The 66517-nt window shown below is 45.5% G+C and overlaps 1 protein-coding gene across 1 annotated transcript; it reads right to left on the bottom strand.

The window, feature by feature from the left end:
- Positions 1-6479: 6479 nt before the first annotated feature.
- On the bottom strand, positions 6480-17143 carry LOC146202310 (uncharacterized; the record flags this gene model as incomplete). Its single annotated transcript, XM_084600870.1, has 4 exons — positions 6480-6693; positions 10146-10491; positions 13906-13938; positions 17102-17143. Coding segments are annotated over 3 exons (399 nt in total), but the record flags the coding sequence as incomplete, so codon positions are not given.
- Between the last annotated feature and the right edge of the window lie 49374 nt (positions 17144-66517).

Below are 66517 nucleotides of genomic sequence, written 5' to 3'. Positions count from 1 at the left end.
AAGAAGTGGTTTAGGTTATGCTCGCCTAGTAATCTATTCAGTTTGACAGTAAACCATGTTGATGTTGCCCACAAAGACCGTTACGGATGGAATTGATATTGAAAAATAAATAAACCTACGGCTGACGGGTTTGTCGACACATTCTAGCTAATGCAGGCAGTCAGGACACAGTAAATGAACTAGGTAGTTAAATTAAGCAATTTGTAGCATCCACAGCACATGAAACTTCTGTGCTATCTACTGGCTCGTTGTTTCCCGCGATTGCGCGTACGCAGCCTTTTGCAGCTGGTCGCCCGCGCATCGGCGCCCGTCGAAACCAGAAGGCCCGAAGGCCGGCGATAGCGGAAGGATCACGTGACCAAATATGGCAGCGCCCATACTCTCGCGCTGTAAAGCGTCTTATATATTATCTTTTTCATCGTGTCAACGCGTCGATGCCTGAGACAGAGAAAATTAGGCATATCCTCAAGGGAATCGAGGAGTGCGCAGTTCCGATGCTTTTGGCTAAGGTCAATCTTTGCACTGTACACGATGGGATCGCTCTGCGCCAGAGCAACGGCGAGGTACGGCGACAACGCATCGCACCTCGTCGTTCAGATGAGCCCCTGCCAAGTTTGATTACTGGCATTGATTTCACTCTATATACCTGGACAGATTCAAGAATTTGTGTGTCAGGAGATTTCGCGACAGCTTTCAATGGTCCGCTGCTCTCAGGCATCGTCACTGACGCTGGCTCCTGCAATGCACCCTTTCATCCGGGATCAAGTTGCCGAAGCTGCTCCCCGTGCTTGCCAGCCAAGTCCAAACACTGTGGCTGCGCCACTCGTGTATTTCGAAATTGCGTACTAGTTTCAACGCAATTTTCTGTGCCGTGCCTTCATCCCCATCAGTCGCCCGCTGACGTACTCCAGACAGCCGCCCAGTGTGTACGCCTGCGGCATCCCTGGACATATCGACGTCGCATGTTTCTGCCTGTTGGTCTTTCGCGCGCTGCCTCCTACGCTCCTCGGCTCCTTACTTTTCATTACTCGACATCTGACTCAATGCTGCCTGAATTTGCCCCTAACCTCTCACTCCACCCCTCGCGTTGCTCTCTTTTACCCCGTCGACGGTCACTTTCACCGATGCGTCGTCGGGCCAGCACATCACCGATGGAAAACCATTAACCGCAGTTCCTGAGGCAAGAACTGCGCTTCCTTCGACATTTACAAGGCCTCCTCCGTCGGCTGCCAATGTGATAGATAAATGTGTCGAAACTGCTTACAAGCCCTTGTTGATACCGGTGCCGCCGTTTCCGTTACTGCTGGCCGTCTTTGCCGTTCACCGAGTAAAGTGACCACTCCGCTATCTGGTGTTTCTTTATGTACTGCTGCAGCGCACCCAGTCAAGCCGTAAGCCGCCTGCACAGTTCGCGCTTACTTACATTCAGGGCATTCTGTACACAGTTGAATTTGTTAAATTGCTGTCGTGTACCTATAACGTTATTCTGGTTTCGGACTTCCTGTCTCAGCACCACGCTTTTATCGACTGTGCATTCACTGAGGTTGAATTTTTCATCTTACCTAACGTGCACGTGGACGCTGTGTCGAAAGCGATGCGTCATAGACGATACTGACATGCCCCCGCACTCTTCTGTCACCGTCACACTGTCTTGCAATTGGGTACCCGACCGTTCTATTCATCCCATCCGAGATATTTGTTTCCCGCAGTTCCTATCCTCTGTCGTTTGCGCGCTCACTATGAAACATTGTCATTAAAAGGACTTTGCAATCTCTTTTTCTCTCACTGTAGCCTGCTTGATAGTACTTGGACACGTGCCAACATGATCGACTTCGATCCTATAATCCCATCTCACTCTACGTCCGGTGAACTGACGCTGAATGACCTCAGCCCGCCTTCTTCTACCTGTGATTCCGTTCCTTCATCAGTATTCGCAATAGTTATTGACGACAGCCTGGACCCTACTCAACAGACTCAGCTTCTTACACTCCTCAATCACTTTCGTTCTTCCTTCCACGTTCAGCAGGCATCTTTGGGCCGCAGTGTGATTGCCGCTCAGGTGATAGACACCGGTACTCACACCTCACTGCAGCAACGCTCTTAAGTGCTTCCCCCACCGAGCGTCGGGCCATCGAGCAGCAGATCGACGGTATGTTAATAAAATTAGAAGCAATATGTTATCACCTAACGCCGATTAACGCTGATTCCCACTGCTCTGTGGCCACCTGGTTCAACGAAGGTTAAAATTGAATGCATCACTGAAGTGACGACAAATCTGTTAAACGTATTTGACGCGGAGGTTGATTTCACAATCTATATATAGCATTTACGACCTCATCTCTACTTCTTTCGTAGATATAACAGGGCCTTTTTTTTATTTATCTATTCATCTCTAATGTTTTTTTTTTTTTCCAGACTGTGGCAGAAATAAGCAAGAATCAAATTTATTTAAAAAGGTGAAGCACTCCTCTAGCGATGAGAGCACTGGATGTACTCGGGCGTAAGCCAAGGTGACCAGGTAAGCGTTGCAAAACAATGCCGCGAATAATATCCGAGCGCGACTTTCTCTCGAAATCGTCCCTCTCAATAATGTTCGCACGCATGCCTGCATGGCAACATAATTTAGTGGGACGCCCTTACAGCAGCATACTGTACGGGTGCTCGAGTTGAAATAAATTGGTTCATTTTGAATGTTTGTTCATCTATAGCGTTCGTATTATCGTTAGTCTCCCCTCGGCCCCACCGCCTGCTACGACGACTATGCAGCCACAAACGGTAACTATAATGCGTGTGTAGTACATTCAAGGTGTTATCTGCCACTTATTGGGGGCCACTGTATTGGCTCTTTCACTTTAATCACTATGTGGCAATAGCAAGAGAGCTAATGCTTTCAAGCTTCCATAAAGTAATGATAGCACGGCGGGTTGCAAAAATAGGCGTTAGCATAGCTACTTCAAGTGGTCTTATCATTTCAGTGTTCACAAGAGCGACCTTTTGTGTTTTCGAAAAAAAGACTTCTGATAGTATCCACGGAGAATATCGCACCCCTCAATGAGAGGAAACAGCCGACTCGTCGGGAAAACCGGCCCATGACAGTTAGGCGTAGAATGCTACGTAGAAGACTACGCTTGCGCCCTCAAAGTTTTATTTTTGAAGTTAGGTTTTGCGCTTTATTTCCTGAGATTTTTGTGCCCTTTCACATCCAAGCGAACACAGACACGCACGAACCTGCCGCCAAGAAAACAGTGAAAGCACTTGTCCTAATTGTATAACGGAGTTTAACGTCCAAAAGCGGCTAAGGCTATGAGGCATGCCGTAGTGGAGGGCTTCGCAAGTTGAAACCACCGAAGGTTGCGTAACGTACACTGACATGAGCGCTATGCGTTTCGCCTTGGCCGGGATCGAACCCGCGGCCTCAGGATCGGCAGTCGAGCGTCCTAACAACTAAGCCACCGCGGTGGAGCTACGCTGCATTAAAATAAAAGTAAAAAAAAAATACTAAATACTTCACTACAAGACAGCAAATGTTTCTTCACGGAGCCTAATTCTTGTATAATTGCAAGCCAATAACGGTACCAGTGTACGCTTAGAAACGGCACTCATGCCCAACTGTTCGGGCACTTCCCGAGCAAAGTGTAGCGTTCCGAACAGAACTATTGATATCTCTCCCCGCCATCAGGTACGCTGAGCTTATGGGTGTATGGAGTTTAAACGCCCCAGAGTGGCTCACACTATGAGAGAGCCCCCGTATTCGATCTCTAAATTTCGACGACCCAGCAGTGCACGGGGGCCTTTCTTTTCGCGTCAATCGAAACAAGGCCGCCCTAGCCGGGATTTAATCCGTGTATTCGGCATCGGCAGTCGAGAAATCTAACTACTGAGCCCCCGCAATGAGGTCATGACACTATGAGAGAAATTACTTACATGACGCTCGTGCCTCTTGACGCAGATAAGAACGATTAGGCATGCTTGTATCTGTTATTTGTAGGTATACAGCTTATATAGATTTATGGCAGCTGCCGGAGAGAAACAGCACAAAAAGATGACTAAAAGTAGTGAACATGACAGCCTTTGTGTAGTTGTAGCTTCGCTGACACCACAGAATACGACCAGCCAACCGAGCTCACTAGTCGTGGCGGCTTATTTGCACTCGCTTTTTTTTTTTTCTTGAGTGCAAATTTTCAAAAATTCCCAATAGCGAATCAAATATCCTCGTATTCAATTATTCGAACAAATTTATTACAGTAGTTTGAATAATTTTGGAATTGAGCCAAATACGTTAAAAACTTTTCAAATAATTCGCGAATAGCTGGCACGAGGATCAAGCGTGACTACGCGGTCCATTCGTATCGTAGCATTCGTAGTGACCATACGTGGCCTTTGATACTAGACGACGAGCGAAGGCTTAAGTAAGTTTAACAACCTTTTTTGACGCACGATCTCGGGGGCCGCGGCCCATTTGCCCGCCTTGCGCCCTGAGGTGTGGCTCTGGCTTTTCCTTGTTCGTCATTATAATTGCTGAAGGTGAGTCACTTAATAAACTTAATTTATGTTGTGGAGGTCTTGTGAAGGTTAGTGTTGTGTCTTTTCGCAGTTATATATTTAATTCTACTAGTCAGCACCATACCGAGCCCTTGCCCTACTATCACTAATTTTGTACTATTATTCGAAGTAGGCAATATTAGTACATCTATTCGATTTGTATTCGATTCAGAAGGGAAGCAACACTATTCGTATTCGAATATTTTACGGAGGTGCACTATTTGTATTCGATTCGGGTTGGAAAAAGTACCTATTTGTGCACCCCATGCGTTCTGAGGCCATCCCTGGACAACAAAATTCTTCCTTCTCTGTTGCTACTCGATGGTGGCGCTTCCTCTAGTGCTTGCTCTTGTCACCTAGGTTACTCCAGTGTATTTTCCTGAATATGAATATGAGGATGCCATTGCAATCATATACGATGCGAATTCCACATGGTTTCCTCGGGTTGCCTATTTTTCTTTCTTTTTTCTTTTGGAGATTTTTGTTCCTCTACGAGCAGCTTTTGGCCTGTCGACATTTTTTTTTGTACTTCTGGAATGAAAATACGTACGAACGCTTGCTTCAGCTGGACGCCATAACTGACCGGGTACAAGAGCAGAACAGCGATTGCAGAGTGATGTGAGCATATGTCTACAACGTCGGCGCCTATCGCCGCCGGAAGGGGCTCAATGGAGGCTTCAGTGACCGACTCCGACGCTCAGTAGAATGATGTCCAGTTCTAGCGTATAGGGACGTGGCCCTACGCTGCTTTGCACACTTCGGCGTTGCAGTCCAGTACGAATTCGTTCCTCTATCAAATTATGGTTTCGAGTGAAAGCAGAGAAACTTCGTTCCATACACCGAACACCGTGTATTGCGCCTCTGCTGACGTAGTCACAGGTGTCGCCAGTGTGAACCGTGGTTTCGGCATCGAGGGGTCCTCCCTGTGTACTTGAGATCGGCTGCGTTGTAGCCCTCGCTGCTGCTCGTATTCAAGGCGTCTGCCATGCTGCTCAATCGCATCCTGCCTTTAGGCACTGGCAGTTTAGGGGAAACCTTCCTCGCCCGTCGACTCTTCCTTCATTTGCGGTATAGTCATGTTTCCTTACTAGCCGCCGCCACGAGAAGCTTGCGTTAATTTTATTTCTAAGCAGCTCATCTAGGCGTTTAACTGCTACAGAATATCGCTCGCTGAGAGCCTGTATTTTTCAATAATAATACCAGTGATGCTGGAAAGGGGGCGAATAAATTCTAACTAATATTGATCGAATTATTTCTGCTGCGCGTACACGCGCTAGCGAAGTCAGCGGTGAACTTAAACTTGTGGGAATACTCATTCATGGCGTATGGCGCGAGGCAGTGAAAACTGCTGGCTATACAAATTTCATTTGTATCAAGAACAACTGAAAGCAACAAAGCGAATTGAAAAAGGCATTGTCGGTTGAACCTGCGTTACTTTTATTGCTCAGAAACCGGCACTCTGCGTGCATGATTAGTCAGGTGAACATTGAAGGCCAGGAAGCATTCATATATGGCGTGAATTTTACTATCAAGCTGCGAGTACTGTGTGCAATTATTAATGCACTCTAAGGTAAACAGTTGAGGGGATATTGAAGGACGATTTCACGAAGGTATGCTCCTTACACCAACATTATCCTGTTGCCTGCGATGGAGATTGAGGACTGATTTTGCGGAGAAGAGGTATTTCTAATCTCTTTTTGTACCTAACTATTAACAAAGCACCATTAAAACTAGCAATGCAGCACAAAGCAAAGGCGATGCTAGCGTACAGAGGGTGTGTATTCGAGTATGGCACAACATCGGACATGCGCGAGCGCGTACGCTCTTTTTTCTACTTTGGCAGTGGACCCACGTCCAGTTCGCCTTCTTTTGAGGCCTTGCATCACAACAATTGTTACCGCAACGAGAGTTCCTTTTTTTTTTTTTTATTAACGGAATTATTTACAACAGCGTAGAGAAGTTCAGGACTGTGAGAGGTAATGAACGCGAAGCAATGATTAGGTGAAGGTGCCGACGTGTCAAGTCACGCCAGGCTTTGGTTTAGGTGTTAACTACAAACAAGCGAGTTATTGCAGCCTCAGTCTCAAGTCACGTGCTCCACTCTTTCAACAAGATTCACTCATGCGATGTGGCCATGCTGACTTTCAAGGTCTGAAAGAGAAAAGGAAGCGTGAAGGTAATGACACTTCGTAACATACACGTGAGCCCCATACGTAGTGATCATAAGTCACCAGACCGACTCGCACGCAAGGCAGTGCTTCAAATCTGGTGCAGCAGAAAATGAGGAGCACAACAAATGTGTTCATTCACTGTTGGTCGGGGTCAAGTAACGTCCCGCTTAAGTTATGGCAAACGTCGCACGTGTACTCCGCTATGGACAAAATGGCACGCAAGGAATCATAATGATGCATGAGGCACGGTTGGTGCTGATGTTTACGGGGACGTAATTTTTGAAGTAGCGCTGAAATTAGACCGAGAAGAACACTCAGATCGTGGGCGATACATGTAAACGAAGCGGCACGTATGCTTTGGTCAGTCGCTGCGGCCTATGATGCTAGAGCCGATGTTTGAAAATTTTGAGACCATTATCTGCCGTTTGACCACCGTCAGTGCTTTTTTTTTTTTTTTTTTTCAGATTAGCCCAAAAAGTACTGTCTTTTGTTGGCGTAGTTAAGCCTTAAAAATGCCATTTCCACGTCGTCTAGGGCTAACATTTTTGACAGTTGTATCGTGGTACAAATTTAAGAACGTCAACCATGCTGCGAATGATCGCACGTGGTTGTGACATGCCGTTTGTCTCGCTGTTGACTGAAACATCTGCAAGGCTTTTGATGGTTCGAATTTGGTTTATGAGGTCTAACGTCTCAAAGCGACTCAAGCTATCAGAGACGCCGTAGTGGAGGGCTCCGGAAGTTTGGACCACCTGGGATTCTTTCACGTTGCACTGACATCGCACAGCACACGTGCGCCTTGCTTTTCGCCTACATCGAAAAGCGGCTGCCTCGGACGTGATTCAATCCTGCATCATTGAGCACAACAGTCGAGCACCTTAACCACTGCACCACCAGAGCGGGGCAAAAACAAGGCTTTTGTGCTGCACTTAGTCACTGGCAAGCGCCTGCTCTTTATAAGCAAGCGTTTACATGCATGCCCAAGGCTGCGTAGCCCGACATTAAAGAAAACACTAAACAATCCGAGACTATAACTCACCTTTTCTGAGCTTGTCTAGAGCTAATCACTGTTTGTTATTTGAAACTATTCAAGTTCGTGCCATTATAGGTAAATATTTTAACCAGTGAAAAGACGAAAAACAATTTGTCAAATGTTGTTTAAAGTAAAAAAAAAGACAAACCAAGATTAAGGATCCGGTTACACAGCAGCCAAAAAAACGGTATTATATTAATACTTTCGTTTCCCGCTGCGAACAGAGTGGCCAAAACATTGAAAGAGTGTGAGGCGGCAACCCCCGTGAGCGAGCCACGTCCTAAAGAGATTATGCTAAATGCCCTCCACATGGCAGCATCTAACGGCTGACTCCACAGAGCGTAGAATGCTCAAGCGAAGTGCTCAAAATGTGTTCATTTGTTCCGCATCCTTGTAACTTCGTAATCGAAACTTCCCTTGTCTCCAGTGCCAATAAAAATGAATAGCGTCGGCGTCACATGTCGGGATCGAAAAATTTTGGCAGACGCTTAAGCTCCGCTTTGAGAGTATGCCGCGATATTGTTAATGACTCCCTTCTCCGGCTCCTCTTGCGCATCCCCGTAGCACCACGCACTCGCTTAATCCCTGCTCCCGTAATTTGTGCCTTTGTTACCTCACACACATACAGGCCTAAGCAAGTAATTATATGGTAGAACACAAGATATTACATATAAAGGCCCGCTTTAACCAAGCTGTACGAACGTGTCTGCGTCGCCTATAGGTCCCTGCTTCGATCCCATCGCGCAGGGGTAGCCCGAGCTGGCACCATCTGCAAACTTCACCACGTCATATGGTCTCGTGACGTCACACAACGCGCCAACCAATCAGACGTCCGCCATGTCGCCTGTTAACTAGCACCTGCCCGGGGCATGCTCGTCATTCCTCGCTTACAGCGCCAATGCCGGGTGTTCCGCTTAACGGGGCACCCTTAGAGTTATCGCGTTATAACCTTGCGTGCACCGAGCTGATGATGAGAATGTATCTTGTGATAAAGTGGTGCTCCAAGTGAGCTTGTCCATTGCGATGATTGCAGGGAGCACTTTACCGTTCAAGACATAGAGATAGAAAGGGCCGGGAGGGGCCGTATTGTCATCGCTATCATTTCTTCATACTTGGATAGAATCACAATTCAGAGACTTCCTTTTTTTTTTTTTTTTCTTTTTTTTTTTTTTTGCGGGAGGGGTTCTTACGATACTTGAGTATTACTAATGCGGGCCGAGAAATGTATCAGCAGGTCAAGGCGAAAAAGAAAAAAAAAAACTCGTTTCGTATTCTGAGGCCAGAAAAAAGAAGTAATAAGAAAGGAGGAGCGCCCCTGCCTGCTCTACTTGATGTATAACAGGCAAAATCCAATCATAACATTAAATAGGAGAGTCCAACGCAAGGCAAACGAATATCTTGTATTCCCGAAGAGGAGAATCAAGAAAACATGAAAGAGAAGCTACTAATTAAGCAGTACTGCATCGCAGTGTACCGGGGTCAGTTTAAACGACTATTGCGTCAGTAACGACGGGGTGCACGTCTCGTTTAGTTTATTTCAATGACTGAATGTTTCGAGTGTAAAACGTGAGAAGAAATACCCACAACTCCCTGAATTATTTTCGGAAGCCTTGCAAATCTAGGCGAAATGCGTATGTGTCAGTGTAAAATAAATAGCTCAAGAGAACTTTCGCCGACGCCTGACTTTAAATTCTGAAACGAAAGAGACTATTTTAATCTAACTGCTGCAACAACTAAAAGCGCGATAAAAGCTAGACGCTGCTTATACAGTATGCAACAGCTTGCATTTCAATAGCGCAGACAAGACCTTACTACCCTTAGTAGCGTGTTGTTCGTGCTGCGCGCAAGCAACTTAACAAAAAAAAAAAAATGAAATTAATATTGTACTTTGTTCGAAACAAAAGATTAGCAAAAATAACCCAGGAATTACGGGGAGCATGAAATCAGTGGCTCTGGGCTTAGAGAACGAAGTTGCCCTGAGGACTACAGTGAAAAGAAAAACATTATAACAGGATATCAACAATGAAAAATTCATGCATTAAAGAGCGAAAACAAATAATTGCATAAACATCACGAAACACTAGCAGCCCGATGTCCTGCCAACTTCATAATAGCGAAATTCTAGCACATGTTGCAAGCACTTTGCCACGCCGTCGCCCTTATGTTTTAATAACAGCTTATTCTATGAATAGCCAGGGCTGCGAAGATGTACAGTTAAGATAACCTTGTTCCAGTCGCGAGAATGGGAGATAGACGAACCCCCCTCCCCTCAAAGCTTTTCACTCCTACCGTTTTGCTTCTACACGTACAAGCCAACGCAGGTGGCAAGAAAACATCTGGGCAGTCAGGTTGTAGCCTACAGTAAACAAGCCAAGGGAAATTTGCTTTAATTTACTTACCGCTAGAAAAGATTTGGTGATGCTAATGATGCTTGCCAACAATTTGCAGTCCAGGGTGAATCTTTTTAACGTATTGTTCCGTGCTCACAAAATATGTGGGACCCTTGACAGCTTCGAGGCCGTGGAAGCCGTGGCCGTATCCTCCTGGTCCCTTCACGAAAAAGATGCCGCTTGAGGCGAAACCATGGTCATGACCATGACCATGCCCATGGCCATGGCCGAAGTCATGGCCGCCTCCGTAGCCACCTCCGTAGCCGCCTCCGAAACCACCTCCATGGCCTCCGTAGTGGTAGAAACCGCCGGCCAGGACGGTGGCGACTAGGCAGGAGAGGGCCACGGCAAGCACCTGTATCGTGATAAGTGGCTTCTGTACTTCCAACCCCGTCCGTGGCTATCAAACTCGCACCTTGCACTGACCTTCCAAAAACACTTCGCCGAGGAACCTGCCTACGTCAAAGGACGTCACACGTGAGAAGTTATTTAGACTTTTTTTTTTGTTGCTTAGCTAGGGTGAGCTATAAATGCACCAACACAATTGGAGACCTTGAAGGTGGGTGTTGATGACCCGATTACGGCTAAGACATAATTTACAAACAAAGGAGAAGTAACTCCAAAGCAATCTAAATTCAGATTTTTACAGGAGTGGCAGTGGTATCTGGACGAGGAGAAATAAAATCAGGTGACTAACGAAGCCTGTATCAAATTAGACGCCATCCGCTAGCGCTCATGCGCAGATGCACATTAAGCCTGCACCATATGCACGTCACTGGCGTTGGGGGAGCACATGCCAATGGAACATACCACGGGAGTCGTGTATGGGCTAACAGGTTGCAGCCGCTCACAAGCTAAAGATTGCAACTAGCAGGGAAGAAGCACTACAGTGGTCAGGCAGGAAGTGTAAGAGCTTCTTCCGTTCGCTAGGTGTCATCTTTTCCCGTAACGGTGTCATTGAAAAAAGTACGCTATAATTGAACTGAGTAGTCAGAATATCACTTCACCCGCGAGCGGAAGGCATGCCGAAGGAAGGAGAAAGAAAACGACTGCGTAATTGTTCAAGGTCACGGGGACGTACCAGGACTTTCATGGCTCGTCCCTGAGAAACGACGGAGAACCTCCAGCAACCAGCTGAGGCCGATCGCTCTTTTATAGACGTCTCCCTTCCTCCTCCTCGTTTTGCAAAGGGAGACTCGACTCGGATTGACTGCGGGGCTTGTTTTGTTTTTGGCCGGCTGTTTGATTCGCGGGCATTTTTTTCCCCGTTGTCCCGGCCTTCCTGGCCTGGATCGCCGCTCCGTCTGCAGCGCACAAGAAAGGGGAGGCCGCGTTGCCTTGACCGGCGCCGTGCGTTGGCCATGAACAGCACGCGCAGCAGAGTGGGAGAGCGGACGCTGAAAGAGAAAGTGCGAACGACATGCGGGGGGGGGGGGGGGGGCCTTCATTAAACGGAATGAAGGGGGAAGAAGGCGCTGGGCACGGCCGCCCAGAGCCCTATTTTTAAGCAGGCGCGGCGCGCCTGTCTCCGGTTATCGAGACCAGACTCGGAGGAGGGGAAAGCAAAGCGAAAGACCGCCGGGCATTGCCCTACATCCCGACGGCTGTTTCAGGCCTGCGTGAGATGGGCGTTGCTTGTGCTATTGAGGCGCGCTGATTCGTTTTGCCGCGCGGCCAGTTTGGTGTCCCGGGAAAGCCACGCGAGCCGCAGACACATTGGCGCGCCGTCGTTTCCTCGGAAGAGACCGCGCTGTGTATATTTTTGGAGTCTGCGGAAGAGCGTGCGCGATTGTTGTTCACTGCACCGCGCATGCTAATGCGGGCTCTCACCGGTGGGCACCGCGCGTCCCCGCTGCGGTTTCCCTGGCCGCGAGTGCAGGAACGTGCCCCCAACAGTGCGCCGATGCACTGCGGACGCGAGACGGAAAGTCATCCATTGTTTGTGCCCCCGGATCACGGCACGCGTGTCGACACACGAGAATGAAAAGCCCAGGAAGAGTGCGATTAGAGTGGGGCGCGAGAGGTGCCCCTGCTTTCTCAGCCGTGACCGCGGCACGACTGCGGGCTCAAATGGCCGTCTAATGAGGTGGTGGGTGTTACGCGTTCTCTAGGACCCGTTTCTTCCACTCCGTGTATTCGAGAATTCCAGATTAATTCATGCGTACGCCGGGCTATTGTAAGGGGCCGGCTTAAGGGCTGTCTGAGGAACTTCAATGTCTAGGGAAGTTCGTGGTATACGTCTGAGAGCGAATATCCTTAATGCTCGAGGCTCTCGACCCCGCACAGGAAGAGCTTAATTTGCACTGGACTGAATTGATTTCGACCTCCTACTCCGCCTTCTCGGAAAGATGGAATAACTTGAGCACGGCAACAGATGACAAATCCTGTGGTTAGATACAGCTTGAGTCGAAGGTCAGACAAAACTATCGTTTATAGGAACCGTAAAGTATCTGATTTTGACAATTTCATTAGCCCTGTAAATTTAAAGTCGTATGATTCTGCAGTACCAGGCGCGCTCTTCACACAAGCTAGAGTGATTCAGAGAAATTAGCGGCATGTGTGCTCAGCGAATCGTATCTTTTATTTATTTACTTTTTTAAGGGGGGGGGGGGAAGCGACGTGAACCGAGATGTGCAAAGACATAGGCTGATTTCGGCATGTACGTATTTTGTTCCTTGCAACGTAGTCAAACCACATAGGTCATTGGAATCCCGTGGCTGCCGCTTAATTGCTGCCTGTCGTCGGTTTACGGAAAGCTAATTAGGCGTTAAGACCGAGGTAGAGGAGACAAAACAAAAAAAATCTACCAATTTTTTGCGCCTATAGGCCACCCTTCAAATCACGGGCAGAAGGCGGAATCATAAAACGCTACGACACAAGCGCGGAACCGACGCTATTAAGCGACTCTATATATAAAAAAGGAGAGTGTGCATCCTGAAACATTTCCTTAAGATTCATTCCTCCGCCGCTCCACCTTTTGAGACGGCTGTAGGTTTGATGCCAGAGTCCATAGCTGGCAGGCAATCTGTGTCATTATCTGTAGTCATAGGCGACGGTGGCCAAAGAAAAAAGAAAGCCAAAGAGCGAATCGGAGGACAGAAGCGTTACAAAATACGACCATGCATGCTTGACAAAAAAACAACAACACACACACAAAAAAAAAAACAGCGGAACTGCAAACTGCCAAGCACGTTTGCTTTTAACACCGCACATCAGCACTTAGCGTGCACGGTTATTCTCGTACGGAAGAACTTCGAATTCGGGAGCGAAGGAGGAAGAAAGGAAATGTCGACACCGAGTTCAAGAGCAACAACATGCAAGGTTTCAACTACACATTGCTGAAGGAAAGAATCCCAGCTCTGTAAATGACAGCTTCCGCGGACTAGAAGGAAAACTTATTCGTTATGGGTCGTTTTTCCGGGGAGGACGGACAGTGAACTTGCTTTGCGTTGAATGTTTCCTGAGGTCTACCTTGAATGAAGGCCTTCACTGCAAAAACTGTCGCACCTAGCGACATAGGTACATTTGGGCGACTCAAAAAGTAACACGCAGGCATATAGCACACTGAGGAAGACCTTACAGACAATACACGCAAGAAGGAGAATATAGCGGTGTACAAACAATAATGGAGGTGGAGAACCAAAGGTAAATAGCGCATTGAAAGCAGTGCAGAAATTGTGCCAAAGAGCACATCATTTTAACATTACTCTAACGTTGTATTTCTGCCATTTTGTGCATTTGTATCGAGCATTTCGTTTTAGGTACTCACCTTCACAGCATTGCTTTGGAACCCGGCCTCCTTCTACAAAATGTAAAAAAAGTTTAATTTTTGCAATAAATTTCTGCAGAAAGAAAAAAAAACCCTCCTAACCTGACAACCAAACTCCTCCTATCATTCAGTGTATACTAAAACACCTAAGTGAGCGGCGAGGACCACCGCACAGGGGTCACACCTTTACCTTGGCAGTACAGCTACCTACAAAGACTACGAATTTTGCTGATCTTTTTTTCGCCATTGCCATTGCGCTCAAAGCGCTTAATGGGTCTGGGGGCTGCATGTGCGTTTGTTAAGAAATAAGATTCTGCGGTGCAAGTTTTTCTGGTAGCGAGCGTGTCATTGCCACAGAAATCCTTCAAATATGCCAGCACAGACTTTGGCTCCCTTTCGCTCTTCCGGATTTCACGCGACTTTTTTTTTTTCTCGTCATCGAAGCATACTGCTCCGAGTTGAGGACATGTTGTCGAATCGCTGAGACCATGCGATCGGAATTGACACACTTTGTTGTTTTAGTCTTCGCTGGCATCACTCTGAGTGAAGATGCAAAGCATTTCTCCCAGGGCACCGTCATATTCGAGAAGTAGCGCCCTCTATGCAATGCGCCCAACAAAACACGTGTCGCACGTACTAGCAGCCCATCTTACCGACAGCTAGAAAATCCTTCAACAAAATAAGAACACCGCGCATATCACAATATGTCTGCCGTGTAACGGAAGAAAAAAAAAAAGAAACCTGGTATCAGTATTTTATTAAATCAACAAGTCCTGCCTGTATGTGGGGGTTCAAAAAGTAAATAAATAAACGGAAAAGTGAAATCCGACATGCAAGAAACATTTATGAAAAATACTTTGACTGATGCAACCGTACGAACTATCTCCGTGGAAAAGTTCGCTCGCTATATACATGGCGTTTATGATGAACATACGCCGGCGAACACAATGATACGAAACAGCACTTTTTACGCAGGTACCAGTCTGTGGCATACACTTAATGAACACTTTGCGTCGCAAACTCCGCGCTATGAATTAAACGCAGAGCGGAATTCGCCTACACTGGTTGTTCGTCTCGTTTCTGAAAACGAAGTAATGTCTATTTCCTCAGGCAAAACGTAGCCCTGCTGTGGTAATAATGACATTCAGGTTGGACCAGTCAAGCATGTCATCGATGTCATATTTCTCTTCCACTTGAAAACATACCGTATGCATAGAAACGGCCACATTTCCACTAAATATGTAAATTCCAAAGCTCGGCGTTATTCATGAAGAAATTAAATCCGATGAAAAGCGAATTTGATGAAATAATCATAGATGCAGACATTGCTAATATATTCAATCGGGCATTTCCATGTGTTTGCCATGGACACTGGAACATCTCAGTCGACACCCCCTGAGAATTTAAAAAAATCACATGCCAGCCATAACCTTCTCTGCTGGTGAAATTGTTTTCATGATCGAAAATATTGAACTCATTAGCCGACATCGACGTAATTTAATCGAATAATGGAGAATATCAAACACATTTCTGGGAATTATTTGTGCCTTATATTTTGGAAGCCGTTGCACTAGGCACATTACATCGCACGCCGCACGCGCATAATCTCAACGGATCGGTCATCCGTTTCACGTTTTCCGTCCACTCTCCCACACCTGCTCAGGCTCGTTTATTTATTTTTTTTTTAATGGACATTCCCATCAAGTCGCAACCATTGCCTGCCCATCAAGACTTTTTCAGAAGAGAATTACTTTTAGAACATACCATGTATGTATCCCCAGCCCTTATGTAATACTCCTGAACAGGGGTCTTCAAGGCAAATAAAGTGAAATGAACTAAACAAAAGTAACTTCAGTAATTATCGGCCAATCGATATTCTGCCAGTATTTTTAAAAGACCTTGAGGAGGTGATGCTTACGCGTCTTGAGAGATTTATATAGGGCCACAAACTAATACCAGAATCTCATTACGGATACAGAAAAGAGAAAATATAGGTCAATGGAACTAGCTAGAATTCGTACTACATGGCTTCGAACTGGAAACTTTATCTGCGGAATCTTTGTAGATTTCAGAAAAGCGGTTGACTGAACAAAGCACAGGAATGATTAAATAAGCTGATATTTTATGGAATAAGAGGCAAACCGCTTCAGATCAGTTTAATCTTATTTGTCACGTCGCACGCAGTATGTCCAAATTAATAACTTTAGCCCAGCAATGAGACACATTGAGAGTGGAGTACCGCTGGACAGAACGTTTGTCGCTCCTTTTTAACACTTACATCAATGATATTCTGATTTTGGGACCTAACACGCGTTTCATCATTTCCGCTTACAAGCACATTTATTTTTAACAGTAGTTCCGACTAGGCACCAGTGCACAAAGTGTGATGAATACTTTAGAAGCCTAGTCAGATGCTAATTCACTCACTGCCAATGTGGCCAAATAAAAAATTGAAATGTGTCGACCTATAAATAAGGCATGCACTCTCTCCAACGAAATCCTCTATAAGTCAAGCAGGATATAGGTAGGATTTAGGATCTGGCAGGATATAGGTAGGATCTAGATAATTAGGCATAGCGTTTTTTTTTCTTCTTCAGAACACATGGAGTGATATTTAATACCAAAACTATCAATGATTGCTGATATAATTTTATGCCAGAATAAATTCTGCCACAAAAAGTCGAATTAGTTTTGTACCGGGGCTTATTCCACTCTCCAGTGGATTAGTGTACACTTGTATGGGCTACCACAACTAACTGAAACCTGAGTACTAAGAAAAAGGGTGCCTAGAAAAATTTACAGTTGCAGTTATACTAATGCAACCAAGCATTTATTTAACACATTCGTCATCGTAAATGTGCTGAATCCCTGCATCTGCATGTTAATCATAATGCCTTTAGTTGTGTCACATCGAGAATACGCGACACTGGAGGCCGGCAGTAAAACCTGTCATCAACGACAGCCTGACAGAGCCGCGGCCTCCGTTCACTGAAAAGCGTCACAGCGGCATGTTTCCTTGGAAAAAAAAAAAAAAAAAATTACAATGCGCGTTCAAAATTGTAAATTCATGCTCCGAAATTAGAAGTAACATACAAGAGACTTGGTGGAATAAAACAAGAAAAATATAATTACTCATGCAATAAATATGCAGTGATTCTTGGCAAAAATGGACAATAATAAAAGAAGTTTCACTCACCCACCAAAAATAATAGAAATATATATACAAAGAGGGAGGTAAGCAAAGTCCAGGGCAAGATATATTAAAAAAGTAAGAATATTACGAGACACAACGCCGTGAAGTGCGCGTATGCACCGAGGCATTTCATACACAGGCGTTTTCAGTTTTTAATTTCGTATTGGTTATGTTTTTACTTTTCTTGGTCGGTTGGTTGGTTGGTTCATAGGAAGGGAAAGGCGCAGTATCTGTCACACTTGCTCTGTGGACACCTGAATCGCGCCGTAAGGGAAGGGATGAAGGTGGGAGTGAAAGTGGATAGAGAGAAAGGGGGGCCGTAGTGGAGGGCTACGGAGCAATTTCGACCACCTGGGGATCTTTAACGTGCGCTGACATCGCACAGCACACGGACGCCACTTCGTTTCGCCTCCATCGAAACGCAGCCGCCGAGGCCGGGATTCGATCCCGGGAACTCCGGCACAGCGGTCGGGCGTCTTACCACTGCACCACCCCGGCGGGGCACTTTTCTTTCTTTTATACATAATTTTTACACAGCGATACTTAGCATTGCCTTTTCATTAGGAGCAGTCAGACACATTTGAAAGCATTTTTCATTTTTAAAATTATTTCAATCAGTTAATTGATGAATTGCACACTTTAAAATTTCTAAATTAGCATCATGAAGCATTGGTTTTTTATTCTGAGCATTTGGGCACTGTTGAGCCTCATTTTTTATTTTTATCCAATTACAAACACGTAATCGATTCATTACATATTCTAAATTCTTTTAATTGCCATGATCAAGCACTGACTTTGAATTCTGTGCATTTTGACACCCTTGAAGCACCATTTTCCAGGTGTTTTTTTTTTTCGATTATTGCAAATAATTAACTGGTTATTTACACACAAAATTTTCTTCATTAGCGTAATTAAGTATCGGCTTTTTATTGTCACTATCTTGACACTTTCGAAGGCCTCCTTTTTACAATTTTTTATTTTTCTCAAATATTTCTAAATTATTTAATCAATAACACACTAAATTATCTCAACTGGCATCATCAATCACTAGCTCTTCATTGTGAGCATTTTGACACATGTGCACATCTTTTTTTTTTTCAAGTATTTTCAAGAATTAATTGATCATTTACACATTGTACATTTTCGTACCATCACCAAGCACTGAATTTTCATTCTGAGCGTTTTGAAACTTTTAAAGCCCCCCTGTTCAAAAGTTTCATTTTTTTCAATTATTTCAGTTATTGAATTGACCAATTACATACTAAATTTCCTTAAATAGCATCACTAAGCCTTGACGTTTCATTCTGAGCATTTTGTCCCCTTTGAACTGACCTTTCTCAATATTTAGGATTTTTCATTTCTTTAATCAGTCAGTTAATTACAATGATTCCATTGACTTCTCATCGTCTATCACACACCGATCATTCATCAGTCACTAAAACCGCTAAAAACCATGATACGATCTTTTTTTACGCTGCCCCCGATTATTTCTGGCCAATCTGCTGTTTAAAGTGTGGTTGCGTGAGAATGGAGCTTTTGTGCCTTGGCAAGTGCTTTGTTTTTTTTTTTTATGTAAAACTGACGAAAGTACCGATCATTTTTTTTTTTTTGCACTGCTTGAACGCAGTTCTTCCTAGAACGTCCTCCAAAAAATTCTTAAAAAGGATTTCACGCTTGATGCCCAACATCCAAGGCGCCTTGCGAATGAAAACTGGGACGGTATCCCCCGCGATCTTGTTCTGGCCTTGGGGCATAGTGAATGGAGAAGCATAATGGCGGTGCGTCACGCAGATATAGACGCGCGGTCAGTATGAAAGTTTGTTAAAAAAGCCTGGAAACTGACAGGATGTGTAGTACATGAAGTCCTTTGAAGGAATGAAATGATTTTAGCCATCCTGTATCAGTCAAATGAGGCTGGCGAGTCTTGTGTAAGCGTTAGATAAATTTGACGGCACAGCAGTGTAGCGGTCTAATGGAGTGACTAGCGAGCTGAACAGCTTTGTTCGCGCTGCCACAGGTTCGGCATTCACTTGCGGCCACAAATTATTTCATTTTATTTTATTTCAAGCCAAAATTAGCCAATCATCTTAATCGACTTAATTAAAGAGTCGGCTCTAGTGCTTGCACACAAAAAATGCCCTGGCACTTTTGCAAATAAAACACCTTTTATTTAACGCTGAGTGTAAGGCTCGGAAACTTTCAGTTCCGGCCTGACCTATATTTCGTTATGGGCGTCTGTGCGGCCTTGCATGGGCATAGAAACCACGCTGTGTCCGTACGTGCAAGGTCAAGAAATGCAGTGCAAAGACTCGAAGTGGCAGCAGGTAGCGACGGGCACCTTCCTTAATTAAAACAGAAGCATGCCTCTGTCGAAAGCTCGATCATTAGGGAGCTAATGTGCTTTCACATAATCATACCCCTCTAAGGTGCTCTAAGAGAGCCCTAAAACAAGCGACTTGTTTAAAGCTCAGTCTATCGAACGGAGAGGCCGCCGCTTGTCCGCCGCCACACTAGTGAAAGAAGGAAAGCGGCGCACTACTGCCGCTCTCCACACGCCCCATCCTTTTCAGTCCTTGCCCGATATAAAAGCATGATTACATAGGAACGTCTCCGGCACATCTGGAAACAAAACTGCGAATAAAGTGGTGACGTGATCTATAAATACGAAAGCACAAATCTGGAGGCTTCTAGAACGAGCAAAATATTGGCTTTTTAATTATGGAGCAATTCAGATTGGTCAAACACTACTTTAACGTCATAATCCAAGAGACCAATCACCACAGCGGCGCGAATTTCTAAAGCAATGTATAGGAAACAGAGCACGTTGCTTACGCTTATTGTACCAAAATTTATATTCGTGTAAATGTGCCGCGCCCAATCCGATGGTCGCACTGAAATTTGGCCCAGTTCACCTGAAAATTGTCGTTGGTTAATTTGAACGAAAACCGATATATAAGTGTTATGGTTCGCCGCTCGCGGCCAGTTCGATGGTCGGATCCAAATTAGGCCCGAGCCACCCCAAAATTTGGCCAGATCACCCAAAAAATTGACCAACATTTATACACCGCCCGGACCGTGCATCCGCGCGAGTTACCGATTTAACCACGTTAAACCACTGTGTTCTTTTTTTTTTTTTTTTGTCATCAGTTCTCGTTTATTATCCTTCCTTCCTCTGCCCTCATTCTATAACATCAATGTTTGAGAAAGTAGAGGCCGCGGTTACGAAACAAAATTTGTCCAACTGTAGCATCCGTATAACCTAGTTCCAGATAATTATTGTTAAATTATGCGTTGTCTTTAGGTACACATCTTAGGCAAGTTGAGCTAAAAGCAAAAAAAAAAAAAGAAAAAGGAAAAATAAAACTGGAGAATGGAGTGTGCGGTAGAGCGGAGAAAGGAAAATCAGTGTGTTTTACGGGGTTCGCATGTTACCATTTCCTGTACACGTGCTTTGCTTGTGAAGCAATGCTCTCTCTAAAAAAAATCCGTTATTGATTTGTCTGTAGATGTGATAAGAATCACTGAGATCTCTCAGTGATGCGGATATCTGTCTCTCGGGCGGGGGGGAGAGGGGTGCTCATGAGTGAAACGTGACCTCGTCAACCTTCCGTGATTGAATGCTTCCTGAAGCCGATCGGTTCAAAGCCTGCCCAATCCCGATAAAACACCTTCCAAAACTCCCGGAACGACAAAATTTCCCCGCCCCGTGCGTCATGGTGATACCTTCCGAATTCTCTTTCATGGCGGCGGTAAGGAAAACGGTCGAGGTTCTTCCTCCACAAGACGACGCTCTCTAATCGCGTTCCAAATACATCGCCAGCGAAGATGCTGCTGTCGAGGCCGTATATATAGCCTGCCCCGAATTCAGACAGGTGTTTGCAGCCGCGTTTGAAGCGGATTGGGGTATTACGCCTTGCGAAAGCAGAGGGTGCTCCGCACGCCCTTGTGTAAGAAAACGAGTGGCGTTCGCGCCGTTTATTCAATGGCCCTTTTTATACCTGTTCCGTGCCTAGTCGTTAAGGTCGCTACTATTGCTGCATGTAAGCATGCAGAAATGGTCGCGTGCCGAAGACAACTCTCTATTCTTTCACCGGAAGCGTAAATACGCCACCGATCGTAGGACGCCACGTCCGCATTAGCCTATCACCAGCTGCGACGATATTCCGTTTATGGGGATTGCGAATAGCAGCTTTGATTTGTATATATCGGCTTTTTATGGCTAAGTTACACTGATTTAGTTTTAAAACTTAGGGGACGTTTAACTAGTCTTCAAAGCTGATGCGATAACATATCGTATAGACATTATGTGTTGCCAAGTGATGGTCTTAATTAGTACTGTTTATTAGCAGAGCTAAGTAGTAGTGTTACTTAGTAGTGCTTTATAGTAGCGCAAATGCGTGCTCTTAGTTTAAGCTTAGTGCTGTTGTTGGTGTGAAGTGGTCGCATAAGGACCCTACTAACCACAGCTCTGAACGAACGTAATTCTCAGTGGAGCAAATTGATGCAGAAAAATTCAGAGCGGCGATTAGACGATCAAGAACCGAAAAGCTGTGGGCCGGCGAAATACGAACGAAGCACGCACTACCGTATGAAAAGCGATACTCGTGCCAAAAAGAAACCGCCGTATAGCAAATGGCAACGAGATTACGACAAATAACGCTGTTATTAAGCGTGTGACTGTCGAGCATTTCAGTGGCTTGCTGAGCCACCCAAGAAATGCTAAATATGCTTTTCAGGACGCCTTCCTTTCCCTTATGCTGAGGTTGGACGAAGAAGTAAAAACATGTCTTGAACAGCCAATCACCATGCAGGAAATAGAAAAGGCTGTTGATGACTTGGCTGTAGGGAAAGCTATAGGTAAAGCACCTGGACCTGACGGCCTGGGTGCCGCCCACTACAAAGCTTTCAAAATTCTGATAGCCACGATGCTCTTGGTGTGTTTCTTGAGTGATGATCAGAACCGGGTGCTTCTGTCGTTCACAACGTCACATGTTGTGCTTATACCCAAAGCCGATGATACGGAGAAACGCCTCTTGGCGGGTTTCTATCGTTCAATAACCCTTGCCAACGTGGATTCTAAAATATTTTTGAAAGCGTTAGCGAAGGGACTTCACGGAGTTATAACATTGGTAGGCCCGCATCAGACTTGTGTCATCAAAGGCCGGAGTATTGCAACTAAGGTGCACGTAGCACGAAGTGTGCTTGAATGCTGTGATGCATTTCGTGACCACGCGGCTATCATGCAGCTAGATCTAGCAAAAGCTTTCGATCGGGTCTCGCATGAGGCTCTCTTTCGCATTTCAGAGCATTCCAACGTTGGCAGAGTGATATTAGAAGGTGTTAGAATGGTGTACCCCAAATGCACAACACTTATTATTGTCAATGGGGAGCTTACTTATAATCTTAGTATCTACTCTTCCGTGAGGCAAGGATGCTCACTCTCGCCCTTGTTATTTGCAGCTTACATCGTGCCGCTCTGTTTGTGAATCGCTTATAACGGGCACACGTCGAAATACTGGCTTACGCAGATGATATTGCCGTCTTTTTCTTAGACAAAGAGAGCATTAAACAAACCATGACTCCTGTTAAACAATATTGTGAATGTACCGGAGCCCAGATCAACTGGAATAAGGGTTATGCATTTTGGAACGGCCTTTGGAACGTCACGCCGAAGCATTATTGTCGGTTGCGGTGGTCGACTGTTCTGACGCAATACCTCGGTGTGCCACTTGGCCTCTATCGCAATCCAGACGCGTATTGGTCAGATGAAGTGTTGAGTGTAAGAGAGAAGTCTGATGAATGGCAAGGCAGACGACTGTCAATGTTTGCACGAGCCACTGTCTTCAACCTCTTTTTTATCTCGATGATCTGGTAAGTGATGAATGCGCTGTGTGCAACCCGGGTCAACATGCAAAAAGTTCATAGAATATTTGCGGTGTTCATTTGGCCTTCCACACGGGAGCGTACCAGCCGATCGAATTTGTTTCTTCCTGTCAAAAAAGGGGGCCTCGGTCTTGTTCACTTGTTGCTGCGGCAAGTTATGTCGAGGTTTGTTTATCTACGGGATCAAGAGGATCAATTTCTCCGCACAGTCATACAAGTACGAGAACAAAGACTGCTTCCCGAATTTGGTGTGACATCATGCGAAATGTATGGAACAGTGGCAGGTTATTGCCGGGAAGTTGTACTTTCTTACAGGATGCTGAATGCCCAGTTTTTGGCTCAGTATGTGAGCAATATGTTAGTAAGAAAAATCTTTACAAGGACCTCATTGAATTCAATGCTTCCTGTACTAATGTACCGTTTACCACATCGTGCAGGCCCACAACAGGATTTGCTTAAGCGAGTATTGAAAATACCAGTATTATCATCTTTTAAAACATGCTTCTTTAAACTGCATACAGGCACACTCCCCGTTAAGAGCAGGCTTCACGAAAAAGGTATATTCATACCACGGACGACAAATATTATTTGCTGGAAACCTGATGCAATAAAACACGTATTCCTGGACTGCTGCGGCCATTATTTTTCTGGGATGTACTACAGCGCACATTAAAGAAACACCCCCTGCTAGACCCATATGGCGCACGTTTTTTGCCTGCAGATTAATCGGATGACATCCCGTACGACTTATTCCTGGTCCTAGGCCTCCATGCTTTGTGGAAAACGAAAATGCAATTTGAACATGCCGAGCCTTGTTCACCCCGTTCGAGAACACTTCATTGAAAGTGTTATCGGTCTTCGAGAGGTCTATCGAGCCTTGCCAGATCTTCCTCAATGGGCGGCTGTACTTGATAATTTTGCATAACTGAAAAGATTTTAATGTTGTGCTAGCCGATGTGCGACGAGCACGTTTTATGAACTGTCTTATAGCCGGAACTAAAGAAAATACCAGTAGATTAGCGGTAGCGTGCCCTGCTTGCAAACGAAAGGGCAGCGCCCCCGCCGGGGTGGCGTAGTGGTTAGGGCGCTCGACTACCGTTCCCGAAATTGCGGGATCGAATCCCAGCCTCGCGGCCGCATTTCGGTAAAGCAAGGCGCCCATGTTCTGTGTGATGTCAGTGCACGTTAAACAACCCCAGGTGGTCGAAATTTTAGGAGTCCTGCACTACGGCGTGTCTTATAGCCTGAGTCGCTTTGGGACGTTAAACCCCACAAACGACAAACCAACTAAAGAGCAGCGGCTCAATTTCCGCGAGACCAGTCTTTTCCGCAATAGATTTTCTCTTTCTTCGGAGGCATTTCGCAATGGTGGCTGAATGACATCACGGCCTGTGACAACGCCAGTGCACTGACCAATCACGGAATTTCATTGCGACACAAGGGCTTTCAGCGAACACCCGCTCCAACGTTGTCGCATTGCAGTGCGAGTACCACATGACAAATGTCATGATGTATACGGCTGAGCGAACGTTAAATGCATGTGCAGTTGCTTGCTTTCAATGGCTTAATTATGTGCGTAGTTTGAATTGTTTGTTACTATTATTTGTCGGCGTTTAGAATCAACAAATATTGTTTGTATATTTCTGTGTTAATATAGCATTCAAAGACTGCGCTTTGTTCTGTTCCACTTCTGGGTTGTTTTTTTTTTTTTTGTTATGTGCTCTCAAAGGATGTTGCTCAATTATTTCATTTTCTACGAGGCTGATTTCAATTTAAATTTCACCTTTTATGTTATTTTGTTGTTTTGTGTTCTATCTGTTTGCGTAAATTATTTTCGGTGCATTTGTCTTATTTATGCTGGTGCACCAAGACAACATGGTTGTTCCTGCACTCATCAAAAATTAACATTCGTTATTATTATTTTAACGGCTTGCCATAATAACTCCTACAATACCATCTCCACTGCTTAGGGGGTATGAAAGCGTAAATATATATATATATATATATATATATATATATATATATCAATATATATATATCAATCAGAAACTACATAAACTGATCAGAAAATTTACCTAGGACTTGCTGAAAGCAACTTGCAGTCCCTGTATTATTTATGATGCTTTTTGTAACCAAATCCTTTGGTTTGGGGACATGACCACCACAAACGTCTGCTGACAAAAAAGAAGACATGACGTGAAATGTCTAACGTGCAGACCACTAAAGACGATCCACTATAAAGACCTACTCTGGAAACGATGTAATCGTTCCCCGGAAGATGAATCTTTGCATTCCGATCTTAAAATGACCAGAAACAGGATCAGTGCGCTCCTGATTTCCTCGAAGCGCAGCTACTATGCGCAGAAGTTAAAGGCAGCTAAAATTGCTCCAAAACGTGGTCAATTGTCAGTGACTTGCGAAGAATATCAGAGCAACCTCAATTGCTGTTCAATGAAGTATTTCACGATGACCTTGTTAATGTAGCCAATTCGTTCAACGACCATTTCGCGACCCTGTCTCAAAATTTGGGGCATACCTACCTTGATACATGCATGCTCACTTAATACCTCAGTCGCAGGCTCAGCATCTCTCCCAGACCTAAATGAAATAAAACTCTGCAGCATCATCTCTGGCTTCAGGCCAAACGCTTCTCATGGAATCGACGGTATTTCGATGGCCATGCTGAAACGAAACTTAGAGGACTTCTCCGGCATTCTTCTCGTTACGTTGAATGGGTTTATCTATTCGGGATATATTCAATATGATTGTCATTGTAGACCTCTTTTCAAGGGCAGACAAAGAGATAACGCTGGGAACTGTAGGCTCATTTCTAGTTTACCAGCCATAAGGGAAATCGTCGACAAACACTGGCTGATTAATATGTCACCCTTCCTTGACCAGCATTTGAATATATTGCCACACCCATTTGACTTCGTACGTGCCCGAAGCACAGTGTCCCTTCTAGAGGCATCTTCCGACCTCCTTCATAAGGACTTTGAAGATATCCTGTTTACTTGCTCGCTTTTTTTAGACGCCGCCAAGGCGTTCGACTCGGTGAACCACACTATACTTCTTCAGAAGCTCCGACAGTTGGGTTTTCGTGGTTTATTTTACGGCCTACAAGACAATTTTCTATCGGGTCTCTCCCAACTGCTACAGTGCGAAAATGACTTCAGCAGGGATGTCTCTTTTCGAAATGGGATGCCACATGGCTCCGTTTTGTCCTCTCGCCTTTTTAATCTATTTTTTATTGATCTTTCTGGCCATGCGTCAAACTGTACGATTTTTCATTATGCTGAAGAAACTGTTCTGCCCCCCCCCCCCCCCCCCCAACATATTAAATACAGGGTTGTGATGAAAAACCTGCAAAATAATGCTAAAGCCATTATAAAGTTGTTTCGCAAGGACGGTATTCTCGTCGACGTATCATTAATGAAGAGTTTAATAGAGTTTCACAGTGGTTTAAAAGTAATCGGCTAACCCTTAATACTGAGAAAATAAAGTACACCGTATTTCACTCGCGCAGAAAAAACATGAACTACGAACACATATCTCTAACTATCGACAACGCGAATCTGCTGAGGGTGCCCCAATACAAGTATCTTGGTGTCCTGTTCGCGTCTGATATGCACTGGAAAGAACAAATTAATGACATTTGCTCCAAATTAACTTATGGTTGTCATGTTTTACTGAGGGCCAGGGACTGCTTTGGTCTTCCAATTTTACGCATCCTGTATTTCGCCTTTGTGCACAGTCAGTTGTCCTATTGTCTGGAAACATGGGGTGGTACATATATAACATACCTAGATCCTGTTTCTCGCCTTCAAAAACGAGCTATTCGTATGATAACTTGTTCAAATAGTACATACCCAGTAGGCCACTTTTTCAGCAGCTTCGCATCTTGCCGCTGTCAATGGCATATAAACTGAAGATAGCTGAAATAGTAAACACTGTAATAAAATATAACAACCCCCTGCCCCTTAGTTTATTTAGATTACCAATAAAACAAACAAGAGCTGCAACTAACAACCTATTTAATTTACCACCTTGTTATAATATGTACGGCCGGAGACTCCAAGAATATAGTGAAGCCTATGTGTGGAATGAAGTCCCCAAATGAAGTTAAGGAAAAAAATAACTTTTCGGCATCTTTAAAACACTATCCAATTTTCACGGAACTGTCGGAACAAATTGATTGTGTGTGCTAATTCTGAAGTTTTTCTGTACAAGGTCTTCAGTAACATTGTACTTGTTTTTCATTTGGACCCATTACTAGCCGTAAAGGCTATAGGTCCAACTAACTGTTCGTGTACAGTTTTTTTAGCACAAATAAAGGAAATAAAGGAGAGAAAAAAAAAAAAAAAGACGACGATTATATGATTTAGATCACTCTATTAGCAGGCTTTAAGGGTTATACCTTTATTTTTATATGCTAATGAGTGTTCTCCTTGTTGTAGCCCTGTGCAATATATGCCAGCCTCAACCTAACTTTAAGGTCGAGACACTCGCGACCTACAACACTACAAGTTAGGACGGCGGAAATATCCACCCCCAGATAGGTCCCTCACATCCGCAGAGGCAGTCACCTGCAGCTGCCTGCAGGCCAAGAAGCACATGTCTCCCAGGTGGAGATACCTCACGCAAACTGGAAATCTGGAGGACCAATTCTGCAGATTCTGCAATGACATAGAAACTCTAAATCATATCCTCTGGGAGTGCAGCCGTTCCCCGGGCTACACTTTATTCAAAGACGAAGAAGCATGGGAGACCGCGCTTCATAGCGAAGACCCGGCGACACAGGCCAACATTGTCCGTCTGGCAGCAGAAGCGGCAAACCGCTTCGTCTACTAACCCCTGCCCCTTAGGGTGACATCGGGCTCCCTGGACGCCTGCGAGCGGTACCGGAACTCCGGTGTCGCCCCTTCCGGACAATAAAAGTTTTCACCACCACCACCACCACCTGTACGTTACTTCATAACCATTTTTGCCAGCTGCTCTGCGCATCATCAAAAACGAGTTGATGCTGTGCTGAAGCGAATGTTGAAGAGCGTTGTACATAATTGGACAGTTCCAGATGATGTATCTCTATTTGACTTTCTTGGTATACTTTTTCTTTTCCTTCTTTTTGTGGAGACTGTCATCTCGTGCTATTTTGAAGCAGTGATTTTAAGAATGTCGATGTTCCATGCGTACATTAAGGAAAATCCTCCGATATCGTGTACCGCGTCACTCTACACATTTTGCGAAACGAATCTAGGCGATCGATATATATCCCGACTGGTTTCGATCCTTGATTTAACGTCCCAAAGCGACTCAAGCTATGAGAGACGCCGTAGTGGAGGACTCCGGAAATTTCGTCCACCTGGGGTTCTTTAACGTGCACTGACATCGCACAGCACACGGGCGCTTTGCTTTTCACCCTAATGTGGTATTGTCCCCAGAATCATGTTAATATTTTCTGCATGATCAAATACACAAACGGCGACTGTACTGGATGCCCGAAAAATTGAAACGACGTCAGGTTATCAACGTGCATTGCGTGGAAGCCAACTCAGCGAGGTTTGAAGTGCTTATGTTTTCGCGCTCGATATTTAGAGTCGCATTGCCAATCACGAAAAAAAAAGTGTTGAGGGTACTCGTCTTTGGCCTTGACCGTCTTCAATTTCGCCCAAAATATTTCTCTTGAAAATGAAAACTAAAAAGTTGATTCATTCATATCAATTAAAAGGGGCCATGACACGAATTTTTAAATATAAACTGTTTATTACATCTTATTCCCAATGTGCCAATCAAAGTTTGAGCTCATGGAGCTGAAAGTTTGAACTCCATCGGAGCAGCAGATATTTTTAAAACTAGTATTTTCATTTCTTCGTGAACAGCTTGTTGATCTGCACCAGCGGCGTAGCCGGTGACGACATCAACTGACGCCGCGTCGTCTGCTGCATGTTCTGCGCATGAGCAGCGTGAACCGTTGTTGCGCTATTCTATGATGTGGCGGACCAAACAGCAGTCTTGCCACTAACCGAGGTTCCGCAAATTGCATTTAGATCTCTGTTAGCGCTTTTAAGCTAGACAATAGCGGCATATCTGTGGGCGGGATTTAGGAGTTCGTCGGCGCACGAGTACTAAAACCGAGCAACTTACGCACTGTACACTGAAACAAGCCTCGAGAGCAACAAATAAAATGCGTTAGAGTCCGAAGGCGCTTTTGTACAATCTTCGAGTATACCAGCCGACAGCGCAGCAGCGGATACGTATAGGTTCGGCGCGACATCGGGGCATCTAATACCCCATTCCCGTCTTAGCAGCATCGATTACGATGCTCGTTGTCAGGCCCAAATCTGGCCCCAGCCGCATAATGAAAGTAGACGATAATCCCATGTGGCTTGCAGCAATGGTGTCGCCCGCGAGCGCGACTGACGACAACACTGGCCGTCATGCTTCTCCCTAATCGTCGCTAGGCCTACATTGCTTAGCATGGAAGCCACAGCGAATGGCACTTTGTAAATAATCAGCGAGGCGTTTTATTTATGGGGCTACCCGATCTTGAAACTTCCTATCAACCCCATTGTTTTGCAGTGGAGGAAATTATATTACAAAAGCACGGGCACCGCACCGGCGAAGCTGCTATGCGGCTGTAAGCAAAAACTCCTATCGCATCGTTCAACGTTTATCAAAAAGCATTTACTTTTTCGATTCTATTTTGAAAAACAAATTTTAGCATGCTTTTCTGACCCAGGCGCAAGCGATCTGCCGTATCACTGAAGCGGACGGTTTGCGGAAGGCTCGAAGGGTACGACCGGCGCGGTGGTGTTTATAACGTGGGTGGGGGCAGTACTGCGATGTACGATGGCGGTGGTTGCGCTGAAGGTGGATAGGTGGGCAGGAACCGAATCGCGCTTCAGTACAGTCTGTGTTCTGTTTTCAGAAATAGGCTTAGCACAATCATTCGGAGTTATACTGGTCTTTCTTTGAGCAAGCGCTAACACAGTATTGTATCAGTAGCATATCGGTGCCGGCTCAGCAGCAGACGGCACGGAGTAGGTCTGTGATGTCACCAATCGTCTCAACATGGCGATCACTGTCGGTGGGAGGAGCTTTGTGGTCTCAACTCCAGTCCCTTATTTGGAAATAAAGAATGCTTTTACGGCGCTCAAATTAACAAAAAAGTAATAGGGTCCAGCATTACCTCCCAGGCTACAAAACTGCAATATATTGGATGAACATGGCGTCACTCCTTTAATTACGCTTTATAGCAAGCGTAAAGCCCGCCTTGCTGCAACCCCCCCCCCCCTCCCCCCCCCGTGCAGTGGGCACCGAGGCATCTCTAATTGTTGTTAAAATACAAATCTGTAAACAGAAAGCAATTACTTAGTATAGTTTGCTGTATTGCTGTTCTCCAAATAATTATTACTAGTTTTCACGTAATGCACCTGAGAGCAACCGTTTAGTCACAGGGACGGAAGTAGAACAGGATACAAAGTGAAGAATAAAAAAATAGAGAATGCTTAGTAAAAAAATGCAGGAATAAAGCAAGGCCTAAGTATGAATATTTTCTCAGTAAGCCATCTTCATTCATAACTACAGATTTCATATTCAGCCTCTCTTAGCGACCTCATTTGTGATTCTGTATTGCTTTAGCAACATTTTTCTTTTTTTGTGATGCTAATGGAGCCATATCACATGCCGTCGAATGCGCTCGTGGTTTCAGAGGAATGATATCTTCCATGAATTGGAGTTGTAATTCTGTGGAATACTGCGCTACTTGATATACAGAGACAAATGGAAGACGACACACGAATGAGCGCAAACTTACAACTATTTATTTTTATCGACAAAACACGTACATATATACAAAAGGCATTCTTGTCAAATCACAGACACATATTCATGCATGTGATCACGCACGTTATCATTTCGACCACAACTCCGCACCTGCACAGCTATCATATCTAGCTCCTCTTTTGTGAGAGCCACAGAAGATGTACTAACACACGTATCTTTTTCTGCTGACTCGATTAAGAAGGCTTCTACTATTTCTCTTTCAATTCTTTCCTTTTGTTTACCTACAATTTCAGTCCTATGGAATAATGGTTTGCAGCCATTAACGCATCGCAAGCAATGTTGCGCAAGATTTCCAGGGTGGCTGATTTTCCCACAGTCATTATGATGTTCCAGGAGCCTCTTATTAACACACCTTCCCGTTTGTGATTTCCGTGTCTGTGATTTGACAAGAATGCCTTTTGTATATATGTACGTGTTTTGTCGATAAAAATAAATAGTTGTAAGTTTGCGCTCATTCGTGTGTCGTCTTCCATTTGTCTCTGTATATCAAGTAGCGCAGTATTCCACAGAATGATCAACCAACTGGCCCCCGTGTTTGCATTGGAGTTGTAAGTGTGACGCTATATATATTACCTTTCCGGCCTTCTTTGGTGCGAAGTTCCTATATAGGTCAGTTTTAAATGCTAGTCTACTTTTGACCTTAATATGCATTGTGTATCATCATCATCACTATTTATTCCCCTTAAAGGCTGTTGGGTTTGGACATTACATGCGATGGTGGGGGCAGCCGTGGCATAATACATTGCTCAATATTATCCTGAGCTGAAATGCAAGGTACAGGGGTTCATGTTTGTGAGCTCAACAAAGAAAAGTAAAATATCAACATAACTAGAGCGAAAAGCAAAAACAAGAAAACACACATATACACGCTTAGAAACGGAGAAAATAACTCGACGCAGGGGCGAAACTCGGTTTCCAGTACTTGAAATGCATTGTTGGCTACTGCCTGATTTTATTTGGTTCTCTTTTAGTGACAGTGCTACCATGTATCTCATTTTGTAATCGATGGTGATGGTTATAAACTATTTATTAAACTAGTTTGGTGGAACCATGCATGCATTCTACACTTAACGAGTTTAAAAACTTCGCGTGAAGGGCGAAGTGCGAATCCTTTACACTATAGGACCGTTCGCTTCCTCCATATGTACGTCACAAAAAGCTCCTTGTTTCCCTACACTTGTCTTCTCAACAGATTGACGAGGGCCTCGATTCTGGCTGTACTGATGCAATGACTAGGATACGAGTGCTATCGCGCCACCTTCTGCACTCCCCTTTGGGGTAACGTTCCGTGCGAGGCTCGTGGTAGTGCACGACGTACTGCGTGGCACTGGCGAACACGCCCAAGGTTATGTTGCACACTACATATCCACAAAAGCTGAAGAGTGCACAGCAGCCACTGTAGTTGGCTTAGAAGAGCACATGCGTCAAACTCGGAGGCCGCCCATGGGTTTGGAACCTACCTGAGGCATGAGATAGCTCTAATGCGTTGACATGAGAAGACCCACGTGGAAAAAAAGCCTGTGCCATCGTGTAACGTTGTGACCGCCACGTACCACTTTGCAAGTGGCAATAGCTACCTGCCATGGTCGGTACACGGAAGAGCGGTTAACAAGTGGCAAAATGAATAGAGAAATTTCCTCTCTACTTATAGGGCAGATAAAAGAGACGACGGAAGGTGGCTGTCATGAAAAGAAACCCCCAAAAATGGCTTTGTTAAACTGATGATAGCGAATGATTCAGCAAAAATGAAAATGAATGAGAAGGATTCAGAACAAAATTGAAATTAATGAGTGAGCAGAAATGAAAGTAACTGAGGATGCCTCAGAAATAATGAAAATGACTTTAAATTACTAAATGTGATTTAGCGAAGAGCTCACCAAAACAAAGAATCCAAGCAAGATTAGGAACAGGAAAGTTGTTACGTACACTTTCTGACAACACCGCTAACGACGCCAGCAAGGCTGTATGAAAGTAAAGCGATATACCTAAAAAAAACGCTAGCTTTGAAACCATGAATGTTGCAGAAATCAAGATGCTGAGATGGGTTTGTGGAATGAAGAGAAGGGACAGAATCTCTAATCGCCGCATACATAGGATCGGTTGAAGTTACAGAAATTGCAAGAAATCCATGAACAAGGCTGCGATATTTATTCATGCAATGAGAAGGGACGACGAATGCATTGGAACGAAAGCAGCGAAGCGTAATGCTTGAGGGAAGGAGAAAAGAGGAAGAGGAGAGCTTCTGTGGGTGGAGAAGCTCATAGCACTTGGGTAATAACAGGGGAAAGACGAGAGGACCTAACAGAAACAGTGACCCTATATCAGAAAGGAACACAACGATAGGAGAAAGCAGATATACTATGTATGTTACAAAAAAGATTTTGAGTCTGCAAAGTGTGACATTCTTAAGGATTGAAAGTCAACTTCGAGATCACACATTGCAAGCTTGAGTATTGCTAGGTGTTACTTGACGAGGAACAATGAAAGGTAAAAGAGCTTTATCTGAGTCTAGTGCAATGGCCTTGTGAAAACCTAGCGCTTGCTCGATCAACTATAAGAAGCATGGATGATCCGGCCTGTCCGAATAATGCCAACCACTCGAGGAGGAAACGGTAAGCATATGGGGAATAATGGGAGGTAATATCATCGTTACATGTGCGCGTTTTTTGTATTAGCCCTGACCTCTAGACAATTGGGAGAGTGAGCTGTCTCATACTATCCTAAGCTGCAGAACATGGATGAGGTGAAGAGGAGGTTAGACAGAAACCTTGCGCAGCGAGCCAACTGAACCATATATAGAAAGCGCGGTAGATAAAACAGCCAGCATATCACTTTCTTCTTAAATCGGACCACCGCGAGCTCCCACTATCATTTTTTCTGAATTTTCCCCTCTGCACTAAAGCCACTCGCTCGCTACGGAAACGAAGAAGAAGATAATGATGATGATGAATTTCAATGGCGCAGGCGAAGCTTTTAGTAGAACAGCATCATAGCAGAAGGTATATTTCTTTACACAAGATTGGTTAAGATAACCACTTCAATTCCCAAAGCATTTCCCCTCTGTTGAGCCGAGCACTAGGCCAGAGGAAAGTTTGTACCTTTTGCATTATACTGGTGAGCCCCCGCCTGCTCTGGGAATCGAACCGCGTACCTCCCGCGTACGTGGTGGGTACACAAAATACTAAGATGCGAAAACTGCTGTTATTTCAAAGTTCGATACTTGTCTCTTCTTCAAGGAAAGAGGATGTTGACTTGCGCAACTCATTCCTTGGAGCGAGACGGCAGAGACTACGTAACTGACTGGCACAGTGAACTGTACGTGGTAGTAGTGATAATCATTCAGAGCGAATCTTCATTGCATTCAGGGTAGTATACGTCGAAAATAAAGCTTGTGCGTACTCCAGCTCTGCTCCTAACCACCGTGCTCCTAACGTTATTTTATATCGAGTGCCTGTTTTCTCCATCCATGCGTTTTGCATCGAAAACACAACACCTGTTAGAAGCTGATTTGATTTGCAGCGCATTCTAACCGCTTCAGCGACAGTCAGAAGATAAACTCCGTCAGCAACAAACCGAAAGAACGGTCATATAAATATCCCAATATGTTTGGGAAGCACAACCAGGGCCAAATGAATTTGCAAAATGATCCAGTGCAAAGCGCGGCGAGCTTCCGCTTCTGTACGACGATGTGACATTGCGACCAGCTGCACAAGTCAACACGGAAACATCTTGCACGGAAGTCAGTTTGGTTGGGTTGAAATTGAGAAATAGTCGCACTAATCGAAAAGTTTTGGCTGGTGTGAGTTTTTGGTTAGTGTGTTGCATAAAGAGCTCTGTACAATCTAGGCTCCATCTATAAAATGTTGTAGACAAGAGCAGCACAACGACAATTTTTTTTTAGTTGCACACGCTAATACTGCTTGCCGAAACTAGGGTACGCGACTGTTGTTGGGAGCGGCACGTGTACACTGAACAGCCGCAAAAGATAGAGAAATATTTTGCTTGTGTTTCGACATCGTTTTCTTGGCACTTATCATCGCTTTAGCTCCAGCCTGATTAGAGAATTTATCTTTGTCTCCTTTCAGATGTTTACATGTTAGAGCCAACGTGATATTTTGAAAATGTTTTTTTTTATATCCAGATTATGTGCGTCCGGCTGCACGGACACACTCAATTTCGTGTAGGAGGAAATAATTTAGACGCCAGCACCGATGGTTTGACACTCTCTTTTCGCGACACATATTCGCAGTTCAGTTCAGGCGCTCAGTCGTGTCCGACTCTTCGTGACCCTATGGACCATGTCACGCCACGCTTTCCGGTCTCTCACTATCTTCTTAACATCACATAGCTTCATCTGCAATGCCTCGAGAATGCCATCTAACCCTCGCGTTCGCTGCCTACCCCTTCTCCGGCGACCCTCAACCTTTCCCAACATCAAATCTTTCTCCAGCGACTCCTCTCTTCTCATCAGATGACCAAAGTAGCTGAGCTTTAGCTTTAGAATTTGACCCTCCAATGAGCAGTCAGGGTTTATGGTCGACAATATCGACTGATTTGATCTTCTGGCAGTCCAAGGAACTCTTAAGAGTCTTCGCCAGCACCACAATTCAAACGCGTCAATTCTTCGGCGGTCAGCCTTTTTCACAGTCCAACTCTCGCATCCATACATCACAACTGGAAAGACCATAGCACGGGTTATACGGATCTTGGTTGGCAGACTAATGTCTCTGCTCTATACTAGGCGGTCAAGGGTAACCATTGCTCTCTTTCCCAGAAGCAGGCGTCTCCTAATTTCATGGCTGCAGTCTCCTTCCGAGGTAATCTTGGCGCCCAAGAACAGAAAATCTGTCACAGCTTCCACTTCTTGTCCATTGATGCTCCAGGACTTGATAGGGCAAGACGCCATGATCTTCGTCTTTTTAATGTTCAGTTTAAGCCCAAACTTCTCACTCTCTTCTTGTACGCGCATCAGAAGTCTCTTGAGTTCCACTTCACTTTCTGCCATTAAAGTGGTATCATCCGCATATCTAAGGTTGTTGATACGTTTTCCAGCAATCTTCACTCCAGCTGAAGACTCGTCCAGACCGGCCTTCCTCATGATGCACTCTGCATATAGGTTAAATAGGCAGGGCGACAGTATGCAGCCTTGCCTCACCCCTTTCTCAATCGGAAACCAATCAGTAAGACCATGCCCAGTTCTGACTGTGGCCTCTTGCCCTTCATAAAGGTTCCTTGAGGAGACAGATGAGGTGAATTGGAACTCCCATCTCTTGGAGAGCTTGCCACAATCTGCTGTGATCTATGCAGTCAAACGCTTTCGCATAATCAATAAAGCAGAAGTAAATGGGTTTCTGGAACTCTCTTGCTTTTTCCATGATCCAGCGAAGGTTGACAATTTGGTCTCTAGTTCCTCTGCCCTTGCGAAACCCAGCTTGCACGTCCGGAAGCTCCCGATCCACATACTGCTGCAGCCTACCTTGCAGGATTTTTAACATCACCTTGCTAGCATGCGAAATAAGCGCGATCGTGCGGTAGTTGGAACAATCTTTGGCACTGCCTTTCTTTGGAATGGGGATGAAAACTGACCTCCTCCAATCCTGTGGCCACTGCAGGGTTGTCCAAATCTTTTGACATAATGTATGCAGTGTGTTAACAGCGTCGTGGTTGAGGTTTTGAAGCAACTCAGCTGGAATACCATCAATTCCGCTAGCTTTGTTCTTAGCAAGGCTGGCTAAGGCCCATTCAACTTCACTCTTCAGGATGCCCGGCTCGAGATCAGTAATCACAACCGTCCTATGTTGGGTTTGCACATCCGGGTCCTTCTTGTACAGTTCTTCTGTGTATTCCTGCCACCTCTTCTTTATCTCTGAGGCTTCAGTGAGGTCCTTGCCTCGTTTGTCCTTTATCACGCCCAGCTTAGCACAGAAGCTTCCTTTGATATCTTTGATTGTCTTATACAGAGCTCTTGTGTTCCTTAATTGGCTGTTGTCCTCAACTGCTTGACACTGTATGTTCAGGAAGGCATTCTTATCTCTCCTTGCTATTTTCTGAAAATCCGCATTGAGAACCTTGTATCTTTCTCTTTCCCCCATACCTTTTGCCATCCTCCTTTCCTCAGCTATTTGCAAAGCCTCTTCAGATAACCAGTTTGCTTTTTTGCATTTCTTTTGCTTTGGAACTACCTTAGTAGCAACTTCTTGTATTATATCACGAACATCAGTCCACATCTCTTCGGGCTCTTTGTCTTCTAGATCTAATTCTTGAAATCGATTCCTCACTTCCACAGCATATTCTAATGGAATCTGATCCAGATCATACCTGAAAGGCCTTCTAGTTTTCTGCGTTTTCCTCAATCTAAGCTTAATTTTGGCAACAAGAAGCTGATGATCGGTGCCACAATCGGCCCCAGGCCTTGTTTTTACTGCTTGTATAGCGCTTCTCCATCTCTGCCGGCAAATAATATAATCGATCTGATTCCTGTACAGACCGTCCGGTGAAATCCATGTGTACAGGCGCCTCTTGTGCTGTTGAAAATGAGTATTCGCTATGGTCAGGTTGTTTTCTTGACAGAACTCTACTAGCCTCTGCCCAGCTTCATTTGGCTCACCAAGACCGAACTTGCCTGTAATTCCGGATATTTCTTCACTCCCGACCTTAGCATTCCAGTCTCCTATGAGAAAAACGACGTCTGATGATGGGGTGCGATCTAAAAGGCATTGTAGGTCCGCATAAAACCTCTCAACGTCAGCTTCTTCAGCAGCAGTGGTCGGTGCATAGACTTGGATAACTGTTATGTTGAAAGGGTGACCTTGGATCCGAAGTGAAATCATTCGGTCGTTTTTGGGGTTGTACCCTAGCACTGCTTTTCCCATTCTTCTGTTTACTATGAGAGCGACCCCATTCCTTCTTTTGGATTCGTGCCCACAATAAAAGACATAATGGTCGCCGGAGTTAAATTCTCCCATTCCGGTCCACTTGAGCTCGCTGATACCCAAGATATCAATGTTCAATCTGTCCATTTCTCGCTTGACGATATCCAGTTTACATTGCGCCATAGATCTTACATTCCATGTTGCTATGTGATATATCTCCTTGCAACATCGGACTTTCCGGTCGCTTCCCGACACATCCACAACTGAGCGTCCTTTTGGCTTTAGCCCAGCCGCTTCATTCGTCCTGGAGCTACTAGGAATCGCCCTTTGTTCATCCCCAGTAACATGTGGGACGCCTTCCAACCTGGGGGGCTCATCTTCCGGCGCCATATCGATAATGGTATTGTGACTGGCCATGGGGTTTTCTTGGCAGGAAATTCTGGAGTTGGTTGCCATTACCTTCTCCAGTGAATCACATTTTGTCAGAACTCTCTGCCGTGACCTGTCTATCTTGGGTGGCCCTACACAGCAGAGCTCACGACTTCATCGAGTTTCGCAAGCCCCTCCGCCACGACAAGGCAGTGATCCATGAAGGGGCACATATTCGCATCTGCACGTAATGCACACGTGGTTAAATTCTAACTAGTTTTATACTGATATTCTTCTAAACTTAGGAATTTTATCCTGGCCGCTGCAGCCGCTTTTCGAAGGAGGCGGAAATTCATGCACCCGTGTGCTGTGCGATGTCAGTGCACGTTAAAGAACCCCAGGTGGTTGAAATTTCCGGAGCCCTCCCCTACGGTGTCTCTCGTCTCCTGAGTCGCTTCGGGACGTTAAAACCCCATAAACCAAACCGACTTCAGGAATTGTCTTCATTCCTCATTTTTGCAGCTCAAGAGATTGAATGATACATATAAATTAATTTCACAATGATATTACCTGGCATTTTGCTCATTCGATGGGTTTTCCTGCTTTCTTTCCCCTTTTATACATCACTTCCTCCTCTATTTTTTTGCGTGCGTATACATCTTCTTTTCATTGAAATCTCGATCTACAAACTTGCTCGTCGATATGGTGGCATTTTCTTACATTTTAATGTCTGTATATACATTTTCACTGCAAACACATGTTGTGGTACTAGTGCATGTCGAAGCGAAGAGCTGCCATGAATTTATTTTGTGGGGTCCTTGTACCTAACTTGCTGCGTCCTTTCTTATTTTGGTTCCTAACTAGTCTCTTAAATTATCTACCATATTTAAATGCAGTAGGCATATTTATTTCTAATCTTCTCCATCTGGTGCTGCTAAGAAGACCACATTATTCCCCCGTTATTCTTGTGCGACTTCTGTGTATAAAGTACAGCTGAGGCTACGTAATTTGCTGTTTATTAGTTTATACATACTTTAGGGATTTCATCAGGAAGGTTAAAGCAACCAAACAGTTCCGAATGGAAATTCATGAACTTATCAGGAAAGTTACCGACATTCTAGTAGAAATTAAGAAGAAGAAATGGACATGGGCAGGACATGTAGTGCGAAGAGAGGATAACCGATGGTCGCTGAGGGTAACAAACTGGATTCCAAGGGAAGGAAAGCGTAGCAGGGGGCGGCAGAAAGTTAGGTGGGCGGATGAGATTAAGAAGTTCGCAGGGGTCAATTGGATGCAGCTAGCACAGAACCGGGTTGTGTGGAGAAATATGGGAGAGGCCTTCGCCCTGCAGTGGGTATAATCAGCCTGATGATGATGATGATGATCAGGAAAGTAGAGTAACCTCAAATATATCCGTACTCAATAAATTCTACACCACTCTCAGAAGCAGAATCATACAGGTAGTTGTGCCATTGTGAACAGTTGTGCAACTAACCGGGACTGAGCGCATTGAAAAACTTTGTATCAGCGCATTTAAGGTTCTCCGTTTCATCATACGACCCCGCGGTTTTTCACATCATCATGTCCGTAAATTTGCGTATGAAACTGATTTGTTCTCTCTACCATCCTTGCTGCCATGAAAACCGCGTGCTTGGCTAGAGAAACGAGCTTGGTATTCTGGTCAAGCCGTGTGGCAAGTTACATAGTTCGCATGCTTCAGCGGCTGTCGAAATTACTGCCTGGCTCCCAAAACTAGACGAAGACGGGATGATTTCGCCGTAGAGATTGTAAAAACGGACAGCTTCGTGCGCTTTCAGCACGCTGTCCACGGTTTGTAACTTTGAAATGCCTCCATTCATTCCAATAAAATAGTCGCATTATCTATTTATTTAGAAACTTGCATTGCGTAGATGTAGATTGTGAGAAGTGTAAAAAAACAAAAAAAAAAAACCATTCACATATTATACTCATATTAACGGTGTAAATTGCATCACAATTACGTATTAACGCATCTAACATGAGGGCGCAATCACACGGTATTAGAGCGAAACAGTGCATGACACACTCAGAAAACTGCACGGCCAAGACAGTTCTTCTAGCGCTGCTAATTATAACTGAACACAGCAAAAACTGCACACGTATACGTAAGGGCTGAGCAGTAATTAGCGCATGGTTTCTTGAGCGTACTGTAATACCTCGTGGCTTAGGTAATCGAGGCTTGCAGCTGAAATGAAAGCTCTTCTTTCTGGCTGAATGACATGCCGCAAGAACCTCGGCGTATGGCGGCTTAAAAAAAAAATTGCATAATTATTTCATCGTCAGAGTACGTGTGGATGTGTTTACACGTCCTACCGACTGTTCCCAATCAGGCAGTCGATAAATGCAGAACATTGGTTCCTCATTTTTATCAGAGACAACAAATAATCTCGTCCGTATCGCGGTTTGAACACAAATAAACGGTAAAACTTTGTAAGGCATTAGCGTAAAAAGCGAAATGTATGAACAAATCGGAACACATATTACGCATACTTTTATGCGCTACTAAATCGTTTGCGCAAAGTAAAAAAAAAAAAAAAGGAATAAACGAGGTGATTAAACGTATATTTGTTCCTTCACGCATATAGCATCCTCGTAGAGCGCATGGCATGGCACTGCATTTCTTTGCATTTCGAGTTGTCTTTGCCGAATGTCGGGCAGCAGTTTCTCTCCCCTCGACAAAGGCAAACAAGGCGGCCTATAGTTCTCGGAGCCCCAGTTCAATGTCCCTGACTTCTCTGACCACGTACTCCGAGTGAGGACGTGACGTGGAGGCTTATTTGGTAGAGGCTGTTCATTTATAGTCAAAATATTTACCTAAACGCGAGCTGACAACGCTGAGATGTACACGACACGGCAGGTTAGCGAAGCCAAGGACAAGCGCTGTAATTTCGAGTTTTTCGAATGGCCTTGTGGTAGGGCTGGTCCACGTCATCCCATGATATATGGACACAAAGTGAGGCGCAAAGCTAAGGTAAAACAATGCTTTCGCGTCTAGGGCCAGGAGTTCGAAAACTATAGCATAAGTTAGCGGAGACCAAACTCGATGCCGAGGAGGAGGCGCAGGCAGAAGCGTTTCTGTTTCCTTGTGTGCATAATGAACTCCGATTTGCTAAACTGAAGCAGAAAGTAGCAAACTGGTGTCACCTACATAAGCGCTGGAAAACAGCTGCGGGAGGAAAGGGAGCTGATAAACTAGAGGAAGACACGCTGCGGGTGGGGAAAGGTAAGCTAAGCTATAGTGTCACCATTCAAGCACAGAACGGCAAGCACGCTGGTGAGAATACCAAGAAATCTCGCCTACCCAAGCCGATGAGCACGAAGAAGCGAACGAAAAGGGAGAAAGTTGCGCGGAAGCGCTAGCACGGGCAAGTCAGGTGCCGTAGAGTGCTGATGCAAAATTCGCGGCATGGAGGATTAAATAATAATCACTGATGGCCCCGCCGTGGTGGCGCAGTGGTTAGGATGCTCGGCTTGTGGGCCCAAGGATGCGGGATCGAAACCCGGCAGCGGCGGCCGGTTTTCGATGGAGGCGAAAATAAAGGCTCCCGTGTGCTGTGCGATGTCAACGCATTTTATTTTAAAATTTTATTTATCTTTGACCCCAGGTAGTCGAAATGTCCGGAGCCCTCCACTACAACGTCCTTCATAACCTGAGTCGCTTTGGGACGTTAAATCCTATAAATCGCAAATCAACCAATAATCACTGATGATTCAAACAGCGGTGCAAAGCCAACGTTCGCATTGATATAATACGCAACACGATAGCGCGATATAATAGCGTAGGTGAGTACTTTCATAAACCCGATCGCTGAAAGATGTCACGAAGAAGCCAAGACGAAAACTGAGGGCTACGAAGCAGGAAGCCAGATGATTTAATGATGCACTGAGAGGGAAAGTCGAAGATGTCGGAGGGCAAGTCACGAAGGTGGGAATGACCTCAAGGCGACCTCTCACGCTGCGCAGATTGCGATCTGCACTGTGCCAGCGATTGTAGGTCAAGGACACAGCCTGGAAAGCGCTGAGAATGTAGCTAACAAAAAAATCAAGATGCTAGCAAAGGAATGAAAATTGTAGTAGTAGACGTAAACCATGACATACTAGGCGCACAGGAAGGATTGTCATTGCAAACATTGGGCTGTCGGTAGGATTGCGAATCGCATGAAGAGTGGTGACTCATATAGGAGTCCCCGAGAAGTTTAGGAAGAAGTAGGCAATAAGGATGGCGACATCATCGCTGGACGCAACCGAAAATCAAGAACGGTAAAGAACATTGCATAAGCACGGAGAAAAGCGGAATAAAAAAGAAAAAAAGTCTGAACTTTAATCTTGCCAACATAAATACGCTGGCCGGCAGATGTCATTCTAAGCGACAAGGATCAAAAAGCAACTGAACAAAGCAAGAAAAAAAAAAACGCATTTCCGATTTTACGGAAGTACGTCTTTCAGATGTGGAATAACTACCAATAATAGATAGTTACGTTTGGGGAGGATGCAACAGGAAGACAGGATAAATAACGGCAGGTGGAATTGACGTACTTAGTCGTCAAAGCAGAAAGCTGGGCTAGTTGGTGAGTCATCATCAATAAAGAGACTAGCGCAAATAACACAGATACAGACATAGGAGAAGACAGGACGAGCGCTAAACATCAACTGAGGATTTACTTGCAATAAAGGGAACATAAAAGCACTTGGTGGCACATGCGCACTCTAGTCAAAAGCAACAATCAAAAACTAATCAAAAGGGGGCAAACTGTTTCTTAGGTACACTTTTTCTTTTTCTGAAAGGGTGATTGAAGGCGCACTGACACACTTATCGCCTTCCCTGCTAATGTGATATGTTTCACATATCTCACGCCCTAACCTTGTGCCTCCCCTACCAAGCGCACACGTGGCATCAAACGCCGGCATGCACCCGCAACGCTTACAATGATTGGCCAAATGGCCGCCCCCCGCCAATGAATCCACCAGCGAACAGTGCTCTCGTAATCGATCATTAAGGCAGCGACCAGACTGCCCCACGTAGCATCTACCGCAGGAGAGAGGTATGCGGTAAACGACGCCGGCAATGCAGGATACAAACTTGCGCTCGTGTTTTTTGGTGCAGATCGGCTTTCTGTCCTCACTAGTCGATGGGGCCCGAATTATCAGCGCTTAAAAGAGAACTGAAAACATCCAATGGATCGATGACACAGAAGCGGAAAATAGCGTATGGATAGCAATCGTTTACATGTGAACAGATAGAAAATATATAATACGACCCTGGAGATTTCGTCGGCCGCTGAACTCAAGAAATCATCCAGATAGAGGTTACGAGCGCCCACGTTGGGTAACTCGATGAGCGCATGGGCTACAACGGCATATTGTCATTAGTCCTATGTGAAGAATATAGGGTATAGTTGATAGAGAATAAGGCAAACGCAAGGGTCAAAAACTTGAGGGCTGCATTTAAGTCTTCTTACGTGCAGGAATGCGAAAAGATTGCGGTTATATCATGCCGTCTGGTGGACTTTCCCGACGCTATACTCGCGGACCTCGCCCGCGCTCACCCAGATGGCATGTGCATGGCGTATTTACCTAGGTTGAATGAAGGACTGGGGCACATGGAACTTCGCGAGGACGACAATGTTTACTGCACAGCGTAAGAGTGACTGCGGCTATAGCAAGTGCTCTCGTGCGTGGGCTAAGGAAGCTGATAGGCTCTGTATTGAGCGGGTTCGAAATCCAGTCGCGGTATAGTGTTTTGTTCTTGGTATCAGATCGTGCGGATACGCTCTGTCCACAATTACTATAAATATGCCACTCATGAGGCTAGAAATGCTTTCGCATTAATAAAGTGGCATTCGGGAAGTCAGCAGTCGAAAATGGCATGGCCGCCACCAAAGATATTTAGGAAAAGCTAATGAAAATGAAAATCGATGAAGCGAATTTGCTCAGCTTAGGGCGTGAAAATGAAAATATCGCTTTCTACGCGAACAGCGCTGACAGAACGAACAAGTTGAGCGGCAGTGAAGACAAAACCAGAAAACAGAGGTTATCGGACGTTGCGCAACGAGTGGAGAAAGAAGAAACGAAATCCGTAACAAAAGCCTCGAAGCATTATGACCTAATTGACTTCAAGTGGAAATATGTAGAAAATTTAAAATGAAAAAGCCACTTTAAATGTAGAAATGAGCCTAGAAGCTGGTGGAGTCAGGAAATGAATGAAGTGGTAGGACTCAGCATACAGTCTTCGAGGGAGCACCGACGGGCGGAAAAAGCAGGGCTAGGATTGAAAGAGGTGAGCAGAAAATGGAGTATGTTGCGGCAGCGTCAGTTACATGTCCACAAGCTCATATACGCGAAAATGAAAAAGGAAAGAGGAATGAACGCCAGAGGAGAGAAGAGGGACAGTGTGAGTAAATCCTGAAATCATATATTTCGCATAGATAGGAAGACGGAAACCATTCACAGTATTATACAGGACGAAGTAAAAAAAAAAAACGAGAAAGGTAGAGTGGTTTTAGACTACGGCGACATTAGCAATGTGATAATTTGCCAGAAATTTGAAGTAAATAAAGCGGCGGTCTCTACAGGCCAACATATGTTGCAGCGCTGAAGAGGGGAGACGAGAAGTTAGGAGTGAGGATTTCGGATTGGAAGATAGAGAGAGAGCGTCGGAAAGGAGTCCGAAGAATACAGCAAACGGTCTCATTGCCGTTCCAGTAAGGCTGATTACTCAGCTGGTGCAGCAAAAAAAAAAAAAAAAAGAAAAGCTCTGTTTAATGCTACAGACAACGATTTTTCTTTCAGAAAAACAAAAAGCAGGTGAGATGTGATTGGCGTCATAACGAATCAGTTTCATATACAAAGTGGACGAGAGAATTCAGGACTGATTTCTACAGATCAATTGCGACAACTTCGGCCGTATCTGGCTTGCCATGCAGGCTGTCAAAACAATGCTGCTGTAACGAAGACGATCCGCATAAGCGGCAGCGTGCGATCACCAAGCGAGCGCTGCTGTCTGCTCTGGAAAAACCGTCGCTCTCTCTGTCACTGAAGTTGCCCACTTGCAGGGCCCTTAGCGCGGCAATGAACCTTCAATCCACTGCAAATACATACGGCAGTAAATAGAATAGGTACTGGAGAATCGCGACGCGCTTTTATGGATGGAAAAAGTCTGGAGGCCACTTGTAGCAGCGTAGGGTATTGAATAACTCTGACACTTACGAGGTCGGTATATGGTTGGCTATGTATACTTGGCACGAAAAGGGCGTATGACAATGTAAACTAGATATTGCTGTAAAATTTTGTAATGGAGGCAGGGTTTGGTGCTGACGTAATAGTGTTTCTAAGGATGGTATAAAATGATATTAAACTGCAGATAAACTGTCAAGGGCTCTAAATCTTGCGGAGGGAAACATATTGCCACGTGCCTAGCGCCGCGCGACAGCCGTTTTTGGTGCCGACGACGACGAAGCGGTGGTTCCCTTCCACCCCTTCGTCCTGTCTCATCCTTCAGACCCCACGTACCCCTAAACCATTTCACGGTGAGCAGTTTGAAGACGCCGAGGACTGGCTAGCTCACTATGAAAGGGTCGCGACGTTTAACGGCTGGGACGACGCTGCGAAAATGCGGAACGTCTACTTCAGCCTTGAAGACGCTGCTCGGACATGGTTCGAGAACCGCGAGGCCACATTCTCTACGTGGCCGGCCTTCCGAAGTCAGCTCCTCGGTACGTACGCCAACAGTGACCGCCGAGAGAATGCCGAGCGTGCCCTGACCTCTCGAGTTCAGCGTCAGAACGAGGGGGTCGCAATGTACGTTGAAGACGTCATGCGCCTTTGCCATCGCGCCGACCCGTCCATGAGTGAGGAGAAGAAGGTTCGGCACCTGATGCACGGCGTCAAAGAACAGCTTTTTTCTGGCCTCGTGCGGAACCCGCCCACCACCGTCGCGGCGTTTCTGGCTGAAGCTGTGACCATGGAGAAACTGCTACAGCAGCGATGCAGCCAGTACGGTCGGCCGCTGAATTCCATCTCCACACTACCGCCGTCTGACCGAACGGACTACAATCCCGGAGCAGATATGAGCTCCCTTCGCGACCTCATTCGCACCGTGGTTCGCGAGGAGCTCCAGCAACTTCATGGATCATTTACTCCTGGCGCAGCTTCCCTGGCCAGCATCATCCGTGAGGAGGTCCAGAACGCACTCACGCCACCAACAAGTACAGTCGTTCCACCACCACCCCCGGGCCCCACCGAGCGGATGACTTATGCTGATGTCACACGCCGCCCAGTCCTGCTACCTACCCCTTCGCCTTACACGCAACCTCAGGTCGCTGTGCACGCTGCGGCACCGCTGCCCCTTTGGGCAGATCGGCGCCAGGCGCCCCGGAAGACTGACCTCTGGCGCGCTCCAGATAACCGCCCTCTCTGCTACCACTGTGGCGAGGCAGGTCACCTCTACCGGCAGTGCCCTTATCGTCAGATGGGCCTTAGGGGATTTTCCCCCGACAGCCCTCGTCCACGGCCTGGTCAGCGGCCTCAGGACATCGCCGAGTACGTCACCCGCCAGCGTACGTCCCCCGCCAGTCTGCCACATTCTCCTCGTCGCGAGTCGCGCTCGCCTTCGCCTCGTCGCTCTTCACCCTCTGGGTCACGGTATACCGCTGGACACCATGGTTCCTCTAGCCCTCATCGGGAAGACTAGCTCCGGCGACCTTTGGGGGCGAGGCCGCCGCACACCGATTCGCCGTAAAGCTTCCACCGCCGCACCGCTCGATTCGCCCCGACGTCGAACGCCGAATTCCTGTCCAGTTTTCGCCGCACAGACCAGATCGCCCCGACGTCGTCCGCATCGCCGACCAGTTATCACCGCCGTGTCGCTTAAATCGCCCCGACGCAGACCACACAACTGCCGCCCAGCTTCCGTCGCCGCACCGCTTGCTTCACTCCGACCTGCCGTCGACATTGAATTGTCCCGACGCCGACCACCCAACCGCCATCCAGCTTCCGCCACCACACCGCTCACTTCACTCCGAACCGACGTCGACAGGCCCTGGTCTTGGCCGGGTCTCCCTGGACATCCCTATTATCGTCGACATGAAGGAGGTCAGCGCTTTAGTTGATACAGGAGCCGATTATTCTATCCTTAGCGCGCGGCTTACAAGGACACTGAAAAAGGTGATGACGCCATGGAACGGACCAGACATACGTACGGCAGGCGGACATGTGGTTGCACCATTGGGTATGTGTACAGCCCGGGTTATGGTGCGAGGCTGCACATTTGTTGCGACTTTTCTCGTTCTACGCGAATGCTCTCGTGATGTTATTCTTGGCATCGACTTCCTTCGTGAGCACGGTGCCACTATAGATCTACCGAACCGCTTGGTGACGTTTTCCGCCAAACTGGCCACTAAAAAGCATGAGTACCGCGGGTCCCACTCCACACTGCGAGTCGCCGATGATAGCCTCACAGTGCCACCACGCGCCAGCATCCTCGCCAGAGTTACTTGTGACGAGCCACATCACGGCCTCCGGGTTGTTGAGCCTAATGTCTCCCTCTCACTCGCCTTGGGAGTTTCTGTGGCAAGAGGTCTTTGTTTACTTCGTGGAAGAGAGACGGAGGTACTTGTCACCAATTTCTCCAATGAACATCGACATCTGTTCCATGGCACTGTCATTGCTTACGTCGACCATCTGCAAGAAGTCGCCGAATGTTTTGCTTCAGAGGAAGCTACGCCTAGCACTGAACCGGATGATGCCGTACACGCTGTCGACATCAATTCTAGCCTTTCCTCCGTTGAAAAGAGGCAACTCCAAGATTTATTGCTGCAGTTTCGTGTGTGATTCACGTCTTCATCTAAAGTGCAGCAAACGTCGGTCATTAAACACCGGATTATCACGCATGAAGGCACTCGACCCATCCATCAGCAGCCCTATCGTGTGTCTCCTCGGGAGAGAGACGCTATCCAACAGCAAGTCAAGGAGATGCTCGCCGATGGCGTCATTCAACCTTCAAGCAGTCCATGGTCCTCGCCTGTAGTCCTCGTTAAAAAGAAAGACGGAACACTTCGTTTCTGCGTTGACTATCGGAAACTTAACAGTATGACAAAGAAGGACGTCTATCCGCTGCCACGGATTGATGACTCTCTCGACCGACTTCGCCGAGCCAAGTACTTCTCCTCCATTGACCTCAGGAGTGGTTATTGGCAAATTGAAGTTGATGAGAGGGACCGTGAAAAAACTGCCTTCGTAACACCAGATGGGCTCTATGAATTCCGCGTCCTCCCATTCGGGCTTTGCTGTGCTCCTGCCACCTTCCAGCGGATGATGGACACTGTGCTCACAGGTCTTAAGTGGCAGACATGCCTTGTTTATCTCGACGACGTAATAATTTTTTCACCGACGTTCACGGAACACCTGCGCCGCCTGAGAAATGTTCTCGAAGCTGTCCGGTCTGCCAACCTTTCTCTCAAGCCTCAAAAGTGCCACTTCGGGTTCACCGAATTGAAGTTTCTTGGGCACATCGTGAGTGCTGATGGCCTCCCAGCTGACCCTGAGAAACTTGCTGCCGTTGCTGCCTTTCCCGTCCCCGCCCACAAAAAAGCAGTCCGACGGTTTTTGGGGCTGTGCTCCTATTATCGTCGCTTTATCAAAAACTTTGCACAGATGGCCAGCCCTCTGACTCTCCTGACTCGAGATGACGCATCATTTTCCTGGGGCGCCGAGCAGCAGATGGCTTTCGACGAGTTACGACGCCGGCTCCAGTCACCCCCGATCCTGGCACATTTCGACGATGATGCCGACACAGAATTACACACGGATGCGAGCAACGTCGGCCTTGGTGCCGTTCTAGTTCAGCACCAAGACGGGGTCGAGAAAGTAATTGCCTACTCCAGCCGTGCACTTTCCCGTGCTGAGTGTAACTATTCCACCACTGAAAAAGAATGTTTGGCGGTAGTATGGGCCGCTGCCAAGTTCCGCCCGTACCTTTATGGCCGACCGTTTCGCGTCATCACTGACCATCACTCGTTGTGTTGGCTGAAAAACTTAAAGGATCCTTGTGGCCGCTTAGCACGTTGGGCATTGCGCCTACAGGAGTTCGATTTCGATGTTATTTATAAGTCCGGCCGGAAGCACACCGATGCTGATAGCCTGTCCCGCGCGCCCGTCGGGCCTCCTTCGTCAGATGCCACCGACGACGATAGCTTCCTCGGAGCAGTCACTACGTCCGATCTCGCCTCCAAACAGCGTGCCGACGGCGAGCTGCGACTGATTATTGACCATCTTGAAGGTGGGCATCCTACAATACCCCGGTACCTTGCTCGGGGGTTGTCGTCGTATTGCCTCCGCAATGGGGTGCTTTATAAGAATTCTACGTCGAGTGCGAAAACTTACCTGCTAGTCATACCGGCTGATCTAAGGCACGAAATCCTCCTGGCCTGCCACGATGAACCAACTTCAGGGCATCTTGGCTTTACACGCACCCTAAACCGAGTCCGGCAGAACTACTACTGGCCACATCTTTCTCCGAGCGTTAGACGTTACGTACAGACTTGTCGACAATGCCAGCGGCGAAAAAAACCCACGCTCAAGCCATCCGGTATGTTACAATCTATTGAACCAACCCTCACACCCTTCGAGCAAGTGGGCATGGACCTTTTAGGCCCATTTCCTTTATCCTCGAACGGACACAAGTGGATCGTAGTCGCCACAGACTACTTAACACGCTACGCTGAAACGAAGGCCCTTGCCCGAGGTACTGCCGGCGAAGTTGCTCGATTCTTTATGAACGACATTGTGCTCAGACACGGTGCACCGTCGACCATCATTACTGACCGAGGAAAGGCGTTTACAGCTCGGCTACTGCGGGACACCTTAACTCTCAGCCATACCGAGCATCGCACAACAACAGCGTATCACCCTCAGACAAATGGATTACCGGAACGACTAAACAAAACTTTGGCGGACATGATCTCAATGTACATCGACGTTGAGCATAAAATGTGGGACGAGATCCTGCCGTATGTCACCTTCGCCTACAATACGGCGCTGCAGGAAACCATGAAGTTTACGCCGTTCCGTCTCGTATATGGCAGAGAGGCCCGCACGATGTTGGACGCGATGCTCCCGCGTGCGGGGAAGAAGCGGTCGAACCCGACGCCGCCCATTTCGCAGAACAGGCCGAGCAAGCCTGTCAGCTGGCCCGCTTGCACATCAAGGAGCAGCATGCCACCGACGCTCGACACTATAACCTTCGGCACAGGGAGGCCCACTACGAACCAGGGGACCAACTGTGGGTGTGGACCCCCGTGCGTCACAAAGGCTTGAGCGAGAAACTACTCCACCGCTATTTCGGGCCCTATAAAGTCCTGCGCCGCTTAAACAACGTTAATTACGAAGTCATTCCAGATGGAACTGGGACCGTCAGTGTTCGACGTCAGCGGCCTGAAATTGTGCATGTGGTGCGCTTAAAGCCGTACTTTTCGCGTGACTGAGCGTTCCCTGCAAGTTAAACCTTGCGTTATTGTACAGTTCACCTCACGCCTAATTTTTTTTTCTCCTCTCAACTTGTCATCGAGACGATGTTTTCTTTCACGGGGGGGAATAATGCCACGTGCCTAGCGCCGCGCGACAGCCGTGTTTGGTGCCGACGACGACGAAGCGGTGGTTGGCACGAGCGGCGCGCTGGTGCTGGACTCTGTGACTGTGTGTTCGGAACTACAAGCCGACCTTATTCTCGGGTCCACGTCTACGTGTACTTTCACGGCTCCCTCTGACTTCAGTCGTGACAATATATAAAGAGGCTTGCTACAGGGGCACCCCCTTGCCGCCGCTGTTGTTCAAAATTTATATACCAAAGATGGGACGCACGGTTGAAGACATGGGGCTGGGTTTAATTTAGGTACAGTCGATGAGGAATAACAATAGTCTAACGTCTACCAGGTTTAGTGCACGCGGACGATGTTGTACTTTTTCAACATAGCCAAAGTTAACATAAACTCGCCACGGTTGGAAGAAAGCAGTAAACAGTGGATCCGATTGAGTGGAGGAAAATCGGGCATGATGGATTTATTGATAGCGGGACTTGAACAGTGTCAATGGAGGGATGCGGAATACCACGCTTAGAGAATTACGACTATCAGGGAGTGTCAATTGATAAAAGAAGAGACAATTAATATTTAAAGAAAAGACAAACGCGAGCGTAGATCACTATGGAGACAGAACGGATTCATTAAACAACACGAGGACCGTGGAGAGGTGCAATGATTCCAAGTGGAGGTCTGCGAACGGGGCACTATAGTTAATAGTCGATTTGATATAAAGACCAAATATCTCTTGGCATGTTAGTTCTAGGGGCCCGTGGGAAGACAAGTCAAGTTATACAGGGGGATATGGGTTGGTCTTCCTTCGACGTAGGAGAAGCACATGTTGGATTATCACTTCAGGAAAGGCTACGAAAAATGGATGTCAAAAAGTGGGCAACCAAAGTCTTTACGTATTTTCACGGCAAAAACGCGGGGGTTTAACGGAAGTAGAGGTCTTGAAAGCTGACGACAGGCTACGCAGGCAACAACAGGGAAAAGGAACTTATCGCGAACATCAAAAAGAAATCACATGAAACTGAGGCGGCTAAGTGTAGGCTGAAAATGAGAACAAAGGAATCATTGCGCGAACATAGAGCTGGAAAGAGCGAAATCCGGAAGGAAACGCTGTATGATAGAGGAAGAGGCTTCTATCTGAGGATAGATAAGGCTGATTTACAACAAGTCACTCTAAACGTAGATATGAGCACGGAAATTTATTTTGTGCCGCATGCGGGAGCAGTGTTTAGGAAACGATAAAGGCGTTCTGGTAGACTGTAACCATTCAGCTATCAAATAGGAAATGGTGAGCCTTCTAGTACCCTTGGATTTTACGGATAGTGCGAGAAAGCTTAACATATTGCCAGTAGATGCGAAGGCGTGAAAGAAGAATGGAGAAAACCAACGAACCTTTTGCAACATAGACTTGAAAGGCAGGATACATACATACATACATACATACATACATACATACATACATACATACATACATACATACATACATACATACATACATACATACATACATACATACATACATACATACATACATACATACATACATACATACATACATACATACATACATACATACATACATACATACATACATACATACATACATACATACATACATACATACATACATACATACATACATACATACATACATACATACATACATACATACATACATACATACATACATACATACATACATACATACATACATACACACGTACGTGCGTACGTACATACGTACGTACGTACGTGCGCAAGCATTCATACACGCACGCGCACACACTCACAAACACGCACACGCACAGAGATGTTTATAGGATACAATACGTTACTATATTTCTTTCAATGCCTTTTCTATAACACTTTCCCGCAACGTTTAAAATAAATGTTAAAATTAAGTTAGCCGAACTTTCATCAAATATCTTAACAACATAAATGCTACCGTTGAAAGTCGAGCTAGTTGGTCAGACGACATGATGCACCACGCAGCAGAGTAGGCGACGATACACAGGAGAGGCACACAATACACACATACAGATAAACAAGGCGTGCGTTAGCATGCCTTCTGTTCTCCTGTCAGAGAAAGAGAAATACTTTTTAGATCATTGGGAGGACCGTCAAAGAAGTGGTGTGTGTACTTAGAAGTGGAGAAGGAAGAGGATGTTGGTGTTAGATTTAATCAGTTGTCAGTGCAGCATTGTCCTTGTTTATGTGTATGTGTGTATTGTGTGCCTCTTCTGCGTATCGTCGCCTACTCTGGTGTGTGGTGCAACATAGATGCAACGTTCTATAAAATAGTGTGACAGTTTTGAAAGGCGCACCGTTGTTAAGCGACACAACTCTTTACAGGGACCAAGAACGAGCGCAATGATTGAGTTTTACCGTACCCCACAACCTACAAAAGCAATCCACACACCTACAAACTGGTACCATGGATGTAAGAGAAGTATTTAACAGAATAATGGGGCTATGCAGGGGATATAAGCCATGACCTAGTAGATACATTGCAACTGTAGTTTGAAGAACATATTTGCCGTAAGGACAGAGGAAAAAGATCTGGTACACAATGCTTCAAAACTTATTAGAAAGACTTTATTTTTTTTTTAGACTTGAATGTGATAATGACTTCTAGAACACAATACTAGAAGGAAATTTAGTTTGAACAATGTAATGATCGTTACGATGGAACGTATAACTTTATTTGCTCATTTTCAACACTGTAATAACATCTAGAAGAAAGAATCAGCACTATCCTTATTTTGAATGCTGAACGAGGATTTACGATACAAAATCTATCATCATTTATTAATTTTTAGCACTACATTCGCTTACCAGTGTAACGTTTCTGCAAGTTACACGGCAATGTTATACCATCATTTTAATATTAGCGGTTGCCTCATGCGCAGCTCATGCTTCACAGCAACTTCGGAATATGAAACAGAGTAGTACGTGATTCAAAACACAAGGCAACTTGCAGCCCTGGGTATGACCTGGCCTTTTGTGTTGTTTAGTGCTCGAGGACCTTGTAAAGCGGATAATTTAACTCACAATAGATAAAAATGCTGGACTGCATGGTCTTTGAAGCTCACAGCACATTTATTATTCTGCGTAAGCACTAACATTATAGGCGAAGGCGCATGCGGAGGTGATCAAATCATATGTAATCACAATAAAAAAATAAAGTTTTTCTAAGCCTAAGTAGCTTGAGTATACAGTAAAAAGCATGTAGACGAGGATCCGAAAGTCAGAAGGCGTTCAGAAGTAAGGCGGGGCAACTGTTTCACGCATGAACAACGCAGTGATGTAATGTCGCAAGACAGTGAAAGAAAGGTTCGACGCATGGTCTGGAGCTTCTGTATGCTGGTCCAATATCCAAACCCTTCAAATCGCAGTCAGCCGAGCGGAAGCCGTATCAACGCTATGGGCGGATGAGGCATACCCGCAGTTAGAGCCTGCGCTGTCTGATTAAGCAACCAGAGCCGCCGTCTACTGGCTATAACGAAGCAAGCCTCACTAATGCCACGTGAACCGCTTGCTTCAAGTTTTGTTTCTTGCAGTCCTAAAGTCTGTACGCACATCGCACATGGTCCTGTTATGACTCTGTCTCTATGTCTCTGTGCAAGAGACTTCTTACAGCTGCGCGCCCAGCGGAAAAGACCAATGACGCTTCTGTGATTAGTCAGGCAAGCCACGCAGGTCCTTTTAGATTGTTACATGCCGATACACATCTGACGCGCTGGAAAAACAGACGCAGATAGATGGAAAGACGCAAAATCGCACAAGTTGCGCACTCTTATCCGCCACTAAGGGCATCTGCATTCGAACGGCGCGTGAACTGATTTGCCGCTCTCTTGGTCCCCGCGGACGAGACAGGGCGTCTTGCGAAAGCGGCCGAGAGGTGCGAATTTCAGGCACGTCTCGCATCTTGTATGCGACTGTGTCGACCAAAGTCGCGAAGATTAAAGCTTCCACTTCCCCGCGTGCGATTCCTCCGGCGGGTGGCGTCCAGCGAGAGCGCGATCTGTATGCGCCGCAGTGCTGCAGAGCATATCGCGGGGGGGGGGGGCCGCCGATTTCCGACGGCTCGCGGAACGGCCGCGCCGCTGCCCGTTCGCAAACTTCCCCGAGAAAAGCCGCGGTGGCATCTCGAACACGTTCCTTTGTCTATAAACTCCATCCGGCACACGTGAAAGAAAGCCGCGCTGGGCGTGCACGGAAGGAAAATGGGAGACCCTCCTCGGTGAATGAAGCGGCTGAATTGTTGGGGGAGAGTTTTCGAGAGCCGGGATATTCTCTTTGCGGCGATTGGAACATGTCTCGGCTAGTGGGTATCATGAGTACTATAATAAGAGACTATTTTTGAAAACGCGTGTGGAGCGCAACAAATGAGTAACCTACAGAGAGCGCGAACAAAGAAAAAAAAAAAAAAAACAACGCGCAAACGGCACATTCACGTTTTCCTTAAGATCAAGCGAGTACAGCTCTTGTGCGTTCGCGGGGGTACGAGGACCTAGCTCGTGAGCGCGCGGCCGAAATGTTCAGGTTTTATACCTATTCGCATAGTTTTTTTCTCTTGGAAAGCTATAGAGAGTCAAGCTTTTGCAAAAAATCTTCTCTTCATCAAGATTTGACGTTTAGTTACGAGTGTCTCGAGCGTACTTCGGAAACCAGTTCGTGACCAGTGATTTAAGCGACACAAGATTGCGCTGTGATCGCTTTTTTTCCCACGCGTCTACCGAAGCAAAGTTTTTGGCCGGAGCTAATGGAACGTGGTCGTATAGTTATCTCATTCACTGATTAAATGAACGCCTTGCACAACTTTCGCCTGGATGCACCCGAAGGAGCGATTCGTATCTTATCCAATGGCCCAGATGGTAGGGGCGGCTTCGAGGTGTGCGATGCGACGAAGTGACGAAGTGTCCACTCGATGTGGGGTCACGTGGAAAATTTAGGGTACGCATGCTGAATACACCATTGGCTCGAAGTGGGAACTTGTCCAGTCATTCTAATTCGAGGAAAAAGTAAAGTAAACGGGCGAAAGTAAAAGTAGCGAAGAAGCGAAATATATAATAATAAACAATAATGAAATAAAGACTTGGCCTATGGCCGGGTACACTATATCAACCCTTCTCATTCGATTCTATTCCGTGCTGATTATATTCGCCGTGCCGACTGACTAATCTTGAAAATAACTGAGCCGATGCGGCGCCGTACCCAGTGATGAACATCTAAATGACCAGACTTAGAGTATAATCCCTATATTACTCAAGCTCTGTTGGTTTTTGTTGCCGTACTGAGTTACAATCTTTACTACGACTTTTATTGATCGTCTCTTTTGTTTAAAGACGCGGAAGGTGCTTTTGCTTCTTGAATTCGTCGTTACGCTGCTTCACACTCGAGGTGGTAGCTGTTATCTAATAAGAGGAGCTTGCAAGTCCTTAAATGTCGCATTTTCCTCGCACTCTCGAAATTTTCGTAGGCCCCACGCTGACCGAATTGTGCGCTGGGAGGTTAGAGCTGTAAAGAAATCAAACAGCTGGATGCGCGTTCTTTTCTTTTTTTTTTCTTTAATAATGTGCTGCATGATAGTATACATGAACCATGACCCGAGACTTAGAATTCGCCTGCGCAAGCTGAATAATTTATAACCGTTTTTTTTTTTTTTTTTTTCTGGTGTTGTTTCGGCTTCTGTTTCAACGGCCGAATGGTGGTTGCGGCGAGCTGACATCTCGCGAGGCCTACTGAAACTGCGATACCATCTCTGCAGCTTTTTTTTTTTTTTTTTTTTCATTGCAGCAAGTTTGCGTAAGAGTGGTGGGGAATTAAAGAAAAGAGTAGCGTTGCATGCCGCACGTGGCCTGAAACCATCTTTTAGGTCACAACCATCGTTAAACCGTTGAAGCCGAAACGTCGTTGAAAAAACATTGAAATGAAATTGCACGTCGCGTGCTGGCGCAATGAAAAAGATGGAAGTCTGAATTCTGTAAAGAATAAAATACTCACTAGTTTTTTTTTTCTTTTTTTTTTTACGTTTGTGGGGTTTAACGTTCTGAACCGACTCAGGCTGTGAAGATGGCAGTAGTGCAGGGCTCCGGAAATTTATATCTCCTAGGGTATTTTTTTTTTAATAAGCCTTTACCCCACACAATACACGGGTGGCTTACTTTTTTTTTTTCAAAATTGGCCGCCGCTGTTGGAATCGAACCCTGCAGACTCTGTCGACCCTGTAGTCCAAACACCGAGTCACCATGATGGGACCATGAAAATCGACATGCCTCGTTTGCTTCGTGCGACTTGCCTCCGCGATTTTAGGTAAATTAGAAAAATATCGGCAAATACACTTCAGAGGGCTTGCGTGTATGAATGCGAAAGCAATATAGTTCCGTGGCTAGAACTTTTTCAAGTGGGGTTTTTTAAATGCATTAGGGCTTTTTCTGCGGTTATTGTATTCGGTGTGTGTGCGAGTGCGTATTGAACGCTGACTGCCGAGCTTCACGCAAATTCTGGGAGCCACAACTGACGAAACTTCGAATCTAAGGTATTGAATTGAATTAAAGTACGTATACGCCGCCTGTTTGAATGCCCGTCACCTTGGATAGCAAAGACGTACTATATGCAAAGCGAAGTAGTGTGACACCGCTCAGAACGTTGTGCGACGAATGGCTGAACCACAGTTCTAATAAGAAAGTCGGGAGAACAGCAGCTACGTAGAGGTCCGTTAGTGGTGAGTATGCATAAACGAACGGACGAAAGACGTATAGAAAATCTTTAAGGCCGGTGCCTCCGGTCACGGATGAATCTGTGTCACAATATGACGTCGTAGCTTCTGCGACTTACGACTGCTTGATGAATTAATTTTAATACCACCTCTCGGGCACAACAAAAACGCCGACGGCTTTTCCAATAAAGGACGTATGAGGCGTTTACCTTACTATCGGTATTCCCGGATTTTGGCCGTCGCCCTTATCAGCAAACATGTAAATATGAAACACTGTGGTGGGCACCATCAGGTCCAGAACAGAGAGCACATGTTATTTTTTAATTTGGGCGCCTAATCCGCAAGAAAGGAGCACAATTAATAGCACACATTTTTGTCTTCTATTGATGTTTTGCAAAAGATCTCTCCACAAATTAAAAATTCGTCCCCGGACGGTACATTATGCCTAATGCTTCCGAATGTGACACCTGCTATCTGAACCACTTCAAAAAAGAAGAAAAAAAAAAGTGCTGATATCAGTAAAACCTAATGAAATATTGATCCGGTGACAATTTCTACCAGTACTACCTTCGGAGAAAAATGCATTTCAAAGTCTTTACAATATCGAAGATTTTTCACAATTTTAATTGATAGCATCATTGGTTCAGGTTGCCTAGATTATTTCAGAAGTAGCTCAGCTGGTGCATTTCGAAAACCAACTAGTGACGATAAATAAAAGGCTTATAATAGTATGAAACGGCAGGCCTGGTTATTCCGGAAGTATGCAGTGCGGGGAAACCAAATCCTCGCACCCATTATAGCTCCCGATGTTGATCATTACTATAATATTTGCCTGGCACAGTTCATATTTGCGAACGCAGAACAAAAAACAATTGTGCTCTTTAAAAGGCGATAGCATACGACTGTCGAGCTACATGCTTTCTTCCAGCCTTTTAAAAAGACGTTGAAGGGGTAATTATTTAAAGAATGAGTACCTATTTTTGACAACCATAACGTAATCAATTTTCAATGTTTCTGCAAAGTTTTTCGATTGAGGTGCCACTATTAACCCAGAAATTACTGATCTTGAAGGCTTTGTTATAAAAGACAAACTTTTAACCTTAGGTTCTTTTTTGTCTTTGTATTTTTTAGGCATTGAGTAGGATTAACCATGACATATTTTTAGGCTTAAAATGCTTCATAGCTTACTAAACATGTACCTAAAATATTGCCCACGGGAAGTTATTAACATCATATTTCTAACATCAGGAAAATCGATTCTGCTGTGTGAGAAGTAAGTATCCTTGGGACCTCACTATTTATTCTTTACATTAATGACATAACATAAATTGGCAATTCTGCAAAATTCATTCCTGATGCTCATGATGATAGCCTATACTTTTCGCCTTCTATTATTAGTTAACTAGTCATACTTGCCAGTCCCGTATTAAGTACAGTACATCAGTGAGCCGCATTACTATGAAATAATGGCACTAAAACTAATGACGTCTTATTTCAAGCGAAAATTAAAAACATTTTCAAATTAGTGATGGCCTCGTTATAGGTGCTTTGGAAGATTAACTTCTTTCCTGCACGAAGTCTTGTGGTTGTATTTGATGCGCAGAAACACGCATCGATTACTCATGAAATTCGCTTCATAAAAAAAGAAATGATATAGTCGTTGGCCTACTAACAAGACCCTGCTTTGATTTCCATGCAGCATTCAGTTGCTAATTATATTTATTTTATCGCATATTGAATGCTGACCTGTTGCTCGGGGTAGTAATAGCAAGACTATCATCACTGAGCTGTTATTTGAAAACAAAGATGTGCTGAAAGCTATAGTGCACCTTGCCTTGCTCACACGTATCCGATTACAGCACTCTTGGATATCCAGATTTTGGATATCCAATTTTTAGGCAACTGTGGAATATTAATTAATACTTTTGCGAACGTATAGTTACGTGGAGGCCAGCCGAAGAGTGGGACACGATGTAGATGGCAATGAGATGATATTGTAGCCGCAGGCCTAGAGCGACACGATCCGGAGTCATGGAGCGGCTGTCCCGATCGTGAACTAGATGAAGACACTGAAGAATAGACGCAAGGTATAGTGATGCGTTTTACAAGGACTGTAGAAAAAAGAGGACAAGCTAACGAAGCGCTGGATGCCACGCTGAAAGAGGAAAGTAAATGAATGCTACTCGACAAAACTTCCGGACCACATGCAGCCAGGAGCCGCCGATCGAGGCCCATGGAACTCTGGATGACACGGACGGGGGAGCGGTGTCCTCAGATGTGGGCGGCTTTTCGGGTAGATGGGGTCGGAAGGTTGGGTCATGGCATCGGTTACAGTTGGTTGTGTTTTGCGATCGGCGCGGTGGACTCGGCGGGAGGGGTACGGCTAGGCCTGTTCTGGTCTGGCAGACTGGGGCACATCCGGATGACGCGGACCACTAACCTGCAGCCTACAGGCCTAAGCAGGCACAGGATATTAGATTTTGATCAGATATTACGTCCATCAAATATTCCAGGCGACCAGCTCCATCAAATATTACCTGACGGTCAGACGAATAATAAGCGTGATGACAGATATGGCAGTGAGATAACTTACTGGCTGCTGGCCTGCAGGAAATCCGTTCAACGCGACTTCCACCTTCGTCTTCGAGAACGTGAAAATATTGATGGGAATGGTCTAATATCTTCTGACGCGAAGTGAGACCTAGTCATTAAAGTTTGCCCTGCGTTCGCAACGAGTAGTTTCAACTACGATAGGAAACCGAAGAGGCGCTTTTTAACAATTAACAGTAAAATATTTCAGGCATCGCGAGGAGATATCTGCAGATATTTATTGCAGAGCTGCGTTCTTGTGATATGCGAAGAACTGCGTCCGTGAACCGCTTCCGTTTCAAAATGGGCATCTTGAGAATTTCTTTGTATGCTACTTCACATAAGCAGAATAAATTTAACTTGCAAAAAATCGAGTTTTATAAAAAAGCAATTACGAATTAAGTAAACCATGCTTTAGTTTGATTCAACCAGTATTTACAAGTTACAAGTAATACTAGTAATCACTATATGGACGATAACAAAGCATGGTACAATCGGCTATATCTTTAACTAGCTTACGTTATGGCCACCTTTCCGATGCTCCTGCGTCATGCAACTGAAGGAACTCACCAAAAAAATTACTATTTAGCACAGCCTTGCCAAGTCTGTGTCTAATCTTGATCTTTCCGCAAGCTTGTCTTCTCATGATGTACATATGTTCCTGTGCAGATTTGCACGCCGCTAATTGGGAAAATAACCTAGTTATCGGGTTTATGATTACCGCCGCCACTCAACTCACTTGGCCATACTGTCTGATTCGTAAATCTGCAGCATTAGGATATTTGTGTAGAAAACGTTTTTACGCTGTTTGATCTGTTCCGTGGAAAATTTGTATTAGCATTTTGACTTTTACAAGTTTGTTAATTTCTATTTTATCTTATTTGGATCGCTGCTTCTTACTGCTGCGTCAAACTTCTTTTCTTTTTCTTTTTTTTTTTCAGTTGCATTGCTAAAATCAAATTTCTAAGAAGCATGTGAAATATATGCAACCTGCATTTATGGGAAACGTGGGGCTGTTCAAGTTTCATTTCTCGGCTTTTGGTCCCTGTTGCTGACGGTCTGTAACATGATTAAAAAAAATAATTTTTCAATCTTCTATTCCCATTTGACAGGTATGGTGTTGTAATACCGGCTGTATTCTCCACCGCTTCTGTCTTTTTTTACATTTAAGTTGCTTACAGAACTTTTTCCGGGCGAAACGGCGTCATTGTTCAGTACGCAAGACACACAAAAAGAACAGAAAGACTTTCACCTTTCTTTCATAAGCTGGCAAGATAAAATGCTGTTCAAGTGGATCTTAGCCATACGCAGCGCATAACCTGCTGAGGAGGCTCTCTATAAATATTACACGTGAAAAACAATGGCTACAAGAGACTGCAGACAACAAAATAATGTATTTCAAATGCCTCCCCCCTGCAAATAATAAAGAAAAGGGAGGCAATGCACGGGAAGGTACTCGTAGAATGAAAGTAGGATGAAAAACAGGAAGCCTTTTTTAGCTATACATCGTCACAAGAAGGTCCTGATAACCTGAAGGAGCAAGTCTATAAAGGAGCGATCAGGTCGAGCAATGCGGAATGAACCTCAAGCGATAGTCGTAAAGGTGGCCAGCGCGCAAAGTATGAGAGTAGCAGAAATGGGAATGCGGATTATAACAACAAAACAAAGTTTCAAATGAGCACCAAGGGCTGCCAAAACTACAAACTGTAAAAAACAAAAACAAAAATCAGTACTGAAGGCCGCGATTGCTTGATCGTGCAAAATTCATTGACGACAAACACATTGGAAATAAACTGATGAAGCTTTCGTTGACTTAGAGGACTACTTGGAGGAGGCAACAAAATAGTTTATAGAGAAGGGTATAAGGGCGAGAAAGCTCAAGAGGGAGTGAGTTACTGGAACGGTGAAAGGGAGAGGGCTGATCAGAAGCGCCGATCATCGATGTCATAAAAAAAATTGATGTAAATTTACGAAGTGGGTGCACACGCTCTGGAGAACATGTGCTTAGGTTACACTAGAAGCGGAGGCCCTCATGGCGGCGGAGGAAGAGGGGCAGGACAGCTATCGCTGCCACTTATTCATCGTGGAGGAATGTGGAATAATCGAATAGCATTTTTTTTTCGCCTGGTCAGTCTAGCTCAGCCCAGAAAAACAGCAGGAAATTTTATGATGTCACGACAGACTTCCTGCGCGGCTCTTGGCAGTTAATTTGTTGCGACAACAGGAATTTCTGCAGTAACATTAGAATATTATGTAATTACAACAGAAAGCGCTACATAATAGAGAAAAATGCTACAGAAAAATTTGCAGTAGTACAGGCAGCTTTAAAAAAAGTTTTCATTTTTTTTTTTGCGACAGAAGTTTTGTCACAGAACTGCAGAATATTTTGCCGTATTTTTGGCACGATTCTGTCGCTTCTTTTTTTTTTTTTTCCGACTGGGATTTGTTTTCTGTTTGGGCATATGTTCGTTTTGCTGTGGCGTATTAAAGTAGATTACGATGTTTTGCAGGTGGATGAAGAGTACCGTGTGTCCACGGGATAGGTCTTTGTTGCCCACTCCTATAAGTGCCTATCAGGCTAGACGCGCACAGCCGACGTCTAATTCACCTGCGCAAGGCTCATATGAAGGATGGCCATGCTCAGATATAATCACCACGCTCACGTGTCTTTAGGTTAGGGATGTGAACAGGCAACGGCAATTCGCTGCGGTGTAGCGATTCCGTTGAGAATTTATTTTATTCGCGGTTTGAGCGAAGCTTCTTGATAACCTGCAGATAGTTAGTTGTGCCTGAACTTGTTAGGGCCCTCCAGCACACACATGACCAAGTATTTTCACGCCGTTAGGATGACGTGGTATGCGATGTTTATAGTTTATAGGCTGCACTCAGGCATTCAAGGGCGCAACAGTGGAGGGATATGAGTAACTTTCGACCTGTCGTCCTTTAGCGTGCACTCGCGTTTCACAGCATGTGAGCATACCCGAGCTCGGTAAAGGGCGGCTTAGGTGTGTAGTACGCTATCTGCCAGAAGGTATCTGCCACTTTAGCGGTGCTGAAATAATAATAAGCCGAGAGGATGTGTCATAGTTTCGAAATTTGTCCAGTGCACTGTCTTGAAGAAATTTTAGGAGAAGACGGAAGAAGCACCTCCTAACCGTCAGATTCCCACGCAGGTATACATTGTCTTGCCCCGACGCGGTGGCTCAGTGATCGGACACTTGACTGCTGTGCCTGAGGACGGGAGCTCGATGGCTCAGTGATCGGACACTTGACTGCTGTGCCCGAGGACGGCAGCTCGATCCCGGCTGTGGCGGCCGCGTTTTGATGGAGGCGAAAGTCAAGGCACCTGTGTATCGTGCGATGTGTGACCAAATTACTACCTCTACACGAGATGGAGAAACCGTTCTCAGGTATTGCTGTCGAATAAGCAAACGACGCAGCTTTTATTATTTTTTTTTTATTGTGCACTTTCACCTCGGGAGAGCAACCTTTTATAAACTCTCCACCGTTGTCTTTGCGGGGGAGGTGCTGTGTTCAGAGACAAACCTGCTAAAGCAACGAGTGAATGTGCAATAGTTGAACTTGATAGTATATTGGCAGTTATGAGAAGAATACACTGCAGCAAAAATGGGAACGGCTGGCCATAACGAGCGGAAGCACACGCGGTGGCGCAGTGCTCGAGACGCTCGTAGACGCTCGGCCACTGAACTCGAATACCCAGTTCACAGTTATAACGCGCTCCGCTCAGATTGTTTTTTTTTTTTTTTTTAGCGTCAAATCCCTACACGCGGACACGCAAACATTGGACGATTACGCTAGGCTCTAAACATCCGGATTAGTGCTTCGGATGTTTAATAGCTAAGGCTATTTCGAAAGGCGAAGTCTCAGAGCTGTAACTTGGATTCGTTGATTGACCATACGTGTAGACCCCCCTCCATTAAGGGAGGAGAAACTAATCCACCTAAGCATATCTAGTTCATTGGGCTCCTTTTGATCCTGCATTTTTCAGAATTCTACTTTAAGTGTTGGCTTTACTCTCAGTGCCAATAACAGTTCCTTTCCTACAGCGTTTGGCCTCTGCATTCAGGAAACTGCATGCGGAGAGACAGCATGTGGAGAGACAGCATGCGTAAAAACATCACACGAAGAACAGCACAGCGACAAAACCGCGCAGGAAGAACAAAATTCAGCACGCGTAAATTTAACAGGGAAGAAACAAATTCAGCCCATTGGCAGAGCAGTACATGCAGAAAACAGCACGACAGATGAGCACAAGGAAAATGCAGCACGACGACCAAAAATGATCAAATAACCACTTTCGTGATCAAGTTTTTTTTTTCTATATTCTACAAGCAGAGCAAGCAGAATCCCGGCAACTGAGAAACGAAGTTGGCCCGGATAACCGCCTGCTTATATACTTTTGCTTTTGTTTTTACTTTATTAATCTACCTCGCTGGGTAAACTTTGACGAAGTGATTTTCATGGGGACGGCGGCGAAATTGCTCGTTTAATTATTCTTGAGCGCTGGGCATCGTAGTGAGCGCATTAGGCGACAATTAGCGGCGACGCGCCGCGCGACGGCGTCGCGCGGTGGGCTGAGGGCCGCCAAAGCATTGCCGCTTGTCGCTCAGGTTCCGGGTTTTCAGAAAAAAATCGCGTGTCGCCCGGAAGCAGCTCGCGAGGTAGCCAATCGCAAAAGGCTTTGAGGTACTCAACTTCCATCGTGTTTGTTTTTTCTTTTTTCTTTTTTTTTTTCGCGAGTCAAGTCCGGTTTGAGCAAAGAACTTGCAGACGCTCACCTCTTCTGATCCGGGCATATATGACCGCGTCGAGACAATTCAGTAAAAGCTTGCTAAAGTAATAAAGGGAAAGAAAGGCTAGTGTGGCTAGATATTAATTTTCGAAAGTCGCCGCTCGCAACGCAAGTCTGCATCGCAGTGTATACAGTAGCGCATCGCTGCGCTGTATCCCTTTAAAACGCGATGCGTTGCAAGAACTTTCATCAGTGTTTTATCGTATACTCACGCTGTTTAGTGTTAGAAACGGGGTACTAGCGTAACTGTACTCCCCTTGACCGAACCATGAGGCGGCGATAACAGAGCGCCGTGTCCCCTCGCTTCGTGCATACGGTGTGCACCAGTGGCAACGACAGGCGTCGTCGTCGCGTGACGCATCGCCTAGGATTGTCGCCTCATGCGGTTACCGCTCAATCCGTGCAACTCGAGCCATTTATGCGACACATAAATGCGAGCGTTAAATCAACTAAATGCGATGTGAAGAAAAGCGCGTACATGAAAGACTGAAAAGATATTTCCTAGGTAGTGTCCCATAGGACTAAGCCAACCCAGCTTAACGTTGCCTCTGCCGTATGGGTTGTGCATTATGCTTTGCGGTTATGACTATGATAATTCACCGCTCCCGCGGGGCTGCACCGTACCACGCTGCGCAGTGTTACCGTTGAACTGCTTTTAGTGGCGCTCTTCAGTCGCTGTGCTGTTTCCACGTGTTTCATCCCTTCCCTTTTTTTGACGCGTGCCCCGCCGGGGTGGTGTCTCTCATAGCCTGAGTCGCTTCGGGACGTTAAACCCCACAAACCAAACCATCTTTTGACGCGTGCTTGCTTTTTTGAGGCGGGCTGTTTTTTTCTTCTTTTTTTTTCTTCTTCTTTTTTTTTTTTTTTTTTTTTTGCTGTGCTGTTTTGTCGCTGGGCCAATTTTCAGGAGCTGTACTAATGCTTTTTATTTTGTCGCGCGCTCATATTTCGTGTCCTCCTTCGTACCCTTGTGCTCATGTTTTATTTTGCCGAATCTAAATCGGTGTCCTTGGACTTTCCGCAAGGCAAGAATTTCGATGTAACCTGAGCGCAGTAGTTGCTGTTCATTTTTTTTTCCCGCCTTATCTAAATAGGCGTCCTTGGACTTTTCGCAAAGCAAGAATTTCGACGTAACTTGAGCGTGGTAGCCGTTGCTCATTAATTACTGATGTGGAAGACACTCTGGCTGCTCGTCATTTACTAGACTATCCATACTCGTAAGAAGCTCACGTTTGACATTTCCCCTGTTAATTACTTTTAAACATTTGCTTACTCCTTCACTTGCGATTATGTGGTGCTGCTGTTTTTGGCCAGATAGCTATAACTGGTGGGAATATTAAAGTATATCGAACCAAGTTCCTGTTAAATAAAATTAAACTTTCTTTTGACACTGATGTCTACATCGCAGGTTATAAAAACAACCGGTTGCACTAACTTGCTAATTTGCTCTATGCCGCTGTCAAGGTTTTTAATCATGCTGTAGCCCTTATTTACACTCTTTGCACAAGGAACACCCCGCATGGATTGTAAGGCGCCTGCGCTCGTGGATTCCATGGAATAATCTGGCCAAAGAGAGCCCTCACGCTTATTCAGCTTCCACTGCGGGGTGACTCGAACTCTGCACTCCGAATGTTAACGTCAAATGTTCACACGACGAACGTAAAAAAAGAAAAAAAAAATGAGGGAGCTCGCGGCGTTTACTGA

Source organism: Amblyomma maculatum, chromosome 1 (genome assembly GCF_055883805.1).
Source record: "Amblyomma maculatum isolate TAMU_Amacu chromosome 1, ASM5588380v1, whole genome shotgun sequence".
Classification (NCBI taxonomy): Eukaryota; Metazoa; Arthropoda; class Arachnida; order Ixodida; family Ixodidae; genus Amblyomma; species Amblyomma maculatum.
Note: the sequence above shows the minus strand (reverse complement) of the source record. Positions and strands in the feature narration are given on the sequence as shown.